Source organism: Ornithorhynchus anatinus, chromosome 17 (genome assembly GCF_004115215.2).
Source record: "Ornithorhynchus anatinus isolate Pmale09 chromosome 17, mOrnAna1.pri.v4, whole genome shotgun sequence".
NCBI classification, from domain to species: Eukaryota; Metazoa; Chordata; class Mammalia; order Monotremata; family Ornithorhynchidae; genus Ornithorhynchus; species Ornithorhynchus anatinus.
In genome coordinates, this window is record NC_041744.1 from 44,342,074 (window position 1) to 44,414,162 (window position 72,089).

General features: G+C 43.2%; 2 protein-coding genes and 1 long non-coding RNA gene across 4 annotated transcripts; all 3 read right to left on the reverse strand.

Annotated features, from left to right (window-relative positions):
- Positions 1-13,279: 13,279 nt before the first annotated feature.
- On the reverse strand, positions 13,280-29,190 carry LOC120638932 (killer cell lectin-like receptor subfamily E member 1). Of its 2 annotated transcripts, XM_039914510.1 has the most exons (5): positions 29,069-29,190; positions 26,952-27,041; positions 14,738-14,830; positions 14,591-14,632; positions 13,280-13,695 (listed from the first exon to the last, which is right to left on the reverse strand). In XM_039914510.1, exons 1-5 carry the CDS (start codon positions 29,106-29,108, stop codon positions 13,583-13,585), a joined length of 378 nt encoding a protein of 125 aa, XP_039770444.1. In that variant the 5' UTR covers positions 29,109-29,190; the 3' UTR covers positions 13,280-13,582. The 2 variants fall into 2 exon arrangements, 1 of the variants encoding a protein (XP_039770444.1); XR_005660985.1 differs by lacking the exons at positions 26,952-27,041; positions 29,069-29,190 and adding an exon at positions 15,906-16,027.
- A 4,541-nt stretch (positions 29,191-33,731) lies between these two features.
- LOC114817986 (NKG2-D type II integral membrane protein-like) lies at positions 33,732-38,108 on the reverse strand. The gene is made up of 3 exons (XM_039914569.1): positions 37,960-38,108; positions 35,985-36,088; positions 33,732-34,084 (listed from the first exon to the last, which is right to left on the reverse strand). Exons 1-3 carry the CDS (start codon positions 37,963-37,965, stop codon positions 33,964-33,966), a joined length of 231 nt encoding a protein of 76 aa, XP_039770503.1. The 5' UTR covers positions 37,966-38,108; the 3' UTR covers positions 33,732-33,963.
- Positions 38,109-66,640: 28,532 nt separating this feature from the next.
- On the reverse strand, positions 66,641-70,487 carry LOC114817695. The gene is made up of 3 exons (XR_003765548.2): positions 70,444-70,487; positions 67,033-67,136; positions 66,641-66,797 (listed from the first exon to the last, which is right to left on the reverse strand). It is a non-coding gene; the product is annotated as an uncharacterized LOC114817695 (long non-coding RNA).
- Positions 70,488-72,089: the final 1,602 nt, after the last annotated feature.

Consider the following 72,089-nt stretch of genomic DNA (forward strand, 5'->3'; position numbering starts at 1 on the left):
CTTGAAAATAGTGTCTGTGTTTAGGTTTCAAGTTGTCTTGGGCAAATTGAGCAAGATGGTGCATGTGACATCATTATGTCACTCTTTGACCCTGGCAAAACAGATATGATGTTGTGTATATCTGAAGACCTGTGTTCTCAAATGCCATTAGTGACCCCAGCACCTCAGGCTCCTGTCCATCAATTTTCCTTATCTCCTCCGGCAAAAAAGGGAGCAAAATTTATCCCTCTTTTTCATCTGTCCTTCCTCAGCCTATTGCCCTGTCTGCAGCTCATTTTATATCCATGGCTGAGGGTTCATGATGTTACTGAAGTCACAACTCTAACTTTCTGCCCCCATGTAAAAAGGAGATGTATCCATAAGCTTGGGATCTGCTGAGAATACTCCTGACTTCCATTTAATAATGATAATGATGATAATAATAATAATAGCAAGCAGTAAGCATAGTGGCTTAGTGGAAAAAGCAAGAGCTTGGAGGCAGAGCACATAGGTGCTAATCCTGGCTCTGCTCCTTGCCTGCTGTGTGACCTTGGGAAAGTCCCTTAACTTCTCTGTGCCTCAATCTATAAAATGGGGATTAAGTCCCCCCGTGGGACAAACTGATTACCTTGTATGTACCCCAGCACTTAGAACAGTGCTTGGCACATAGCTCTTAATAAATGCCTCTGTTATTATTAATATGATTAATTACTAATTATTATTTTACAATAACAGTGATGATGATAATGATACTACTATAAGGCTTCTGTATAGCTGGACCAGAGCCTGTATGATATTTTTAAAGAAAGTTCATAATTGCGGACTTTCCTGAAGTCATCTTGCCTGCCACTTGCCTATCTCCCATTGTTTAGTGTGAATCCCAGAGGTTTTACTGTTTTGTGGAATAAACTCAGTGAGGGTTGTGGACATTATTCCTGAAGTTTCTACCTACCTACAGGTTTCGAGGTAAATTTGAATTATCTGTCCAGATCCAAGCTCTAGTCACTCCAGGCCATAGGAGTCCAATCCATCCAAGGAGGTAGAACCGGGACAAGAAGTCCTGTTGGGAATCAAGAAGAAAACATGAGATGTTAATCTCCCCACTCAACTGGACAAATGTAGTCTGTGACAGGCAAGTTGATTAATTAAGTTGATTAGAGAAGCAGTGTGGCTCAGTGGAAAGAGCACAGGCTAGGGACTCATAGGTCATGCAACTTGTCAGCTGTGTGACCTTGGGCAAGCCACTTAACTTATTTGTGCCTCAGTTCCCTCAACTGTGAAATGAGGATTAAGACTGTGAGCCCCACATGGGACAACTTGATGACTTTTTATCCTCCCCAGTGCTTAGAACACTGCTTTGCACATAGTAAGCACTTAACAAATGCCATCATTATTAATGCAGCCAAACCCGTCTTCTGGAAACAAGGGCTCAGATCCTTTGAGAAAAGCTGTTGCTATTTGTGTTCCTTCCTTCACAGACCAGTTACCTCTATGTTATTCAGTCATTCACCCTGTTGGAATGGTTAGAGCATTATGGCACATTTGTTTCCCAATCACAAATGCCAAGCAAAGTCTTCTGCGGTGCAACTCAGTGGCAATTTTCCTGGGAACACACAACCTAGTCAGGAAATTCCACCCTACCAACCAGATTCAGGTCTTTTCCTTTGTCAAAGCTTTTCCAGATAACTCCAATTTGCCAACAAGTAACACTGTGGAAGGGGTGGCTCTGTGCCTGCATATGAACTCATTGGGATGGGCCTGAAGAATCACAGGTGAACACATGGAAGTCTGCACTGCCTCCTGACTCCTTGGAGCTGGAGTTTGATTCTGTATCAGTGTCCGTCAGAACAGGCAGTGACCGGGTAACGAGTGATGGGGTGGGTCAGGGAGGATGAAGACTTAAACCGGGCTCAGCTTGGTGCTGATCAATCAATAAATGCTTTTTTCATTGAATTGTTACTGTGTTTAGAGCATCTTACTAAGTACTTTGGAGAGTACAGTTTAACAGAGGTGGTAGACATGGACCCTGTTTATGAGGAGAATACAGTCTAGAGGGGAAACATATATTAATGTGTTACAGATATGTACACCAGTTAGGTGGGCCGAAAATCAGGAGCTTAAAGGATACAGCTCCATGTGTGTGGGTGACTCAGAAGCTAGAAGAAGTAGTTAGGGAAGCCCTCTTGGAGAAAATCTGATTTTCATAAGGCTTTGAAGGTGGGAAGAGGAATGTTTCATTGAACATGAAGAGGGAGGGAGTTTCAGACAAGAGGCAGAATGTGGGCAAGGGTTTGGCTGAGCCTCATCCTCCCAATTCAACAATATCTCCTGTGGGATGCCTAGGGGAGGGGGACAGGACAGAGTGTTTTGCACACACATTTACATTATTTGGAAACAGGATTTGACCTTACAACTGCCCATACAAATCCAGGGACTCAAAACATCCTGTTGGTCTCCATCCAGCAGGAAGGGGAGGAGAGGGAAGTGGTTCCCTCAAGACTGAAAGCTCTTTGAGGGCTCTCACTGTACTCTCCCAAGTGCTTAGTGGAATACTCTGCACACAGGAAGCTCTCAGTAAATATGACTGAGTGAATGAATGTTGCCCCTGGGGGCAGATGTATCAGGCAGGTCATGAGGCTGGAGACCACCACAAACAGACATGATTTTCAGGCAGTGGCTGAAGTCTCCAGGTGTTCACAGTGGGGAATGGAGATCCCACCTGGGAATTGTCAGTTTTAACCTGGGTAACACCATCTGTGCTGTCCTCCTTGGCCACTGGGGTCACCAAACCAGTAAGTGGAACATTAGAAAAAAAGAAACCTACCAGCATTTCTTGGTCTTCTATCTTCAGGAGACTGGAATTCTGGGTTCCACAGGCTGCTCGACTTTGATTCCATGTCTTTCTTTCTTCAGAAAAGAAGTAACAGCTCTTTCTATGTAGGAACCACTTCTCTGGACAAGGGCTACAGCAACACCCTGAATAAAGTGAATGGGCTAGTTTGTGAGGTAAACCCATCTTTACAATCTGGCCGCTTTCACCTGTGATTAAAGATGTTCAATCAGTTATATTTATTGAGCACTTAATTGTGTGCAGAACAGTTGTTTGGGCAAGTACCGTATGCAGAATTGGTGGATTTGATCCCTACAGGGGAGACAGAAGTTAAAAGAGATTAGGATTAGGGGAACTAGTGGAGTATAAGAATATGTACATAAATACTGTGGGATTGGGGTGAGCAACGAGATGCTTAGGGGTATACGGTGAAATGCTTCAAGGACGTAGTCTGGGAAAGCCTCTTGCAGGAAATATGATTTTAGGAGAGTTTTGAAGGAGTGAGAGAACACAATATATCAATATAACAGAGTTGGTAAACATGTTTCCAGTCTACAGAAAGCAATTTCAGTTCTTTTTGCTCTGGACACCTTTCCTCCTCCATTTTTTCATTTAATAGGCCGGAGACACAGATCAGCATATGCACTTTGATTGGTCACTCCAACAAGAAATAGTATTTACTAGGTGCACACTCTGTGCAGAGCACTGTATTTAGCATTTGGAAGACTACACTAAAATAAGTAGATAATGGTCCCTTCATTCATGGAGCTTGTGATTTCCATGAGGGAGATGGATCAAAAATATATCATAGGAGGAGAGAGGAAACAGAGTTAGCAGAGATATACATAAGCACCCTGGGCTGCAGGGGGTGAAGCTAATACCTGTGTGTTTAAGAAGTGCATTCTCAAGAGCATAGGTGATTTGAAAATGTTGTAGAGACAGTGGGAGAGAAATAGGATGGAGAGATGAGAGAGTGTCAGCGGTGTGACTTTGGGCAAGTTACTTAAGTTCTCTGTGCCTCAGTTACCTCATCTGTAAAATGGGGATTAAGACTATGAGCCCCACATGGGGCAAAGTAATTACCTTGTACCTCCTCAGTGCATAGAACACTTCTTGGCACATATTTACCACTTAACAAATATCATTATTATTATTTTTAGTCAGGCAAGGTCTTCTGGAGAAGGTGGAATTTTAAAAGGGCTTTGAAAATGTGGCGAGTAGTGGTCTGTTGGATATTAAGGAAAGAAGACTCTTCTGGGGTGATTCCATTATTAGGAGAACCAGTCAATCGTGGGCTTGAGAAATCCCCGCTACGATCCCATTCTTGCCCCTGCTTGACTGTGACCACGGAAATGTCTAAAACCGCTCAGCCAGCTTCATGAAACATGTTATACCTTTGCCCTCAACTCTCCTCCAATTGCTCTGCTGTTGAGAAGGTCTATGCAGTTTCAACTCAGCATAGTTTACTTCTTGCTCCCATTCCGAGTCTTCGCTCTTGTCGGTCTTTGGTCTCTTGGGCAGGGGCTGAGAGGACTTTTTTTGTTTCAACTCTGAATAGACAACTGGTTGCTCACTCATCTCTGCAGCGGAGATGAATGAAAGAGAGAGAGTGCAGACTTCTTCGATGAGGTGAACTCCAAGCAGGGACCTGGACTTGGGATATTGCAAGGATTCAGGATGTAGGCAGGTCACAGGAACTTTGAAATTCTCCTGTGATCTCCACCCACTCTGCATGTACCAAACTAGGGTACAAATCATGAACAGTGAGTGGTGGGAATGAAAGGGAAGATTCAAAAATGTTCCCAAGATAAGAAGTTTTCTGTCAGATTTCTATCCAGATTTCCTTAAAGTTCAAAAAAATTATTCCTGTTGAATGGTAAAATCTACCAATCAGTGGTACTTGAGCATTACTGTGTGAAAAACACTGTACTAAAGAGCCTGGGAAAGTACAATACAACAGATTCGGTCGACATATTCCCGGCTCACAACAAGCTTACAGTCTAGAAGGGGAGTTAGACATTAATATAAATAATATACAATTATATACGTAAGTGCTGTGGGACTGAGGGTGCAAATCAAAGTGCAAAAAATTTCCACAGGATGATTAATGCTCACAGATTCCAAAGTCAGGGGAAAGCTACATAATTATTTAAATCCAAATACCCCAATTTCTGTCCTCTTAAAGACATTAATTTGTGAAAAAACAACAAAAAAAAAAACCCAAAATGGTCTTTAGCCCCAAAAAGTTTGAAAGAAGTTCTAGTAGCTCATGGAAAAGAAAGCCAATCGAGGGTTCCAGAAAGAGGAACAGTAAGGTAATAGCCAAACTCATTTTTTTATATTTTAATTGTTCCCACCCCATGGCTTTTGGAGATACAGGTCTTCTGCAACAAGCTCATTTCTCCTGGCTTTGTCACAATGGAGATGGACCCCCGATTAGACTGTAAGCCTGTCAAAGGGCAGGGACTGTCTCTATCTGTTACAGATTTGTACATTCCAAGCGCTTAGTACAGTGCTCTGCACTTAGTAAGTGCTCAATAATTACTATTGAATGAATGAATGAACAGTTGATAGCTCTCTTCAGATCAAATGCCTTCAAAGTACTGAAGTTCATACTAACAACCTCTCAGTCTCTTTTTCTAGTGGCTGAAGGATTCCAGTTCTTCTAACTCTCCTTTCCCAAATCTTCCTTGATTTCTTTCCTTCTCCTTAGAGTTTTAATGGTATTTCTTCAGTGATTACTATGTGTCAGGCATTTACTGTATGAAAGAAGGCAATGGTAATACTTTTGTATTTTTACCAATAAAATTATATGGCTACACTTACCAGAATGATTACAGATCGAGTTGGAACGTTCTGAGAGAGATGTCCAACTGTCCATGTGGTCGCTATGGGTCAGAGATGACTCAACAGCATAGTAAGAGACAAGATACATTAAGCACTGTTCTAAGCACTCTCTCCTGATTCTCTACATCACATGTTCACTGTAGAGTCAGGATCGGGATCCAGGATTGTGGTCAAGGTCTGACCAATATCAGGAAAATGGGAGGAAAACTTCAATCCCCAGTATATCCTAGTGTTATTCATGATTCTCAAAAGCTGGGTAGATTTTGCTTTAAATTATCATTCACTTATATCATTTAAGTCACAGTAAACCCAGTAAAGTCTTTATTTCAAGTTGTTCCTTTGCCTTTTTATGAACATATAACCATTAATACTTGCAGACAGTAGCTGTTTCAGACACTATCTCCATCTGAATGCTATTTGAGTTTAAGGAGATTTTCTTCCCGTTGTCCTGAGTTAGATGTTTAAGTGACAATTTTATGCTCTGAAATAGCACTTCCTTCTCTTAAGACCCAATCTCATATATTGGACAACATGTGAACTGATTTTGAATTAAGAAGAGAAAAAAGATTCTGACCCACAGAAAACCAGGTTCCACTAAAAATTCTACGAAGACAACATCTCATAGCATCTGATTTTTATTTCTGAGTTTGAATGAAAGTTTTTCCTGGCAAATCAAAATACACACACACACACACACACACACACACACACACACAGAGTCTATCAGGGTTTCTGTTGCTTTAGGTCCATCTGGAGAGGGGAAAGAAAATGAACAAATACCTATTTGGAGGAGAAGGTCTGGGGACGATTGGTCCAAGGGCCCTGCTTATGGCTGGAGGAGACCAGTGGGACAGGGAATTCAGGAATCCAACGAGTAGGAGGAGGTCTCAGTCATCCATGACAAAAACTACTCCAAGAGAGAGAAATCCTGACCAATAAGCCCAGAGACCATCAGCTGCCCAGACCAACTGTCCTGGGAACCGAGAGAGGAGCCACTGCTCACTGTGCGAGGGTCCAGCTGACACTGCACAGGAAGCTTTCTCTTTACTGCTGCTAGCTTGTAGTTTGTCACGCCTACTTGTGATCACCAGGGTGGGAAAGTATCCTCTCTCTGATCTTGTCTAGCTATGTGAGAGCAAGAATATCCTTACCAACTTCATTCTTATTCCCTGAGATCCCAAGTATATGAGGAGAAATACCTCTGGGAAGAACACAGTTGGATTCCAGGCTGGGAGGAAATGTAACAGTGCTTCTCATGCCCCATATTTTTCCCTTCTGGGGGCAGTGGAAGGTTGAAAAAAATCATTTGTCAGGGACCATGGGCAATAAATGTAAAAGAGGTCAGCCAGGAGTTGTTAGTCCTCAATTGGTTTTATCAGCGACCCCCACATTCACTGAGAAAAATCTCCCCTTCAGTAGTATCACCTTTGAAAATGAATTACAGATGTATATATGAATATGCATTTGTACATACTTGCTTTTTCCATAACATCATATATCTGCAGCAACATTACTTTGCAAGAGATTTTGTTGAGCAAAGAGGTCTAACTCCACTCTCCTACATAACCAGTGAATGAATGGACATTTCCCTGGGATCCAGTTCACCAGCCACCAGTCAGCCATCATGACACTGGGCTTCGAATTGGCAAAGTCACCAAGATTGTGTCAATGACAAGGACTCTGAGATGAAAAGCCAACTTGAAGTAATGTAAACCCTCCATCAGTGATTGCATGCAGTTCCTACAATTCAAAGAGAGGCTTTTAGAAACCAGCATTTAAAAATTAAGTTATGGAACATGTATGATCCATATGAACACCGAAAGTGGAAGAGATCCAAGGCTATTCCATAGTTCATTACAGAATTAATATTGGCCTGTAAATGATCACATTATCACTGTGTGGAGATGATTTCAATCTCAGCACATGTAAGGAAGGAACTCGAGAGAGCCGGCAACAGTACTTCAATACTCTTCTAAACAAACATATTCCCCTCAAAGGTAAGGCCCTACAAAACAGGAAAAATAATACCAACTTCCTTACCAGAGTCTTTCTGGACTGGTTATTGAAAGATAGTATGAGAAGCAGATTGCTGGGACCACAGTGCTGCTTCAAATCCTAGAGTGGGTCAGTAGAAAGGACATTTACAGCAAATTGGGTACTAGAAAAAAATAGTTACTATTTAACATTTTTAATACTTTGTCCTACTAGTGAACATTTTAAGAACTGAAAAGTAAATATACCCATTTTATAGTTTAAAATTGTCTTTAAAATGTTCTGAACTCAGAAGAGCAGATGACTGGCTGTATACAATTGGAACAAAGGATGAAAATGTATTGGGCAACTGCAGGAATCACTGAAGTGGAGATGTCTGGGGGTGAGAGGCAATAGGTAATTGCAGAGGAAATGAGGCATAAGAGATAGGGAGATAGATTTGGAAGTCATTTCCATAGTCAAGGCAGCTAAAATAATTCTTCTAGACTGTGAGCCCCATTGTGGACAGGGATTGTCTCTATTTGTTGCTAAATTGTACTTTCCAAATGCTTAGTACAGTGCCCTGCATAAAGTAAGTGTTCAATAAATACGATTTAATGAATAAATGGGAGCAGGTGAGCACTTGAGGGGTGTCAAGTGAGAAGAAGGAACTCAGAACAGAGCCTCGAATGATACCCCGAATTAGGAGAGCTCAGCCAAAGACTGAACAGGAAGTACATAAAAGGTAAGAGAACCACGAGAAAACTATGTTGGCAAAATCATGGTGAGAGACCATTTCTAAAAGAAGGGATTGACCCATAGCAAAGCAGTCAAGGAGGATTTGGATAGAGTCCAGTAGATGTAGAACAGAGAAGGTCTTTGGTTACCCTTGAGATTGCAGGCTCTCAGGGGAGGAAGAAACAACCAGACCATAGTAGGGATAGTAGGTGGGGAGATAGGTGGAATGATGGAGATGAAGGAAGAGGAAAGTGACTTTTCCAAGGTCACAAAGCAAGCACGTGAGATAAAAACCCAGGTCACCTGATTCCCAGGCTTGTGCATCTTCTTGCAGGCCAAATCAGTCACAGTGGTAAATTAAAGGCAGAAACACCAAAAACTTGTGAAATGTTTGAACTGCAGCCACTTGGGATATTTTGGTCTTTTAGCCTGTGTTCATTCATTCAATCATATGTATTATGCTGCCCACAACAAGCTCACAGCCTTGACTTATTCCCTGCCTAAGGGTTATAGTAATGGCTTAGTTGTGGAAACATGTAACCCTGACCATTTGAAGAGAATTCTAGTTTGACTTTGATTTGTGTTTGTAAAGATTTCATGGTTTTAGACTGCTCTGATCAGAAACCGGGATGAGAATAAAATGAGTCAACCAAAAAGAAAACTTCATCCGCTTTAAAATAATAGTCTTCTTTGCCCCAGTTCTTGGCAATGCCACTTTGCTACCACTCCTGTCTGAAACACAAGGTGTGGTAACTTAACCATCTTTCTGAGCCCCCCAAACAAGGCAAAATTTAATTTTTTCTTGATACATTCCATAAAATAAAATCCCATTGGACCCATCAAAGAGAACATTTTTGACTTTGATTATTTTGACCACACATAGGAAGAAAATATTGTTTCTGTAAATGTTAAAAGAGTTATTTTCTGATAGTTCAGTATACACGGTCTGGTATCACAGAGAAGACTACGATCCAGCGGTCAGGCATTCAGAAAGTATTAATAGTTTTGAGAGTGTTTCACTGTCCTAATGTCCTCTACTAGGTGCTTGGGAAAGTACAAAATAAAATACGGATGCATTCTCTGCCCAAAGGAGGCTACATTACAATGGGGAAGACAGCCATAGAATATCTACCACTAGATGAAAAGTGAGGCTCCAGGAGGTGCAGAGTTAATTCAGTGATGTCGCCAGGAGGGAAGACGACACCTAAGAGATGATGTTATGGAGTCCCAGTTCTACTATGATGGTGGACACATGACTCCTGGAGAAAAGAGATCTGAAACAAACTAGGGAATTTAATGAATCAGGTACAATTCTTTGACCTCTCCTGTTCATTCTGCAGCGTGAAATCTGTCCATAACCTGTTCCCGAGGGTGAACAGAATGATGGGTGGAAAACCTAAGCCCAGGGCTGGTTTCATAGAGTGTGTGAGGGAAGCATCAGGTCAGAGCGCATCTTGAGAGGGGTTACATGGTGACCTAAGGAAGCAGTGTTTGGCGATTGGTGATCTCTGAGGAAGCCTAATGGCCACTTGCAGGAGTCAGAAAAGCTCATTAAAGACTGAAGAATTCACTTACTTCAATCAACAGTGGTATTTATTGAGTGCTTATTGTGTGCACAGCACAGTATGAGATGCTAGGGAGAGTACATATAATAGAATTGGTATATACATTCTCTGCCCTAAAGGAGTTACAGCCCAGAGGGTCTCCCAGGTCTCTCCAGGTCTGGTCTTTCTAGCACCATCTCACTGTGACTCCCTGTAACTTTAACAAAGATGGAACAATGGTTTATTACACTGTGAAACACTGTCCTGACCCATAGAATGTGGGAACCAGTCCCTTTGCAGATATTCTCAATGAAGATCCGTCTGTGTGTTCTGAAGATGGAATTATGGAATCCTGTATTTACAGATGTACTTTTGGAGAGATTCACACTGTTCAGCATAAGCTGGATATCCTGGAATATATTTGGCACAGTCTTTACCATTTTTGTCCTGGGTTATAGTCAGCCTGAGGTGGAGAGAAGATCATTTATATAATGTTAATTTCAGATAATTTGACATAGTTTGCCTAGCTTCACTAATCAGAATATGACAGGACAATCAGACATTGTAATGTACTTTCTACTTAGAGACACGAAAGCTGAGGCTGCGGGAGATGTAGGGTTCATTCCTATGCAGAGAGAGAGCACAGGACTCCTGAAGACAGTGTCAGTCATTGGTAAAAATGTCCTTGCCTAGATACTAGTGAAATGTCCTGTGGCCATACCCACTCCTACTGAGCTGGGATGGGACAATTCAACCCTCTGACCTGCCAACTTACTCCATATAAACAACGTAGAGAAAATGGTGTCCTTTGAAAATAACCAGGACGGCGCAAAGCCAGGCAGCAGCTAATCCATGCAAGGGGTAAAATGGAGGTTGATGAGAACTTGAATAGGAGAATGGATGTTGTGAGGAGAAAAACGATATTCTGATTCTGATCCAAATTTCCCAAACATGGGACCTTCACATTTCCCTCTCCATTGAGACTGTGATGGTTAGGTGGAAGGGAGCCAAAGAGAGGGGCGTTAGTCAATCAAGCATCATCAGTAGTAAAGAAGCAGTGGCTTAGTGGAAAGAGCCTCGCTTGGGGTCAGAGGTCATAGGTTCTAATTCTGCTCTGCCTGTCAGCTGTGTGACTTGGGCAAGTCACTTAACTTCTCTGGGCCTCAGTTACCTCATCTGGAAAATGGGGTTGAAGACTGTGGGCCCCACATGGGACACTGTTTACCTTGTATCTACCCCAGTACTTAGAACAGTGCTTGGCACATAATAAGTGCTTAACAAATACCAACATTATTATTATTATCAGTAGTATTTTTAAGCACCTACTGTGTGTCAAGTACTGGCTTACAGTCTCCTTATCCCTTCATAACCAAGAAGGAGCAAGATTTCACCCTCCTTTTCAGCTGTCTACCTCCACCCCATCTCCCCATCTGCTGCTCCTTTAATCTCGTGGGCTGATGATGATGATGTACTGAAGATACAGACAGTCTTACTATCTGCATCTGGCAGGAGGGGAGATGTCCCCATTCTCCAGGGGCCGCTGAGAACACACCCGATCCTAGCCTCAAACAGCTAAGATTCCTGTGGCTGGACAAAGCAGAAACTCAGTGAGGCTGAATTGGTTTTCATGTTGAGAGATTCACTGCAGTTAAACTACATTTTAAAAACACCCTTCAGAAAGTCAAACTTCTAAACTGGAACTGGTCTGCCACGTGCCACCTCCCCTATTAGGTCACATTTGGAGAGGCTTTATAGTGTTTGGGAACAAATCCATGGGGCAGGAAGATCCTACTGAAACCCAAACTTACAGGTCTTTGGAGAGATCTGAGCCATCGGACCACTTCCAAGGTTGATTTCTTCCACTGCGGGAGAGTCCGGTCCATCCATTAATTTTGAATGAGAACAAGACATCCTGTTGAGAACCACAAAAAAAAAAAAAACACCTCAGCAAGTTAAGGATCCTTCTCCCCAACTGCCTGAGCACAGGAAGATGGGATAAACAGGTGATTAAGACAACCACAGCAACCACCTTAATTACCAAGGTTCAAATCACCCGAGAACCTTTTTGCCATCTGTGTTCTTCCTAGTCAAGCATTTCCTCCCATGTTATTCAGCCATTTTCTGTGTTTAATGGTTGTGTCATTATCCCATGCCATCACACTTGTGTTGACTAAATCACAAATTACCCCATAATTAGATTAAACCCAGTTATTGATTTCCTTGGGCATTATGGAAAGACTCCACCACCCTGGCTCAATAATAATAATAATGATAATAACAATATGATAATAATAATGATGATAATGATCCATGATAATTGTGCTATTTGTTTAGAGCTTGCTATGTGCCAAGTATTGTACTGAGAGTTGGGGTAGATACAAATAGATTAGACACCATCCCGTTGAACTCAGAGCCTAACGGGAAGGAGAACAGACATTTAATCCCCTCTTTTACAGAGGAGGAAACTGAATCTATCATTGGTATTATTGAGCTCTTACTTTAGCAGAGCACTATCTTAAGCCCTTGAAGAGTACAGTACAACAATTTTGGCTAACAGCTTCCTTGTCCATATTGAGTTTATAGTCTATAGGAGCACTGAGAAGTGAAGTGACTTGCTCAAGGTCACACAGCAGGCAGGTAGGAGAGCTGGGATCAGAATCCAGTCCTCTGACTCCCAGTTCTGCATCTTTCATTCATTCATTCATCAATCGTATTTATTGAGCGCTTACTGTGTGCAGAGCACTTTACTAAGCGCTTGGAATGTACAATTCGGTAACAGATAGAGCAATCCTGCCCAACAGTGGGATCACATTCTACAAGGTGGATACAGACAGCAAAACAAGTAGTCAGGTATCAATACCATCAAAATAGATAAATAGAATCATAGATATACACACATTCTTAATAAATAGAGTAATAAATAATATGTACAAATATATACAAGTGGTGTGGGGAGGGGAAGTGGGTAGAACAGAGGGAGGAGAGGGGGAATGGGGAGGGGAGGAGGGCAGAGGGAAAGGAGGGGTCAGTCTGGGAAGCTTCCTGGAGAGACCACTGTGATTCTTGAAAAATTATAAAATCTACCCTTAAAACGTTTTTCACATTCAGGCTTTTCATATGGTCTAAAACTTTCGAATGAAATCAATCATATTTATTGAGTACTTACTGTGTAGTATTCTCAGCACTGATAGAGTACAATGAAACAGTTGGTAGACATGTTCCCTGCTTGTAAGGGGCTTGTAATCTAGAGTCCCAATTTGCCAACAAGCGGCATTGGAAAACTCTGTGCCAGTGGATAGTTCTGCTTATGTTCAGTGAGTTGGGATTGAAGAATCCCAGATGAACATGCAAACATCATCCCAGCCCTAACTCCCTGCAGCTTCAGTTCCATCCTATCTCACTGCCGATCAGATCAGGCTGTGACTGGGTAGAGAAGGGTTGGGTGGTTGGGCCTGATTGGGACAGAGTCTAACGAGCCTCCACAGGATGAGATGCAACGAGATTCCTCATGACCACATCATTGAACAGAGACACGTCGGGGTTATTGTCAGTCGTACTCATTAACCGGGACAAACATGACCAGTGTTATACCTGTCACCACGAGGGTCACCAAATTAGAGAATGAAAGGAGCTTACCAGTTCTCCCTTGTTCTCTATCTTCAGGAGACCGGAATTATGAGATCGACAGATAGCTGACTTTCATTCCACATTCTTTTTTCTTTAGAAAAGAGGTAGCATTGTTTCTACATAAGATCCAGTTCTCTGGACAAGGACTGCAGTGATGTCCTAAATAAAGTGAACAGATGAGTTTTTGGACTAAACCACCCCTTTACTCTGGTTCTCTCACCCAGGAAAGAAGACATTCTCACATATTAACAAATCTGAGCCCCAAAAGGGGCTCAATCCTACCCCGATCTGTCTGCCCAACATCAGGGAAATAGAATTGAATGCCACACCCAGAGAGCAACAGGGCTGCCAGGGTTTGAACAAGATATCCCAATGAAGGCATCTCATAGGAATCTCATGTGGAGACAAGACATGGATATTGTTCATGCATTTCTTCACTGAATTGAGGAGAGAAGAGTAATTCATTCATTCACATTCATATGACTATCATTCATATTGAGAATGAGTAATTCATATTCACTCATCATATTAACTGAGTGCCTGCTGTGTGCAAAGCACTCTACCAAGTGCTTGGGAGAGTACAACAATAAGCAGACACATGTCTGCCCAAGATGAGCTTACAGACTAGAGGGGGAGACAAACAGTATTACTAATTAATAAATAAATAAATTACAGATATGTACATAAGTGCGAAGGGGTGGGAGTGGGAAAAAAAAGTCAGGGCAGTGCAGAAGGGAGTGCGAGAAGAGGAATGGAGGTCTTAGTCAAGAAAGACCTTTTGGAGGAGATGTCTCTTCAATAAGGATTTGAAGCTGTTGTCGCTCCAACAGGCTGGGTTGCCCAACCTCCTCCACTTTGGTTGTTAAAAGTCATTCCTGCTTGAAAGATGAAACCAGAATGAATATTCTGATACAGAGGGAAGTGGACTACGTTCAGTTCCTGGTCTGTGTGTTCCTCCCCAACTCCACCTTGCATATGGCCTCAGACAAAGTAGATTGAGTCCGGAGACTGAGTTGCTCCAGGAGTTTATTTAAAACAGGAAAATGTGACCTACCTGTCTGGTTGGTGGTGATGTTTGAAGAAGCTCCTTGGAGCACTACAAAAATCAAGAGCAATATGATGTCAAGTCAATCATTAAGGGAAATAATGAGTCAGTTCATTACTGGGGGACTGATCTTTGAATCATCCGCTAGTTACTTACCCTGAGTAGTCAAGACACATGTTGTTGCCAGGAGCACAAGGCAGAAACTTCCTAAAATCACTGTAATGAGTCTCCATAGTGAGGTTGATGTGTCTATAAGCAGCAGTAACAGTTTTAAAAATTAAAACAATATCACAATTGCCCACCAATTCTGTTTTGGGTCTCAGAAAGGAATAAAAGAAAACACCTCTCCTCTGTTTGTCTTTCACCTATCTCCCGACCTGAAAGCCAGTTATTTCCCTTTTCACTGGTATCTTAATATTGATAATAATAATAGTATTTGTTAAATGATCTGCCAAACACTGCTTAAGAGCTACATAGATGAAAGATAATCAGGTCCCACATGGTGACCATGGTCACATCCATTTTTCCCCTACACTGACATGGATTCACAGCAAGAGAGTGTGAAGAGAAATATAGATGAACATGAAAGATAGTGAAAGAAACCAATTGATAAACAGAAACACTGACACAAAGGAGAGAATGCCAAAAAATCAATATACCATTTTGGCCCTCATTCCATCCCTTCTAGCTCTAGACATTTTTCTTCTAAGATTTTCCATTAGAAAGGATGGGCACACTCATCAGCATGTGCATTTTAATCAGTCAATCCAACAATCAGTGGTATTTACTCAGTGCTGACTCAGTGCAGAGTACTGTACTCAGCACTTGGGAGAGTACAATGCAACAAGTAGATATATCCTTCCCTCAAGTAGCTTCTGAGCTAATTAATTAGGAGATGGATCAAAAATAATGATAGATGGGAGAGGGACCAGAGTTTAAAGATACGGACTTAAGTGCCTTGGGGTGCAGGAGTGAGATGAGTACGTAAGTACTTAGGGAGTGAAGACTTGGGGTATAGATGATTTGGAAGTGTTGTAGAGGCAGTGGGAGATGAGTGGGGTGGAGAGATGAGAGATTAATTTAGTCAGGCAAGGTCTTCTGGGGATGTGATTTTAGAAGGGATTTGAAAATGGGGAGAGTAGTGGTCTGCTGGATATTAAGGGAAGGGCATTCCAGGAGAAAACTCAATGGTGATTCCAGTGTTATGAGAACTGATGGATCCTGGGTTTGAGAAATGCCCCCTACAAACCATTCCTGGCTCTGCTTGACTATGACCATGGAAATGTCTAACCTGCCCACCAGCTGCGTGGGGGAATAAGTATACCTTTTCCCTTAACTCTCGTCGTCTGCTCTGCCGTGGAGAAGGCCTAGGCAGTTTCAACTCAGTGTAGTTAGTTCGTGCTCCCTTGCTGAATCTTCGTTCTTGTCGGGCTTTGGTCTCTTGGGCAGGGGAGAGGACTTTTTTGCTTTCAACTCTGTATAGACAACTGTTTGCTCACTCATCTCTGCAGAGGGGAGATGAATGAAAGAGAGAGAGTGCAGACTTGTTTGCAGTGGGAAAGAAGATGATGTTAAATGATTTGGGACAATGCTAAGATTCAGGATTGAGGCAGGTCAGAAGAACTTTGAATTCTCCTATGACTTCTACCAACTGTCTACCAAATTAGGGTACAGATCATGGGCAATGAGCTACGTGAATGAAAAGGAAGATTTAAAGAGGCTCCTGAGATAAGAAGTGTATGTCGGCTTTTATCCAAATTGACTTGAGGTTCAAAAAAGATCCTGTTGAATGGCAAAATGGACTTGTGCACTCACTGTGGACAAATCACTGTACTAAGTGCTTGGGAAAGTCAATACAACAGAGTTGTTTGTAAATATGTAAATAAGCGCCGTGGGGTGAGGATGTAGCAATACCTAGTGCACTCAGGGTATATAACCAAGTGTAAAAAATTTCCACAGGATGATAAATACTCACAGATCTCAAGACAAAGACGAGGGAAAGCTATAGAATTATTTAAATCTTAATACCCCAATTTCTGTCCTTTTAAAAACATTAATTTAGGGGAAAACAACAACAAAAAACCTAAAGGGTTTCCAGCCCCCAAAGTGTAAAATGCCTACTCGACCAAGGAAAAATAATGATAATAATAATAATAATGATGTTATTTGTTAAGCACTTACTATGTGCCAAGGACTCTTCTCAGAGCTGGGTAGATGCAGAGTAATCAGGTTGTCCCAAGGGGCTCACACTTTTAATGCCCATTTTACAGATGCGGTAACTGAGGCACAGAGAAGTTAAGTGACTTGCTCAAGGTCACACAGCAGACAAGCAGCAGAGGTGGGATTAAAACCCACATCCTCTGACTCCCAAGCCCGCACTCTTTCCACTAAGCCACGCTGCTTAAAAGCATGGCAAACCAGGGGTTCAAAAACAGTACCAGTACCAATCAAGCTCATTTTTTTGGTCTTTTAATGGCTCACATTCCAAGGCCCCTGGAGAAAAAGTTCTTCGACCTTCTGGAAGATAGAGATTTTCCTACTTATTGCTATTTCCTTGGCCCCTGAGGATAGCCACTAAAAGATGCCTGATGTATTATGTGCCATTCATGCCATGAAAACTCTCATCAAGTTGATAATTATTCTTTTTATCTGATCTCAAAGATTTCAGGATCTGCTAATAGCCAGGCAAGAAGGACCAGCTCTTTCATTTAAGTCACAGTAAACCAGGTAAAGTACTTATTTCATGAACTCTGTCTTTTTTTTTGCATATTTACCATGAATCCTTTAGATAGCAGCTGTTTCAGGCACTATCCTCATCTGACTGGTATTTGGGTTTAGGAGATTTTTTCTCCCTTCCTTGAGTCAGATATTAAGTCTCAAATTGTAATCTGAAACAGCAAATCCTTCTCATAAATTCCAACTTTTCCCATTATCTGCTCTCATTTTTTGGACAACATTTGCACTGACTTTGAATTGAAAAAGCAAGAATATTCTGAACAACAGAAAACCGGTGCCATGAAAAATTCTACAACACAAAATCTCTTAATATCCAATTTTTATTTCAGAATATGAACGAACGTTTCCCTGCCAAATCAAACTTTACACACGCACACTAGCAAACACACCACACACACACATACAAACACAGTGTCTATCATAGTTGCATTGCTCTAGGTCAGTCAGGAGAGGGGAAGGAACGCAGACAAATACCTGTTCGGAGGAGTAATTCTGGGGGCAATTGGTCCAGTGGCCCAGCTTGTGCTGGAGGAGACAAATGGGACCAGAAATTCAGGAATCCAATCAGCAGCAGGTCTCAGCCATCTATGGCATAAAATCCCCCAAGACAGGAAATTCAGATTGATGAGCCCAGAGACCTTCTGCCGTTACCCAACCGTCCTGGCTGCCAAAATCGGAGCAACTGCTCACAGTATGATAGTCCAGCTGATACTGCACAGGAAACTCTTTCGTAACCGTTGCTGGTTTTTAGTTTGCCACACCCACTGGGGACCACCAGAGCAGAGAAGTTTGATCTCTCTGTTCTTACCTAGCTTTGTGAGAGCAAGAATTTCCTTAGCAACTTCACTCTTACTCCATGACACCCAGGTATATGAGGATCAATACCTATGGGAAGAATGCAGTTGGATTCCAGGCCAGGAGGAAATACAACAGTGATTCTCCCTGTAGGTGTAGTGGAAGCTTGAAAAAAATCATTCGTCAGGGAACTTGGGCAATAAATGCAAAAGGTCAGCAAAGGACTGGGGTTTTTAGTTCCCAGTTGGTTTTATCAGTCACAACCACACTCCATGATAAAAATCTCTCCTTCAGTAGTGTCACCTTTGAACACAAAGTGCAGTACATGTGCATTTTCCATAACAACACTACATCTGCAGCAACATTACTTGCAGGGGACTTTTTGGTACAAAGAAGTCTAACATACAAAACAGAGAATGAATGTCATTTCCCTATCCAGTTCACAAGCCACCAGCCAGCAATCAAGACAATGGGCTTCAGTTTGGCCAAGTTACCAAGATTGTGTCAATGATGAGGACTCTGAATGAAAAACCAACTTGAAGTAATGCAAGCCCTCCATCAATGATTGCATGCAGTTCCTAAGATTCAGACAAAAAGGGACATTTAGAAACCAGCAACTAGAAATTATGTTATGGAATGTATATGCCTGAGACGACCCCTGAAGTGGAAGAGAGCCAAGGCTATTCAAATTCAGAACTTCCATAGTTCTTTACAAAATTTATTGGTTCATAAAATATCACATCACCACTGGGATATGAGTTCAAGCTCACCAAATGCAAGAAAGGAATTCAAGAGAAATGACAACAACTTCATAATTCTCCTAAACAAGACTCCTCTCTCTCAAAGGTAAGACCCTACAAAACAGAAAAAATCCCAACTTCCCTAGCAGAGTCCTTCTGGACTGGTTATTGAAAGACATCATGGAACACACATTCCTGAGATCACAATGCTGCTTCAAATCCCAGAGTGGGTCAGCAGATAGACCTTTACAGCAAATCAGATACTTGAAAAATCTGGTACTATTTTGTATTTTTAATATTCTGTCTTACTAGTGAAAATTTAATTGGAAAGTGAAAATACACATTTCATAGTTAAAATGGTCTTTGAAATGCATTCATTTTCAATTTGAAGTCCAAAAGTTCAAATTATTTTATATACTGGAAGCAAGGATGAAACTGGGATGTTCTATGGTGGGGATCACTGATATGCGTGTGCCCTGGAGGCAAGAGGAAATGGGTGAATGCAGAAGAAGTGAGGTATCAGAGCAGGGAGATAGATTTGGAAGTCATTTCCATAGTCATGACAGCAAAAATCACAGGAGCAGTGAGCATCTAAGGGAGTGTCAGGAGAAAGAAGATGGAACCCAGTAGAGAGCCTCGAAGAACACCCAGAATTAGGAGGGGCCAGCAAAAGCCTGAAAGAGAGTGACACAAAAGGTAACAGAACAATGAGAAAACTGTATTGGCAAATCCTGGTTAGATAGCATTTCTCAAAGAAGGAATGGTCCACAGCAAAGCAGTCAAGATGTCAGAGGATTTTGGATAGACTCCAGTAGATTTAAAAGGAGAGGTCATTTGTAACCTTGGAGACTGCAGTCTCTCGGGGCAGAGGATGCAACAAGATCTTAATAGGAAGAGTCTGGACATGTCTGGGAGGGAAGTGGGCCAATACCTGGAAACAGTGGGATCCAGGGAAGGCTTTTTAGTATAGGGATTTGTGAATTGTCTGAAGGTGGTGTAAAAAGAGCAATTAATCAGTCTGAAAAAGACCCAAGTCATACTCCGCCAAATCCCAATACCACAGCACCCACTCTAATGATCAATCAGTGGTGTGGAATGTTAAAGTCCTTGAAAAAGTCTACTATTTGGGCAGTGGGTGCTCGTACAAAAGTTCTCCCTGATGAAGACGTGACGGATGTTTAGTGCTGAAACGTCACTCTGGAAGGAAAGAGTCATCAGTCGGCTGTTGTCAGAACAGTAATACGTAAACAGGAAAGGACCACTGAGCCAATGGCAAGTCAAACAACTTAACCAGTTCAATCTGTGCTGCCTGAGGCAGGTAGCCAGAATAAAACAGCAAAGCTCAACTTGGACATTGAGAACTGCAGTGCAGTGGGACCACAGGCATCAAGGCAATGATGGTCAGAGCTCAGCTGAACAGTCAAAGGATTCCCAAAGTAATCTGTAAGGAGAATGGACAATGGAGTATGACGAAGGTGGCCAGAGGAAGGGATAAGTTGAAAGTGTCCTTTTATATGAAGAAGATGCCGCTGAGGTGAATTCACCTGAGTCCATGTAATCCATAAGCCAGTGCAGGACTCATCGTCCAGCTATACTGAGAGATTCAAAAAGACTCTCCGTCTGGTGTTGTCCTGTTGGGTGTTTGCAGCACCTGGTGCAGTTTCTGCTTTGCTTCCTCATCTCTTTTCTTACAAAGATTTTGCCTCAAAAATTGCTCCTTCTTGGTTGCCAATACCATGCCAATTATCCTGGGTAATTAACTCTCAATGATGAAGTTTTGTCATTTACATTGTTTCCTCTGCCTGACTTAATCCAGTTTCTGAGTTTCAGCTCTCCATACAGCAGCTGTTTAAGGATCCTCCTGCACTCATGCTCTTCAATGTCCAGTTGGCACAGCTGTTTTGAGGTGAATATTGCTTCAGTGATAGGAGACAATGTTCCAGAACTTCATTGTTTGTGAATCTGCTTGCCATTTTGTAACTTGATGCGGTCCAGATCTAAGAGCTATAGAGAAGCTTGAGAATTCTTGAAGCTCTAAGTCTCCTGAAAGTTGTCACTGTCTTCTGATTTGGCTTTCTTCCTTGTCAACATTGCATCGGGTCTGTCTGCTGCCCAGGTAACAGAATTCTGTAAAGGCATTCAGCTCTTTGTTGCCAATATAAATGTTGGTTGTGTATATGGCTCTCTAGTGCATGCTGACCCATTACTTTGGTCTTATTTAGACCTACCTTCATAGGTCTAAAGAAGCAGTTGACTCAGTGGAGATGAACTGGCCTGGTCCTAATCCTGGTTGTGCCACTTGTCAGCTGTGTGACCTTGGTTAAGTTACTAATTTCCCTGTGCCTCAGTTTCCTCATCTGTAAAATGGGGATTAAGTCCTACTTCCTCTAGCTAGACTGTGAGCCCCAGGTGGGACAGGGATTGTGTCCAAACTGATTAAGCAGCGTGACTTAGTGGCAAGAGCACGGGTTTGGGAGTGAGAGGACGTGGTTTCTAATCCCATCCACACTGTCTGCTGTGTGACCCTGGGCAAGTCACTTAACTTCTCTGTGCCTCAGTTCCCTCATCTGTAAAATGACAAGTGTGATTATAAGTGTGATTACCCTGTATCTACCCCAGGCTTAGAACAGCGCTTGTTATTATAAGTGCTTAACAAATACTATAATTAATTACTATTATTAATACCAGCACTTAGAGCAGAGATGATAGCAAGTGTTTAACAAATACCATAATAGTAATAATAATTTTTTATCTGTAACTCCTGGCTGATTTGTTAAAGCAGTTTCCAATATTTTGCATGTCTTCCTGGATGTGTGCCACTGGGGCACATTATCTGCATATGGAAATTCTTGAATGTATGTCTCAAGGACTTTGAATGATGTTCAAAGTCTGTTGAATTGGAAGAGTTTCCCACAGGTGAGGAAGTGAACATCTTCATCCAGGTCTCTTGATGTATTATCCAGCACTGTGATTCCTGGACTGTGTGATTGATAATTTTACTCAGTACCTGATCCAGGAGAGTTCTGGCTAGGATTTTGCCAGCAGTGGAGATGAGATGCCTCAGTAACTACAACAATCAGAACTGTGGCCTTTCTTCTTGAAGGTATGGATGATATGAGAGCCTCTGGCATTTCCTCAGTGGTCCCTTTGTTGAGGAAGAGCTTATGTAAGTGCTTAATCGGCCTGATTTAGCATCCCATGACTCATTGCCCTAATGTAATTTGCAAGTTGCAACACTGATTTCTGAAAGGTACACTCCTTACTGAAGATCTCTGAGGCTGTAAAATGCTGCTGGTGCAATGGAGACATTTATCCCCGAGACATTTGTTTTCAACCAATCTAGGTGACCTCTTTCAGGTGGGCCCCATGTCTCGATAGTTGTCTAGAATATGGTGTCATGGAGAAATGACCATTGTGTATAAACTGAGATTGTGGTTGGATTTTCTTGATTCATCAGGAGTGCAGTGTTGTTGCTACAGAGGTTCTTAGAAGTCTTCCTTCTCCTGGAGTTTACCTCAATGTTAAGGTATTTTGGTGGCTTGGTGGTGCTGGGTTTCTAAGAGCAGAATGATCTTGGGAGCAGATGAAGAAATGGTCCAGCCAACGTTATGCTGGACACATGGCTGTTGTGTTTCAGACACTATAGAGGCCCCCTTGCTTCCTTATGATGTAATCAATGCCACTGTATAGACTGTATAGAATGTGGATACATCTGGAATAGTTTTCATTCATTCATTCAATAGTATTTATTGAGAGCTTACTATGTGCAGAGCACTGTACTAAGTGCTTGGAATGAACAAGTCGGCAACAGATAGAGACAGTCCCTGCTGTTTGACGGGCTTACAGTCTAATCGGGGGAGACGGACAGACGAGAACAATGGCAATAAATAGAGTCAAGGGGAAGAACATCTCGTAAAAACAATGGCAACTAAATAGAATCAAGGCAATGTACAATTCATTAACAAAATAAATAGGGTAATGGAAATATATACAGTTGAGCAGACGAGTACAGTGCTGTGGGGATGGGAAGGGAGAGGTGGAGGAGCAGAGGGAAAGGGGGAAAAGAGGGTTTAGCTGCGGAGAGGTAAAGGGGGTGGCAGAGGGAGTAGAGGGAGAAGAGGAGCTCAGTCTGGGAAGGCCTCTTGGAGGAGGTGAGTTTTAAGTAGGGTTTTGAAGAGGGGAAGAGAATCAGTTTGGCGGAGGTGAGGAGGGAGGGCGTTCCAGGACCACGGGAGGACGTGGCCCAGGGTCGACGGCGGGATAGGCGAGACCGAGGGACGGTGAGGAGGTGGCGGCAGAGGAGCGGAGCGTGCGGGGAGGGTGGTAGAAAGAGAGAAGGGAGGAGAGGTAGGAAGGGGCAAGGTGATGTAGAGCCTTGAAGCCTAGAGTGAGGAGTTTTTGTTTGGAGCGGAGGTTGATAGGCAATCACTGGAGGTGTTTAAGAAGGGAGTGACATGCCCAGATCGTTTCTGCAGGAAGATGAGCCGGGCAGCGGAGTGAAGAATAGACTGGAGCGGGGAGAGAGGAGGAAGGGAGGTCAGAGAGAAGGCCGACACAGTAGTCCAGCCGGTATAACGAGAGCCCGTAGCAGTAAGGTAGCCATTTGGGTGGAGAGGAAAGGGCGGATCTTGGCGATATTGTAGAGGTGAAACCGGCAGGTCTTGGTAACGGATAGGATGTGTGGGGTGAACGAGAGAGACGAGTCAAGGATGACATCGAGATTGCGGGCCTGAGAGACGGGAAGGATGGTCGTGCCATCCACGGTGATAGAGAAGTCTGGGAGGGGACCGGGTTTGGGAGAGAAGATGAGGAGCTCAGTCTTGCTCATGTTGAGTTTTAGGTGGCGGGCCGACATCCAGGTGGAGACGTCCCGGAGGCAGGAGGAGATGCAAGCCTGAAGGGAGGGGAGAGGACAGGGACGGAGATGTAGATCTGCGTGTCATCTGCGTAGAGATGGTAGTTGAAGCCGTGAGAGCGAATGAGTTCACCGAGGGAGTGAGTGTAAATGGAGAACAGAAGAGGGCCAAGAACTGACCCTTGAGGAACTCCAACAGTTAAAGGATGGGAGGGGGAGGCTCCAGCGAAGGAGACCGAGAATGACCGGCCAGAGAGTTAAGAGAAGAACCAGGAGAGGACGGAGTCCATAGTTTTCTCGTGTTTGGAAGGAGACAAAGGATGTTTGTCATTCCAAGATGTTGTTTGGTGTAGCTAAATGAGAAAATTGGCCACTGTGGTTGGGTTTGCCAGGCCCATTAGGTCCAGTGGCTTTCTTCATGTTTGGGCATCATTTCCATCTCTGGCACTGAAATTGCCTGTTACAGTTATCTGACACTGGCACTTCTGTGATGAGTTTGTCTAAATTTTTGTATAAGCAGTTGATTTTTTTTAATCGTACTTCACCAGTTTATGGACATAAGCACTTAGCTCCCTCCTTCTCCAAGACCCATCCTTCAAAACCCATGATCCTTAAGGGTAGGGATCATATTTAGTAATTCTACTGTATTTTCTCAAGTGCTAAATACCGTTGGTTTTTAATACATACACTGATTGATCATCTTCTCTTTGTGAGAACTGGACAGTGAGCCTGCTATTGCTATTAACAACAGCAACTCACTCGACTCCTTTAGTCACCTAATCCTTCTTTCCCCAGGGACCCTCTCTCTGGTCTTCAGCCAAAAAGCAAAAGAGAAAAGGTACAAGATGGGCTGAAGGTCATTGTCAAAATGGGTTCTATTGAGAAGCTGTGTGCCTACTGGAAAGAGCATGGACAGGAAGTCAGAAGACCTGGGATCTAATCCCAATTTTGCCACCCACCAGCTGCGTGACCTTGTGCAAGTCATTTAACTTCTCTGTGCCCCAGTTTCCTGATAGACAGCTTCCCTTGGACTGTGAGCCCCATGTGGGACTGGGACTGTCTAAGCTCCTAGCCTTTTGTCTACCAGTGTTAGTACAGTACTAGGCACTTAGTAAATATTGAACAAATAGCACCATTCTTATAATCACTGCTAGTGCCTGGTAACTTGTAGCACAGAACAGATCTTCTTGTGGCACTAGCTAGTCAGCCATTTGCAGGCCAAACAATGCCACAGAAAATGAGAAACTAGCTAGGTAAAAGGCTGCTTTAAGAGATACACAATAACAATTGTAAACTTTTTTATGGTATTGGATAAGTGCTTACTATGGGCCAGGTACTGTACTGTACCGTACAGTACAATGTCAGGTACAGGTAGTGTATGTAGTAAGCTAATCAGATTGGAAACAGTTCCTGGCCCAAATGGGTTTCACCGTCCTAATCCCATTTTATAGAAGAGGTAACTGAGGCACTAGAAGTGAAGTGACTTCCCAAGGTCACACAGTAAACAGGTGGATTCAGAATTAAAACCCAGGTCCTGCTGATTCTCAGGCCCATGCCTTATCCACTAAGCCATTCTACTTCTCCTTTCCCATGTCCATTCTGGGGCCACTCACATATTTCATTCATTCATTCCAAATTTTCATAGGTATTTTATTGAGCGCTTACTATGTGCAGAGCACTGTACTAAATGCTTGGAATGTTATAGATGGTTAACAATACAGTCCCTGCCCCTTTGATTCGGCTTACGGTCTAATCGGCGGGAGATGGAACAGACAAGAAACAATAGCGATAATAGAATAAAGGAATGGTATATCTACATGCCCTTGGGCTTCTGCACACAACTATAACACCCCTGGAAGTGAATGGGACTGAGGTTGGTTTTCTTCCATTTTTTGAATAGATGAGTCTGTCTGTTGTCATCATCACATCAACCATTCCTTGGACTCATCTTAATAATGGATATAGTGATAATGATTTTTGTTAAGCACTTTGCTACTGTGCCAAGCACTGTTCTAATGCGCTGGCGCGTATGATACAAGGTAATCAGGTTGTCCCACGTGGGGCTCTCAGTCTTAATCCCCATTTTTCCAGATGAGGTAACTGAGGCACAGAGAAGTTAACTGACTTGCCTAAAGTCACACAGCTGATAAGTGGCAGAGCCAGGTTTTAGGAACCCATGACCTCTGACTCCCAAGCCAATGCTCTTCCAAATATTTGCATAGAATAAGTCCACACACGTTCAAATAAGGAGGAAGTTGCAGAGAGAGGATTGATGGGGATAGAAAAAAAAGAGTTGAGAGATACACAGAGTGATTGAAAGAGAGAGAAGCAGAGGTGCAGGAATATAGAAAAAGAATATGAAATCAGAACATGTACTTTGTTTTTTCTTTATCCAACACTTTCTCTCAATCTCTGTCTCACTTCTTAGCCATGCTTTCCCTTTTTCCACATATCCATAATCATTTAAGGATTATCCTAGCAGCGTGGCTCAGTGGAAAGAGCCCGGGTTGGGAGTCAGAGATCATGGGTTCAAATCCCGGCTCTGCCACTTGGCAGCTGTGTGACTGTGGGCAAAGTCCCTTAACTTCTCTGTGCCTCAGTTACCCTCATCTGTAAACATGGGGGATGAAGACTGTGAGCCCCATGTGGACTAACCTGATTACCCTGTATCTACCCCAATGCTCAGAACAGTGTTCTGCACATAGTAAGCGCTTAAACAAATACCCAACATTACCATTTAAACCATCCATCACCTGGATTCCCAATAGCCCCAACATTTTGTTTGAAGCTACTTTCCCAGAACCATCACTGCTAGTAATCTCTCATCAGTTTGCCATCCATGCTTAACCCTATATTATTAACTTCAGAATAATGCACTTCCTTCTCGCACTTCAGGTTTCACTCTAGTTCTTCTTTTGTTGCCCCATAATGTGTCAAAGGTGCATCACTCTTATCTCCCTCAGGATCACCAAACTTCCATGGTTTAGTATGAATATGGACCAAGGATGCACCTTTCACACCTTATGATAGTCAAACATACCATCTTCCCTTGAGCCCCCAATCCAATTATGATTAAAAGCAAACCAAGGAATGATGGAAGAGACCAGCTTATCATTAACCCCTCAGAGGACAGGAGAGTGGCTTTTCTTTCAAATATTTTATTCGCCATCCTCATAAATTCTCAGCCAATGATTGAAAATCATCAACAGGCCCAGGATTTTCAGTGGTTCTTCCCAACACTTACATTTTGCTTGCAGTCGCCAGAGTGACACAAGTACAGCGTGAAGACACCCAGAATCACTTGCAGTGAGCCGCCATAGGGGAAAGGGAGAGTCTAAAAGGGAAACACAGAAGGGAACGATCTAGGTAGAGTAAAGTATTGACATAGGGCAGTGAGTCAGCAGAATGTGTGGAGACCACATGGAAACTTTATTCCTTCTCAGCAAGATTTTGTCTCCTCTTCCCTAGTCCCTCAAAGGACTAGGGAGAAGATAAACCGTGGCAAGAAGGTAAAAAGATGAGTCTGGCATTGAATTCCTCCCTTCTTCCTGCTGAATTAGAGGGGAGAAATAAGTAGACTTAGGAAAAGGAATCTGCTTTACAACAAGAAGTGGGGAATATGGGTCACCTTAGTCTGAAGGATCAGTGGGCCAGGGCAAACCCCTTCTGCAGAGCCCAGAGTCTGAGATCCGAAGAAGCATGACTCAGAGACATGAGCTCTGGGTAGGTTTCTGATTTGTTCCCTCTCCTGCTACGGAGTTGCTCATATGTGGTCAGGGATTGAGTCTGCCCCTCTTCTGGATTGTACCATTTCCAAATGGTTAGTTCAGGGCTCTGCAATGTTCAGTCAGTGCTCAATAAATGCCACTGATTGATCCTCATGACCCGTTTCCCTCTGCATCTAGCAGAAATCCTATCAGCTGCAAGCCTCTCCACCAATTCTCCCCTTCTTAAAGAATTGCACTTCTGATCCAGTGCTCTTCATCTTGAACTCTTCTCTCCTCACAGTCCTCTTTTTTACTGTGGCCTGCTCTCTCCTGCCTCCATTCCATTCCTCATGCTCTTTCCCCCTGCTTGGCCCCTTCAAATCCTGCTAGAAGAAATCTCTCCCCAACTTGAAAGTTCCTTCTGAAATTCCACCTTCTTTGGAATGTTTCCTATTAAACTTAACATCGCATATCACGTCCCTTGAATATCCGTCTTAGGTACATACAGCCACCTAACGTACATGGCTTATGAACATGCAGCCCTCTTTAGCATTTATTAATTTATTCATCCAAATACTTGAATTATCCATTCACTTAATTATTCCCTTTTCCTACCTTTTTTACTTGTTTTATCCTAGTTTTTTAATCCTTTCTCTTTCTCCCATTTACTTAAATAACTTTTCATCTGCATGACTTTCTCAGTGAGGGATTGCCTGTTGAACTCTACTGAACTTGCTCGAGCCACAGTGCATACTCAGTTTATGGTAGGTGTACAAAACAATTAATTGATTGATGGAAAGTATTTAATCATCAATTACATTTATTGAGCACTTACTGTGTGCAGAGCACTGTACTAATTGCTTGGGAGAGAGAAATATTACAATATACAGACACATTCAGACACATTCCCTGCCCATAACAAGTTTAATCATCTGCTCATTGTCCAAGGTTCATCTACCAACTGTGGGGAGGAAACAATTACACAGCGTGCTTGAGGTTGGATTTTTCCTTCTCCAGAAAACTCAACTGGACTGATACAATAATTTCTCCAGGCTTTACTGATCGGGCACATGAGCTCCACCTAAGTGACCCCTTAGGTGCCTGGCTGGTGGTCATGCTGGGGAAGCTGAGTTCTCACACTCTGGGATTGCTCCTGGACCCTCCATTTCCTGCCCGAGCTACTGTTTGCATTTAAATCAAACTCAGCGAATGTGTATCAGATTCAAATGCTCAGTCTGTTCCTCCCCACTACTTTTCAACCCCAACAAAGTCACACGATGTTTTGCATTGCACTGCTCTGAGAGTTGGGTAGAATAATGATAGCCTGATGATAATTGCTTCTCGTATTCCTGAACTTTTTAAAATCTAAGTAGAACTCTGGTAGAGTTAAACCCTCCTGAAATTGCCCTCCTTTCAGTCCAGTGCCACTTGATCTGTAGTTAAAACACGAAACATGTCTGTTGTACAGTTGCTAATGCTCTATGTCAACAGCATGATCATTGGAAACAAATTCTCCCCCCGAGCCCTCCCCTTGATCACATTGGGGAATGGGATCCTGGGGTTCTCTTCCCATTGCCATATTTTCTGCCGAGAGCAATAACAGATCCGTTATCTCCACACATATTGCCAGCACAGAGATTGTAATCATTGTTACCTGTTCTGATATCTAGGTATCCATTCAGGGAGTTTGTCATTCTGGAGAGGGTCTTGAAAGCCTTGTAAATCCTAAACCGAGAGACGAACTGTTATTTCTCTTAGAAATGTGCCGAATGAGTCCAGGGAAGAGAAATTTTGCTTCACGCAATCCTTGCAGAAACCACACAGGAAACTCCCATGATACTGTGCGATTTTCTAGCCCTGAAGTACAGTGAGAGGCCAGAGTGGTGAGTGTGTGATTGTGAAAATGTGAAGTTCCTCTTTCTATTGCATACTCTGCTGGGGAGAAAGGAGAAACACAGATCTTACCTAAAGTTGTTGCAGCTGTGAAGTATGAGATACAATAGGGGAATCGGTCTCCTCGAAACTTCTGAAGAACTATATTTTAACCAACTGCTTAATATACATTAACACTTTTAACTTTCATAAAGCTAACTGAAGATAGAAGATCATACAGGAAGCCCATTTGTCCCATATCTCTTTGCAAATAGTGGCAGATATTCTGCGTTTCACTTTACCTTCAGTCTCCATGTCTTTCTATAATGGTTGTTGACCTCCTTCGTGTGGCTCAATCTGCCATTTTAGAGCCATGTGGCCTGGGTGGGGGAAGGGGGACCCAAAACATCAAGGCATTAGGAAGCCTCCTCTCTGCACTGCAGGACCACCTTGGACTGCAGGAGCCACAAGGTAGATTGAATCTCCCTCCCCAAACCAATGCAGAGCTCAATCCAGATCATGGTTTGGAGCAGGGTGGGGAAGGAACAATGAGAAGAACTTTTGCCTTTGGGTGGGGCTCCATATTAGAAGCCGCCTGGAGATGTCCTGGGCCAGCAAATTCTCTATGCATGGGCCTCTGTGTTAGAGACCAGGCAGCACTCGCCTCTCTGACCCAGGGCACAAGCCTGAGGAGAGGAAGGGTAGTACATCTATTATCTCTAGTGCCCATATCAAAATAAGCATTACTGGGCCTTGGAATACCAGCAAAAGGAAGGGTGGATGATACAGGGGAAACTATCACCATTATATGAAAACTCAAGCAACTGTATTGCTGGAGGAAGACTTCATTTCCCCTTCGTAACAACTGATGTCTGAGAAATGTTCACCTGACTGGTAAAGTGTTGGACAAGACACCCTACAGTGTTTTCCTGAGCACAGCATGCAAATATGCAAGAGATTCTCAGCGTGACTCTCATAGCTAGGAATACCCTCACGTTCAGCAGCACTGTAATCGAACCAAAGGACAAGCTACCATTGAGTATGTTAAAGGAATTTCCTTTTCTGACTCACTTTCTTTTCCATGATAAAACTCTATGAATTTTTTAGCTGACAGGAACCCTCGTGGGGAAAAATTGGTTCTCCAGAATAATTTATGGCAATATAGTTTCCCGATTCTATTTCTTACCTTTGTATTATCAGTTTCCCTCTATTCAGATTAAATTAAGGGTCAAAGCGTCACCAGAAGCTGTGGATTAGTGGAATGCTTCTGAAAGCTTCAGACTACTATTATATGGAGTGATTCAGTCTTATAATCCATGAGGTACCTCATGGAGGGTGAAAGTAAAAGCTGAGACGTTAATTATACCACTCAATTATTTTTGTTGAGCACTTACTCTGTCTAGAGCACTGTATTAGGTGCTTGAGAGAGTACAGTATAAGAGAGTTGGTAGACCTGTTCCCTGCCCAAAATGAGCTGACTGGGAGTGGAGCTGAAGTCCCTGCATTGGGTGAGGATGATTAATTCATTCATTCTTTCGATCGTATTTATTGAGCACTTATTGTGTGCAGAGCACTGTTTTAAGCGCTGGGGTGGACACAAACTAATTGGGTTGGTCACAGTCCCTGTCCCACGTGGGGCTCCAAGGCTTGACTACCATTTTACAGAGGAGGTAACTGAGTCCATAAGTGAAGTGACTGACACAGGGGGAAACATCTGAAATGACTGGCTTGGGGGCCTTCATGAGGAAGGAATCGCCAAACCCTCATCCCACCACCACATTTCACATCTCCTCCTGCCTTCAAGACATCTCCACTTGAATATCCTCCTGTCAACTCAAACTTAATATGTCTAAAACTGAACTTCTTATCTTCCCACCCAAACCCTGTCCTCCTAACTTTCCCATCACTGTAGACAGCACAATCAATCTTCCTGTCTCACAAATGCATAATCTTGGTGTGATCCTTGACTCATGTCTCATTCAACTCACATATTCAATCCCATCACTCAATTTTATCCATTTCACCTCCACATCATTGCTAAAATCCATCCTTTCCTCTCCCTCCAAAAAACTATCACATTATTCCAATCACTTATCCTACCCCGCCTCGATTACTGTATCAACTTCTTTGCTGACCTCCAAGCCTCTTGCCTCTTTCCACTCCAGTCCATACTTCACTCCTCTACCTGGAAAGGTTTTCTACAAAATCATTCAGGACATGAATCCCCACTCCTCAAGAAACGCCAATGATTGCCCATCCACTTCCGCCTCAAACAAAAGCTCCTCCTCCTCCTTTGAAGCACTTAATCACCTCACCCCCTCCTACCTCACCTTGCAACTCTCCTACTACAACCCAGCCCTCATACTTCACTCCTCTAATGCTAACCTTTTTCCTATATGTGTTGATTTCATCTATCTTCCTGCCGACCTCTCGTCCACATGTTACCTTTGGCTTGAACCTCCTCCCTCTTCAAATCCAACAGAAAATTATTCTCTCCCCATTCAATGCCTTATTGAAGGCACAGCTCCCTCTAAAATAACTTCCCTAACTAAGCCCTCTTTTATTCTTCTCGCCCTCTTCTGCATCACCCTGACTTGCTCCCTTCCTTTATCCCTGCTGTGAACCCCACAGCACTTATCTACTTATCTGTAATCCATTTAATTATTTTAATGTCTTTCTCCCCCACTAGACTGCAAGCTCACTGTGGTGAGGGAATGTGTCTGATTAATGTTGTATTGCACTTTCCCAAGAGCTTAGCACAGTGCTCTCCACACAGGAAGCACTCAATAAATATTATTGAATGAATGAAAGGTTACAGACTTGTGAGACAGGAAGGGTGGTGGTGCTGGCCCCCATTATGGGAAAATCTTGGAGAGGATAAGGTTCATGTGGGAACACAGAAGTTTTGCTTGGACATGTTAAACTTGAGGTGTCAGCTAGACAGCCAAGTAGAAATGTCTTTAAGGAAGGAGAAAATGCAAGACTGCAGAGAGAGGGAGAGATTAGGCTGTAGATATAGATTTGGGTATCATCTGCATAGAGATAGTAGTTGAAATCGTGGAAGTGAATGAGTTCTCCAAGGGAGTGGGTGTATATAGAGAATAGAAAGTGTCCCAGAACTGAACCAGGAGGGACACCCACACTTAGGGTGTGGGAGACAGAGGAGGAGCCCATAGAAGAGAATGAGAATCAGCGGCCTGAGAGATAGAAGTAGAACGAGGAGAGGACAGTGTCAGCGAAGGTGAGACAGGATAATGTGTCCAGGATGAGGGGGTGGTCAAGAGTATTAAAGGTAGCTGAGAAGCCCTTGGGGATTAGGATTTAGTAGAGGCCATTTAATTTGGCAAGGAAGAAATCACCTGTGACTTTTGTGAAGGTAGTTTCTGTGGAGTAAAGGGAACAGAAGTCAGATTGAAGGGAGTCAAGGAGAGAATGGAGAAGAACATGAGACAGTGGGTGTAGGCAATCAATACACATATTGGGAAGAAGAGAATGGAAAGAAGGGTTTGTGAATGAGAAAGTGATTAAAGAGTAGAGTGTATAAGAATAATAATGTGGGTATTTGTTAAGCACTCACTATGTGCAGAGCACGGTTCTACACACTGGGGTAATAATAATAATGTTGGTATTTGTTAAGCGCTTACTATCTGCCGAGCACCGTTCTAAGCGCTGGGGTAGATACAGGGTCATCAGGTTGTCCCATGTGAGGCTCACAGTCTTAATCCCCATTTTACAGATGAGGTAACTGAGGCACAGAGAAGTGAAGTTACTTGCCCACAGTCACACAGCTGACAAGTAGCAGAGCTGGAATTCGAACCCACGACCTCTAACTCCCAAGCCCGTGCTATTTCCACTGAGCCATGCTGCTTCTCTTTATATGGAGATAGGTATAAGTGTATAAATAGATATGTACAGACATGTTATGGATGCTTAATTAAATGTAGAAATGGTGCAAAAATATTGAGATGCTATTTGAGAGAATGAAAATTAATTCAGGTTATTCTGAAAGAGATGCAATTTCTGAAGGGTTTTCAAGATGGGAAAAGCAGTGGTTTGGGGACTTGAAGGAGAAAGAATTTGAGGTGGAAGGGTCAATAGTAAGATGTAGAAAGAAGAGGATTGAGTAGGGGCCAGTAAATATGGAAAGAAGGATGTTATCAGTGAGCCTGGAGAGTTTGGTCTCAGTGGAGTAAAGGGAGCAGGTAGCAGGCAAGGAACATGTCTACCAACTCTAGTATATTGTTATACTGACCTCAGTACAGTTCGCTTTATACAAGGTAAGCACTCCGAGTACAATTGATTAGTTGATTCATTAGTTCAATTTTGCAGAATGTTATGACTTTCCTCTACAAATCATTTACTGAATTTATGACTTTGGGCTAATGCGGAGGTGTGTTGCATAAAATCAAGGATCTGAAGGTTGATGGAGGTAATGAGGTGTTTATTATCTCATAGCAAGTCCCCGACCCCTTACAGAATCAACTTTTGATTTGGGTTGGCTTTAATGCCCTCTTGAATGAATTTGGTACTTCCCTTGAATACTGCATTTCCAGCACGCTTTCACTGTGACTCCCTTTGATTCTAACAGAGGTCATCTGCAAACTCGTGGAATGACAGGATTTAGGACCATCCAAGGAAAATCTTTTCAAACCAGTTCATGTGCTCTGAAGTAGAAGGCTACGGAATCCTGTGCCTGCAGATGTACTTCAGGGTAGACGTACAATTTTCAGCAAAAACTGGATAGGTTGAAGTATATTTGGCACAGTCTTTACCCTCTCCCTTCAAGACTACTTTGGACCTGTGGTGGAAAAAAATTATTTGTGTAGAAGTTGTTAGAACAATTTTTCACACACTGCTTGACTCCACTGCTATAAGATGTCACAGAGTATGAGGTACTGAAATGTGATCCCTGTTGTATAGATATGAACACTGAGGTAACGGGAGGAATACAGTTGGTCTGGGGAAGAGGAACATAAGATAATACAATTAAAATAGCAGACCTGATTGCTGTGTCAAGGATTTTGTAATCAAGTGGTGGAAACAGGCACTAAGATGAATGACAGATCAGGGAAAAGAATAGAATATAAAATTATCTAAGGTGGTGGTATGTATGTCTGAGTTCGCAAGGACTGAGGTGTCATAGAATTGCTGGAGTGGCAACTTCTGGGGATACAGGGTCAGGAGAAGAGATTAGTCAGGAAAGGCCTCATGGAGGAAATACAATTTTGAAAGAGCTTTGACAATGGGGAGAGCAGTGGTTTTCTGGATGTGAAGGGAAGGAATGCGTAAACAAGATGTAGGCAGAGGGAGAGAGAGAGAGGGAAGAGGTACAGTGACTAGGCTGGCTAGAGAGGAATGAAGTGAGCAAGATGGAGTGGAGTTGGAGAAAATAGAGAATAATAATGGTATTTTTTAAGCACTTACTACGTGGCAGGCACTGAACTAATCACTGGGTTGGATACAAGCAAATTGGGTCAGACACAGTCCATATCCGACATGGGGCTTACAATCTTAATCCCCATTTTACAGATGAAGTAACTGAGGCACAGAGAAGTGAAGTGACTTGCCCAAGATCACACAACAGACAAGTGGTGGAGCTGGGATTAGAATCTATGTCCTTCTGACTCCCAGACCCAGTCTCTATCCACTACGCCAAGCTGCTTCTCAAGAAGAGAAGAAATAGAAGGAAGAGAACTGAGGGAATGTCTTATATTTTAAAGATAGAGATAAAGGGAGTAAAGGTGGATGAGTGGGAGGGGAGAAAGAGTGATAGGGGGTAAAATTGGAAGTAAGGTCAAATATTCTGTATTTCTCCCCCCATCTGTGACTCTCAAAAGGTCTGGGTTTCAGCTAGTCTTGTCACTTGTCTAATAATAATAGTGGTATTTATTAAGCATTCACTATGTGCCAAGTACTGGGGTAGATAAAATATAAGCTGATCTGGTTCTGTTACCACTCCAGAAGGCTTTATGTTAAGTATTTTTAGTTACACTGCCCTAGTTTCCCTCCAACTCAACTCCAGTTGCTCTATTTTGTGACTTGGAAGTGGTTTTGTCTTTAGGTGTCAGATGGCCTTGGGCAAACTCCCCAAGATGGTGCCTATGACATCTTCAGGTCTTTCTTGACTCTGGTAAAACAGATGTGATGCTGTGTGTATCTCAAGCCTTGGTGTTCTCAAATGCCATTAGTGACCCCCACACCTCAGGCTCCTGTCCTTCAATTTTCCTTGTCTGTTCCGTGCAAAAGAGGGAGCAAAATTTATTCCTCTTTTTCACTGCTCCTTCCTCAGCCCACCTTCCTGCCTGCAGCTCATTTTATATCCATGAGCTGATAGTTCATGATATTACTGAAGTAGTAACTATTCTTGTCTGCATCTGTGCTAAAAGGAGATGTATCCACAGGCCTGAGGCCTGCTTAGAATACCCCTGACTTCCAGTTAATAATGATAATGATGATAGTATTACTACTATTACTGTTATTACAACTAATAATAACAATTTTTAGGTTTTTGTATAGCTGGACCGGAGCTAGAAGTTGTCACATTTTAAAAATACACTTCATCAATTGAGACTTACCTAAAGTCAGTCAGTCTGCCATTGGCCTACCTCCCACTCTTTAGTGTGAATCGGAAAGATTTCACTGTTTTGTGGAATAAACTCAGAGAGGATAGTGGAAATTCTCCCGATCTAGAAACCTACAGGTTTAGAAGTAAATCTGAATCATCTGTCCACTTCCAACGCCCTGATGCTTTGTGTCGTGAGAGTCCAATCCATCCATAGAGGCTGAACCGGAATAAGAAGTCCTGTTGGGAATCAAGAAGAAAGCATCAAAGTAAACATTAATCTCCCCACTTGTTTGGACACATGGAGATTGCGATAGGCAGGTTGATGAATGCAGCTAATCCAGCCTTCTGGGAACAAGGCAAGGGCTCAGATCCTTTGAGAAAAGCTGTTGCTACCTGTGTGTCTTCCTTCACAGAGCAGTTATCCCCATGTTATTCAGTTGTTCTTCCTGTAGGCCCAAACAAATGCCAAGCGAAGTCTTCTGGGTTGCAACTGAGGGCCGATTTCCCAGAAAACACACAACCAATTTGAGAAATTCCTTCCTACAAGACCAGATTCAGGTCTTTTACTTTATTTAAACTTTTCCAAATGACCCCAATTTGCTAAATCCCAGTTGAACAAGCAGAATTCTGCACTGGCCCCTGACTCCTTGGAGCTGGAGTTTAATTCCCTATGAATGTAAATCAGAACAGGCAGTGACCAGGTAGGAAATGGTGGTATTGGTGGGAAGAATGTGGACTCTAATGAGGCTCGTCTCGGGTGAGATCAGTCAATCAATCAAAGCAATCAGTGGTTCTTATCGAACTCTTATTGTGCTCAGAGGTCTGTACAAGTGCTTCGGAGAGTACAGTAAAAGAAAGTTGGTAGACATGGAACCTTCTCACGAGGAGCTTACAGTCTAGAAGGGTAGACAGATACATTATAGATATGTGTCTAAGTGAGGTAGGATGGATCTAAGAGCTTAAAGGGTTTAGCTCCGAGTGCGTGGATGACTCGGAAGGGAAAGGAAGTAGGGGAAATAAGGAGTTAGACGGGGAAGGCCTCTTGGAGACAGTGTGATTTCAGTAAGACTTTGAAGGTGGGGAAAGAGATGGTTCACTGTATAGGAAGGAGGAGGGAGTTTCAGGCAAGAGGGAGGACGTGGGCAAGGGTTTGGCTGAGTATTTGGCATGCATATTTATACTATTTGGAAACAGGATTTGACCTTGCAACTGATGCAAATCCTGGGAGTCAAGCATCGCAATCCTCCCATGTCTCCTCTGACTTGGGCAGCGTCCGGCCCCCCCAGCTTCTCCTGTTGGGTCTGCCTCCTTACATCCCATCTCTGCTCCCTCCCTGAAAACAAAGAAGGGCTCTGCAGCCTCCAAAAGCCCTGCATCTTCCTAGTGGGTCACAGGCACCAAACTTCCCAGTATACGGGTCTCTTCTCCAGTACCCAAAACTTCTCTGTGTCTCAGTTTCCTCATCAGCCAAATGGAGAGTCAATACCTTTTCTCTCTCCTACTTAGACTGTGAACTCCATGTGGAACCTGATTATATTGAATCTATCCCAGCATTTAGTACAGGACTTGACGAAGTAATAAGCACTTAACAAAGACCACAGGTATAATTAGACTTTGGGCACCGCTGGCACCGGGGCTGTGCCCAAACTGATAATCTTCTATCCACCCCAGTACTTAGTAAGGGACAGAGAGGGAAGTGGTCCCTCTAGCCTGTAAGTTTATTGTGGGCAGGTAATGTGTCTGTTTATCATTATACTGTACTCTCCCAAGCATTTAATGAAGTGCTCTGTATACAGTATGCACTCAGTCAATATGATTGAATGAATAAGTGAATGAATGAATGAATGAATGAATGAATGAATGAATGAATGAATGCTACCCCCGTGGGCAGAGGTATTAGGTAGTCTATGAGGCTGGAGGCCATCACACACAGACATGATTTTCAGGCAGTGCCTGAAGTCTCCAGCTGACCACTATGGGGAATGGAGATCCCACCCTGGTATTATCAGTTTTACACATTAACCTGGGTAACACACCATCAGTGGCTTTATCCTTGACCACCAGGATCACCAAATCAGTAAGTGGAGTGTTTGAAAGAAAGAACATACCACCATTTTCTGGTTTTCTATCTTCAGGAGACTGGAATTCTGAGTTTGACAGGCAGCTTCACTTTGACTCCATGTCCCTTTTTCTTCAGAAAAGAAGTAACAGCTCTTTCTATGTAGGAGCCATTTCTCTGGGCAAGGGCCACAGTGACACCCTGGATAAAGTTAATGGGTTAGTTTCTCAGTGAAATTCATCTCTATAACCTGGGCACTTTCACCTGGGAGAGAAGACATTCAATCCATTGAGCACTTAACTGTGTGCAGAACATTCGCTCTCACAGCTTCAACTATCATCTCTATGCAGATGACACACAGATCTACATCTCTGCCCCTGTCCTCTCTCCCCCCCTTCAGGCTCGTATCTCTTCCTGCCTCCAAGACGTCTCTACCTGGATGTCTGCCCGCCACCTAAAACTCAACATGGCCAAAACTGAGCTCCTCATCTCCCCTCCCAAGCCCTGTCCTCTTCTTGACTTTCCTATCACTGTGGATGGAATAACCATCCTTCCTGTCTCTCAGGCCCGCAACCTCGGTGTCATCTTTGACTCGACTCTCTCGTTCACCCCACACATCCAATCTGTCACCAAAACCTGCCGGTCTCACCTTCATGATATCGCCAAGATCAGCCCTTTTCTCTCCACCCAAATGGCTATTTTGCTGTTTCAGGCTCTCATAATATCCCGGCTGGATTACTGTGTCAGCCTTCTCTCTGATCTCCCTTCCTCCTCTCTTGCCCCACTCCAGTCTATTCTTCACTCTGCTGCCCAGCTCATCTTCCTGCAGAAACTCTCTGGGCATATCACTCCCCTTCTTAAAAATCTCCAGTGGCTGCCTATCAACCTGCGCACGAAACAGAAACTTTTCATTCTAGGCTTCAAGGCTCTCCATCACCTTGCCCCCTCCTACCTCTCCTCCCTTCTCTCTTTCCACTGCCCACCCGGCACGCTCCGCTTCTCTGCCGCCCACCTCCTCACCATCCCCCGTTCTCGCCTATCCCACTGTCGACCCCTGGGCCACGTCCTCTCGCGGTCCCAGAATGCCCTCCCTCCTCACCTCCACCAAACTAATTCTCTTCCCCTCTTCAAAACCCTACTTAGAGCTCACCTCCTCCAAGAGGCCTTCCCAGACTGAGCTCCTCTTTTCCCTCTGCTCCCTCTGCTCTCCCTCTACCCCCCCTTCACCTCTCCTCAGTTAAGCCCTCTTTCCCCCCCTTTCCTTCTACTCCTCCCATTCTCCCTTCCCCTCCCCTCAGCACTGTACTCACCTGCTCAACTGTATATATTTCCATTACCCTATTTATTTTGTTAATGAGATGTACATCACCTTGATTCTGTTTATGTGCTATTGTTTTAATGAGATGTTCATCCCCTTAATTCTACTTATTGCCATTGTTCTTGTCTGTCTGTCTCCCCCGATTAGACTGTAAGCCCATCAGAGGGCAGGGACTGTCTCTATCTGTTACCGATTTGTACATTCCAAGCGCTTAGTACAGTGCTCTGCACATAATAAGCGCTCAATAAATACCACTGAATGCATGAATGAACAGTGCACTAATTGCTTGGGAAAATACCATTCACAGAGTTGGTGGACATGATCACTGCCCACAAAGCTTACAGTCTACAGGGGGAGACAGATGTTAAAATAGATTAGGGATAGGGAAAATAGTAAAGTATAAAAATATGTACATAAAAACTGTAGGACTGGGGTGACATCAAGATGCTTAAGGGGTACACAGCTAAGTGCATAATGGAAAGAGGGAAGTGGATGGGGAAATAAAGGTTATTTTCCCACCCAAGCCTGTCCTGCCCCTGATTTGCCCATCACTGCAGATGGCTCCACCATCCTTCCTATCTCAGAAGCCTGTAACCTTCCTGTTATCCTTGACTCCTCTCTCTCATTCAACCCACATATTCAATCCATCTCTAATTCCTGTCAGTCCCACCTTCACAACATCGCCAAAATCCACCCTTTTCTCTCCAACCAAACTGCTACCATTGTTGATAAAATCACTCATCCTATCCCTCCTGGCATCAGCCTCCTTGCTGACCTCCCAGCCTCCTGTCTCTCCCCACTCTAGTCCATAATTCTGCTTGGGTCATTTTTCTACAGAAAAATTCAGGACATGTAACCCCATTCCTCAAATAACTCCAGTGGTTGCCCACCCATTTCCACACCAAACAAAAACTCACCATGTCTCTGAAGCACTCCACAGTGTTGCCCCCTCCTACCTCACCTCACTTCTCTCATTCTACAACACAACCTGCTCACTTTAGACTCCTCTAGTGCTAACCTTCTCACTGTGCTTCAATGTCACCTATCTCACTGACCCCAGCCCATGCCCTGCCTCTGGCCTGGACCACCCTCCCTCCTGAAATCTGACAAACAATTACTCTCCCCTACTTCAAAGCCTTATTGAAGGCACATCTGCTCCAAGAGGCCTTCCTAGACTAAACCCCGCTTTTCCTCTTCTTCCACTCCCTCTGCATTGCCCTGACCTGATCCCTTTGCTCTTCAACCTGCTCAGCCCCACAACACTTATGTACATATCTGTAATTTTGTTAATTTGTATTAACATCTGTATACCTCATTCCAGACTGTAAGCTCACTCTGAGCAGGGAATGTGACCGTTGATTGTTGAACTGTACTTTCCCAAGGTCTTTGTTGAGTGTTCTGCATACCATAAGTGCTCAATAAATACAATGGATTGAATGAATGAATGAATGGGAAAGCCTCTAGGAGGAAATATGATTTTAGGAGGGTTTTGAAGGAGCGTTGTGGATGGTTGGATGTGAAGGGGGAGGAAGCTCCAGGCCAGAGGGAGGAAAAGAGCACGAGGCTGTTGGTGGAGTAGATGAGATCGAGGTACAGAGTGTAGGTTGACTCTATTTATTGCCATTGTTCTTGTCTGCCTGCCTCCCCCGATCAGACTGTAAGCCCATCAAAGGGCAGGGACTGTCTCTCTCTGTTGCTGATTTGTACATTCCAAGCTCTTAGTACAGCGCTCTGCACATAGTAAGCGCTCAATAAATACTATTGAATGAATGAATGAATGATGAGTGGAGTGCGTAGGTTGGGTTGGAGTAGCAGATTAACAAAGTAAGATAAGACAGAGGGAGCTGTAAAAGCTTTGTTTGATGCAAAGTTGGATGGGTAATGATTGGAGGTTTTTGAGGAGTGGAGAAATACGGGGTGAATGGTTTTTCAGAAATATGATCTAAGCAGCAGAGTGATGTATGACTAGAGAGAGGACAGGAATAGAGCTCAGCAAAAAGGCTGATGTAGTAGGCAAGGCAGGAAATGATAAGTGCTTTGGTCAGCATAGTAACAAGTTGAATGGAGAGAACAAGGAGGATTTTAGGGATGTTGTCAAGATAGAAACATCCGAATTTGTTGCCAGACAATGTCAGGTTCCAACCGGACCTCAGCCCCTATCTCCTCTCCTTCTCCTCACCAGCCAACAAGGAAAATAAAATATGGCATGGTATGTCCAGAGTAGCATAGATGGGCTACTTGAATTTGACCAGTACTTACCCTAACTAAAGTTTGCTTATATGAATCCCTGGATCAAACACATTCCCTGATGAAGAATTGAGGAGGAGAGAAGAGTGATCTGTTCTTACTCCAACAGGCTGAATCACCCAAAATACATTGCTTTACTTCAGATTAAAGCATTGTCTATAAGAAGCTTGGCCTTAAAAAGTGCACAGGTCAAGAAGGCAGAGGACATGGTTTCTAATCTTGACTCCTCCATGTACCTGTTGTGGGACCTTCTCTGTGACTCAGCTCCCTCATCTGCAAAATGAAGATTCAGTACCTATTCTCCTTCCTTTTTAAACTGTGACACCATGTAGGATCTGATTATCTTGAATCTATCCCAGCTATTAGTACTGTGCTTGGCACAAGTAAGCAGTTAATAACAAATTCCACTATTATTACACTTCGAGCCAGAATAAGCATTTTTGTAAGAAGAGAAGTGGAATGGGTCCAGTTCCTGGGCTCTGAGTTCTATCCCCAACTCCACCCTGCACTGTGACCTCAGACTAATTCAATCTCCATCTCTGAGCTGCTCCAGGAAGGTTATTTAAGCTGCAAAATGTGCACACCTACCTGTCTGGTTGGTTGTGGTATTTGGAGAAATGATTGAAGAATCATTGAAGTGCCACTGAATGATTGGTTGAGAGAGTCTTTGAATCACTACAAAAATCAAGAGTAGCATAGTGGTAACATTTCCTAGAAGCAAGTCTATTATTATGGGAAACATCGACCTTTGGTTCATTATTATGGGACTGATCTTCCCATCAACCAGTGGTTACTTACCCTGAATAGTCAGGATACCTGCTGTTGCCAGGAGTGCAAGGCAGAAGAGCCCTAAGGTAACTGCAGTGAGTTTCCATTTTGAGGCTGATGTGTCTATAAGCAGAAATAACAGTGTTTAAAAATGAAACAACATGACACTGCTCTCCAATCAAGTGTGTTCTGGATCCCCGAATAGAACGGAATGAAAACACCTCCCTTCTGTTGATCTTTCCCTTATCTCATGCCCTTGAAAGCCAGTTCTGTCATTGCCATCCCAATTTCTCCCTCTGACTGGTATCTTAAGGATAATGATAACAGTAATAATAATAGTTATCATAAAATTATAATTATGGTAATTGTTAAATGTCATTTACCAAACACTGTATTAAGTGCTGAAGGAGATACAAGATAATCACGACCCACCTGGGGCTCGCAGATTTATATCCTTTTTTTCACCTGCTTTGACAAAGATGCACGAGAGAGAGAGAGGTGCAGAGAAGTGTAGATGGACACATCTAGTATCGAAAAGAGAGTGAAAGAAAACCAAGGGTAAAGAAAGACTCTGACAGACAGGACAGAATGTCAAGTATTAATGTATTTCTTCTGAACCTATTTAATAGATCAATCATATTTATTGAGTGCTTACTGTTTGCAGAGCACTGTGTTAAACACCTGGTAAACACATTTCCTCTCCACAGGAAGCTATTGCTGCCCTTTTTGCTCTAGACACTTTACCATTTTTTTCATTGATATGTCGGGCACACTGATTAGAAGATGTACTTTGATCGGTCAATCCAGCTGTAAATAGTATTTACTAGGTGCACACTCTATGCAGACCACTGTACTCAACACTTGGGAGACTACACTAAAATAAGTTAGATATGATTCCCACCCTCTTGGAGTTTGGGATTCAATGAGGGAGAGGGATCGAAAGTATATCATAGGAAGAGGGAGGAAACAGAGTTTAAAGATTTGTTCATTAGTGCCCTGAAGTGCAGGGCGTGAGACATATACCTAAGTGTTTAGGAAGTGAATTCTCAAGGAGAAAGGCAATTTGAAATTGTAGAGGCAGTGGGAGAGAAATAGGGTGGAGAGATGAGAGATGAGTTAGTTAGGCAAGGTCTTCTGGAGAAGATGGGATTTTAGAAGGACTTTGAAAATGGGAACAGTAGAATTCTGTGGATATTAAGGGAAGAAGACTCTTCAGGGGTGATTCCGGTATTAGGAGAACCAGTCAATCCTGGGCTTGCGAAATCCCCCCTACAATCTCATTCTTGCCCCTGTTTGACTGTGACCACGGAAATGTCTAAGCCTGCTTAGCCAGCTGCATAGAACATGTTATACCTTTGACCTTGACTCTCCCGTGTTTGCTCTCTTGTTGAGATGGTCTATGTAGTTTCAAATCAGCATAGTTTAGTTCTTGCTCCCATGACGAATCTTTGCTCTTGTCAGTCTTTGGTCTCTTGGGCAGGGACTGAGAGGGCTTTTTGCGTTTCAACTCCGTATAGACAACTGGTGGTACACTCATCTCTGCGGAGGAGAGATGAATGCAAGGGAAAGAGTGCAGACTTCTTTGCACTGGGACAGATGAAGTGACCTGCAAGCAGGGAGTTGGAGGTGGGACATTGCAAGGATTTGGGATTCAGGCAGGTCACAGGAACTTTGAAATTCTCCTGTGATCTCCAACCCCTCTGTATGTACCAAACTAGAGTACAAATCATGAGCAGCGGGCTATGTGGAATGAGAGGGAAGATTCAAAGAGGCTCCAAAGATAAGAAACTGTCTGCCAGATTTCTATCCAGACTTACTTGAAGTTCAAAAAAATGATCTCTGTTGAATGGAAAAATCAATCAAATAATGATATTTGAGCACTGACTTTGTGCAGAGCATATTGTACTAAGTGCTTGAAAAAGTATAATACAACAGATTTGTAGACATGTTTCCTGTTAACAATGATCTTAAAGTTTAGAGGGGGAGACAATTAATAGAAATAGTTTACTAATATGTACGTAAGTGCTGTAAGAGGTGAGAATGTGGTGAATACCTAGGGCCCACGGTGTAAAGATTCATTTATTCATTAATTCATTTGCATTTATTGAGCACTTACTGTGTGCAGAACACTGTACTATGTGCTTGGGTGAGTACAATGAAACAATAAACCAATACATTCCCTGCCTACAGTGAGTTTACAGTCTAGCTGGAGGAAAACAATTATATAAGTAAATTACAGCTAATTACAGTGCCGCTGGGAGGGGGGATGAACAAAGGGAACAAGTCAGAGTGACACAAAAGTGAGTGGGATAAGAGGAGAAGTGGGTTGGGAAGGCCTCTTGGAAGAGATGTGCCCTCATTAAGGCTTTGAATTGGGGCAGAGTAATTGTCTGTTGAGAAGCAGCGTTGCTCAGTGGAAAGAGCACGGGCTTAGGAGTCAGAGATCATGGGTTCAAATCCTGGCTCCGCTGCTTGTCAGCTGTGTGACTGTGGGCAAGTCACTTAACTTCTCTGTGCCTCAGTTACCTCATCTGTAAAATGGGGATTAAGACTGTGAGCCTCATGTGGGACAACCTGATTACCCTGTAACTACCCCAGCACATAGAACAGTGCTCTGCACATAGTAAGCGCTTAACAAATACCAACATTAATTAATTAATATTAGAGGGAAGGCATTCAAGGCCAGAAACAAGATGTGGGTGAGGGTTTGGTGGTGAGATAAATGAGAAAGAGGCGCAGTGGCAAAGTTAGCATTAGAGGAGTGAAGTGTGCTTGCTGGGCTGCAGTAGGACAGGAGTGAGGTAAGGTAAGAGGGGGCTAGATGACTGCATGCTTTAAAAGCAATGGAGAGGAACTTTTGTTTGTTGTGGAGGTGGATGGCAAACTGGAATTTTTTGAGGAGTGGGGAAACATGTCCTGTGTGTCCTTGTAGAAAAATGAACCAGGCAGCAGAGTGAAGTATAGACTGGAGTGGGAAGAGACAAGAGGTTGGGAGGTCAGCAAGGTGGCTGATACAGTAATCCAGGTGGGATAGGATGAGTGATTTTATTAACCTGGTAGCAGTTCGGATGGAGAGAAAGGGGCAGATTTTGGCAATATTGTGAAGGTAGAACTGACAGGATTTAGTGTTGGATTGAATATGTGGCTTGAAAGAGAGAGAGGAGCCAAGGGTATGTCAAAAGCTTGTGAGACAGGAAGGATGGTAGTGCTGTCTACAGTGATGGGAAAGTCATGGGAGCACAGGGATTAGGTGGAAAGATAAGAAGTTGGTTTTGGATGTGTTAAACATGAGGTGACGGTAGGACATCTGAGAAGATATTTCTTGAAGTCAGGAGGAAATGTGAAACTACAGAGAGGGAGGGAGATCAGGGCTGGAGATGTAGATTTGGTTATCATCCGCATAGACTTGTTTTTGAAGCCATGGAGGCGAATGAGTTCCCAGATCCAAAGTTTCCACAGGATGATAAATACTCACAGGCTCCAAAGACCAAGACAGGGGAAAGCTACAGAATTATTTAAATCTAAATACCCCAATTTCTGCCCTCTTTAAAACATTAAACTGGGGGAAAAACAACAACAAAACCCCAAAAAGGTTTTCAGCCCAAAACAGTGTGAAAGAAAGTCTACTCGACCATGGAAAAAAGATCTGAGAAAGAACTCGCTTTTAGTCTTTTAACTGTTCCCACCGCAAGGCTTCTGGAAATACAGGCCTTTGATCGTCTGGAAAATGGAGATTACTAAGGAGATTTTCCTCCTTCCTCTTGTTATTTCCCTTGGAGTGTGGGGACAACCACTAAAAGATGCCTGAGTGCTTTTATTAACCATTTATTCCATGAAAACTCTCAAGTTGATAATTAACCTTTTTATCTGATCTCAGAGAGGATTTCAGGATCAGGTAATGACTGGCTGGGTATGATAGCCTGCTCCATCCACAGATGAAGACTCTTAAGCCTTTACATACAGATGAGAATTTTTTCCCAAGATAAGAGCAATAGAAAACTTATCTCTGGAGCAGTTAAATGGTTAAATGAAAACTGAAGGACCCAGTGATATTCACAATTTTCAACAGTTGGATAAGTTTTGTTTTAAATTTTCTTTCAGTTCCATCGTTTAAGTCACAGTAAACTGGGAAAAGTACTTATTTCATGATACTCCTTTGTCTTTTTATGCACATTTAAAAATTAACCTTTCAGGTGATGGCTGTTTCAGGCACTGTCCTCCTGTGCCTGGTTTTTGAGTTAAGGGGATTTTCTTCTCCACACCACGAGTCAGATATTTAAATATCAATTTCTGATCTGAAATAGCAAATCCTTCTCTAAAGACCAAACCTCTCCCATTATATGCTCTCATTTATTGGGCAACACATGCACTGAAGATGAATTAAGAAAAGAAAGAAGATTCTGACCACTAGAAAACCAGATGCCACTAACAATTCTACAAACGCCAAAATCTCATAATATCCAATTTTTACTTCTGAGTATGAATGAAAGTTCTTCCCACTAAATCAGAATTCACACACACATTAATACACAAACACACACATATTGTCTATCAGGGTTGCTGTTGCTCAGTCAGTATGGAGAGGAGAAAGAAAGGAAACAAATACCTGTTTGGAGGAGACGTTCTGGGGGCAATGGGTCCAAGAGGCCCTACTTGTGACTGGAGTAGACCAGCGGGACTGGGATTTCAGGAATCCAGTGAGCAGAAAAAAGTTTCAGCTATCCATGGCATCAAATCCCCCAAGAAAGAGATATTCAGACCAACGACCCCAGAGATCTGCTGTTTAGCCCAACTGTCCTGGGAGCTGAGAATGGAGTAGCTGCTCACTGCACGACGGGCCAGTTGACACTGCACAGGAAGCTTTCTCGTCATTGCTGCTGTTTTGTAGTTTGCCACACCCACTGGGGACCACTGGGGCAGGGAAGTAGCATCTCTCTGTTCTCACCTAGCTTTATGAGAGCAAGAATTTCCTAAGCAACTTCATGCATACTCTCCGTTACCCCAGGTCTATGAGAAGAACACAGCTGGATTCCAGGCTGGGAGGAACTATACCTCTACCTTCCCTTACTTTTCCCTTCTGGGCATGGTGGAGGGTTGAAAAAATAATTAGTCAGGGGCCATGAGCAATGCAAAAGGTCAGCAAAGGACTGGGGTTGTTAGTTCCCAGTTGTTTTTATCAGTCACAACCACACTCAGTGATAAAAATCTCCCCTTTAGTAGTGTCACCTTTGAAGGAGAAGTGCAGTAAATGAGCATTTTCCATAACAACACTACATCTGTCACAACATTACTTTGAGGGAGAATTTTTGGAACAAAGAGGTCTAACCCCACTCTCCTCAAAACTAGCAAAGGAATGGCCATATCCCTGGGACCTAGTTCACCTGCCACCATCCAGAAATCAAGACGCCGGGCTTTGATTCAGTCACCAAGATTGATTGCATGACTGATAAGGACTCTGAATGAAAAGGCAACTTGCAGCAGTAAAGGCTCTCCATCAGTGAATGCATGCAGTTACTAAGATTCAGACAAAAAAGAGGTTTTTAGAAACCAGCACCTAGGAATTAAGTTATGTAACACGTTTGCCTCATACGGACAAGTGAGGTGGAAGAGATCCAAGGCTATTCAAATTAAGAACTTCCATAGTTCCTTACAAGATTTATATTGGCCTGCAAATTATCACGTGATCACTGGATGGAGATGATTTCAATCTCACCACATGCCAGGAGAGAACCCAGAAGAGATGGCAACAATACTCCATTATTCTTCTAAACAAACTTTCTCCTCTCAAAGGTAAGACCCTACAAAACAGAAAAAAAGGTCCCGACTTCCTTAGCAGTGTCTTTGTGGACCAGTTATTGAAAGACATCATGGAACACATACTCCTGGGATCACAGTGCTGCTATATATCCAGATGGGTCAGCAGATATGTTACAGCAAATCAGATAATAGAAAAAAAACTAGTATTATTTTCCATTTTAAAAATTCTGTCTTACTAGTGACTATTTTAAGAACTGGAAAGTGAAAATACACATTTCTTAGTTTAAAATGGTCTTTGAAATGAAATGCAGAGAAGCAGCAGGGCCTAGTTGCAAGAGCACGGGCTTGGGAGTCAGAGGACATGGGTTCTAATCCCACTCTGCCACTTGTCTGCTGGGTGTGACCTTGGGCAAGTCACTTAACATCTCTGTGGGTCCGTTATCTCATCTGTAAAATGGGGATTAAGAATGTGAGCCCCATGTGGGATGACCTGATTACCTTGTATCTACCCCAGCGCTAAGAACAGTGCTTGGCACATAGTACGTGCTTAACAAATATCGTAATTATTATTATACATTTTCATTTTGAAGTCCAAAGAGCAGGTGACTGGCACGTTTTACATAAATGGAACCAAGGATGAAAACGTGATGGCCGTTGGTGGGGATCACTCATATGGGAATGCCCTGAGCTCAAGAGGAAATGAATATTTGCAGAAGTGAGGCATCAGAGCCAGAGAGATAGATTTGGAAGTCATTTCCATGGTCATGGCAGTAGAAATCATGGGAGCAGGTGAGTGTCAAGTGAGAAGAATGAACCCAAAACAGAGCCTTAAAGGACACCGAGAATTAGGAGTGACCAGCAAAAGACTGAAAAGGAGTGACATAAAAGATAAGGAAACAGTGAGAAAAGTTTGTCAGTAAAATCATGGTTAGAAAACATTTCTAAAAGAAGGGAATGGTCTGCAGCAAAAGCAGTCAAGAAGTCAAGGAGGATTTAGATAGAGTTCAGTAGATGTAGAAAGGAGGTAGGCAGTGGTCACCCTGGAAGTCTGTAGTCTCTCAGGGGAGGAGGATGCAACTAGTTTATAGTAGGGTCCTAAAAGGAGTTAGAGGAGCACAAAGAGAACCGGCCAATACTGACAATCTGTTTGAGAGTCTGGGCGTATATAGGAGGGAGGTGAGCCGATAGCTGGAGAACAGTGGGATCCAGGGAAGGCTTTTTTAGTATAGGGATTTGAGAATGCTTGAAGGCAGAGTAACAGGAATTGTCAGTCAGTATGAAAAAGATAAAAATCATACCCCAACCAAAGCCCAACACCACAGCAGCCACTCAAAAGGGATCCCTCAGTGGTGTGGAACGTTAAGGCCCTTAAAAAGATTCTGCTGTTTGGGCAGTGAATGTTCGCCAAAAGGTTCTCATTGATGAAGCTGTGCCAGCATTTGCAGTGCTGAAACATTGACTCTGGAAGGAAAGAGGAATCAGCCTGCTGTTTTCAGAGTATTCAGAGAATCCCAGCAACTTGATCAGCTCCATCTCCGCCCAACTAGGCAGGTAGCCGGAATAGAACAGCCGCAGCTCATCTTGGACTCTGAGATCCCACAACGTTGGGGGATCACATGCATCGAGGCAATGACAGTCAGAGTTGAGCTTAACAGACAAAGGATTCCCAGGATTATCTGTTATGGTGAATGGAGCAACGGCGCACGAGTAAGGAGTCTGGAGGAATGGGTATGTATAAAGTTGTCTTTCCTATTTGAAGAAGATGCCGCTGATGGTGAAAATCACCAATGAGTCCATGTGGAATCCATAAGGCCAATGCAGGATTCACAGTCCAGCTACAATGAGGGCCCCAAAAGACTCTCCCTTGTTATGTCATATTTGTGTTTGCAGCAGCTGAAGCAGTTTTCTCCTTTGCCTACTCATTTCCATTTCCTTACATAGATTTTGCCCTCCATAATTTGTTCCTTTCTTGATTGCAGAATACCATGCTGACCTATCCGGGGTAAATGACTCACAAGGATGCAGCTTTGTCAATTCCACTGTCCTTGAAATGCTGCCTCTGTCCTCCCTGGGCTCCTATTTCTGAGTTGACAGCTGTTTAGGGGTCCTGCTGTCACTTATCCTCTTCATGTGTACCAGAAGCCTGGGTCCTAATACTGGCTCTGCCACTTGTCTGCTGTGTGACCTTGTAAATTACAAATTTATCTGGGCCTCATTTTCCTCATCTGTAAAATGGGGATTAAATCTTACTTCCTTTTAGTCAAACTACGAGCCCCAGGTGGGACAGGGATTGTGTCCACATGATTAACTGGGTCCAACCTGATTAGCACCAGACCTTAGAACAGGGATTGACAAAAAGCAAGACCTTACCAAATGCTATAATAATAATTATTATTACTATTGTCCTGTAACTCCTGGCTGATCTGCTAAAGTAGAGTTCAATATTTGCATGTTTTCCTGGGTGTATACCTCTATGTCACAATTATCTGCATATGGAAATTCTTCAATGTCTGTCTCTGGGACTTTGGATGATATTCAAGGTCTGTTGGAAGAGTTTCTCAGAGGTAAGGAAGTGAAACTCTCCATCCAGGTCTCTTGCTGCATTCTCCAACATTATGAGTCCGGGACTGTTTGGTTGACAACATTCTTCAGTAGCTGATCCAGGAGAGCGCTGGCTAGGATTTTGCCAGGAATAGAGATGAGATGTCTCAATAACTGCAACATCAGATCTGTGGCCTTTCTTCCTGAAGATATAGAGGATATGAGAGTCTCTGGCATTTCCTCAGTGGTCCCTTTGTTGAGGAAGAGCTTACATAAGTGCTTAGTTGGCCCGCTTAGCATCCTGCCGCTTGTTGCAGATGTTTCAGTAATGTGATTTGCGAGTAATGACACAGATTTCTGAAAGACTCACTCCCGTCTGAAGTTCTCGGTTGGTGTAAAATGCTGCTTGTCCAGTCCATTTTTTCCAGAAAGAGGGCCTTCTATCTCAAACATTTATATTCATCTAATTCGGTGATCTCTCTAGGCTGGGTCCCATATCTAAATAGTTTTTTTTTTTAATGATACTCGTTAAGCACTTTCTATGTCCCAGACACTGTTCTAAAAGGTGGATAAAAGTAATTACCTTGGGCACAGTCCATGTCACATATGGAGCTCACAGTCTTAATCCTCGCTTTAGAGATGAGGGAACTGAGCACAGGGAAGTTAAGTGACTTGCCCGAGGTCACATAGCAGACAAATGACAGAACCAGGACTAGAACCCAGGTCCTTCTGACGACCAGGCCCATGCTCTATCTACTAGGTCACAATACGGCATCATGGAGAAATGCCCATTCAATATAGAGATTGAGACTGTAGTTGAATTTTTGTGTTTCATCAGGAATGCTGTGATGTTGCTGCAGAGCTTCTTAGAAGTCTTTCTTCTCCAGTTTACCTTAATGTTCAGCTGTTTTGGTGGCTTGGCGGCACTGTGGTTCTAAGGGCAGAATAATCTTCAGGAGAGGATGGAGAAATGACCCAGCCACCATTCTGCTCCACAAAAGGCTACTATGGTCCATACTTTATTGAGCCCCCTTGGTGCAATATGATGCATCAATGCCTCAGTTTAGAATGTGGATACATCCGGGATGTTTTTCTCTTGTTTGGAAGGAGACATATGATATTTGTCATCACAAGATTGTATTTGGTCAGCAACACAACAAAAGTAGGCCATAGCTCTTGAGTTTGCCAGTCTCATGAGTTCCAGTTCCTTTCTTCTATATGTGGTCATCATTTCCGAACTCCTCCTCCATCCCCATTTAAATCACCTATGCCACTTTTTAAGCCTGCTTTATATCTTGGGGACATTCTTGCATCCAGAACATCCCCATTTGGCTATCCCACCGGCACCACAAACATGTCTTGAAGCTGACCTTGTCATCCCTCCTAAATCTCCTCCTATTTTTGTCATGCTAGTCAATAACAACAAAAACCTACTTATGTTCCAAAAGCCCCCAAGTTTGGTGTCACCATTTCTTTATTTCTTCCATATTGCTCATCTTCCCTGCTACTCCCCAGCTGGCACTGCTCCCTTCTCCTGATACCACCTGATAACCGGGGACTGCGGGAGAGTTAGCTGCTCCCATTGAGAAGCAGCGTGAGAACCAGCATGGGAACCAGCATGGTCTAGTGGAAAGAAAGAACACAGGTCTTGGAGTCAGAGGACCTGGGTTCTAATCCCAGCTTTGCCAGTTGTCTGCTGTGTGACCTTAGGCAAGTCACTTCCCTTCTCTCTGCCTTAATTTCCTCTGAAAAATGAGGATTAAATACCACTCCCTCCTACCTAGACTGTGAGCCCCATGCAGGACAGGGACTGTGTCCAAACTCATAACCTTGTGTCTACCCCAGTGCTTAGAACAGTCTTTGGCACATAATAAGCACTTAACCAATACCATAATTATTATAAAGATGAGCTGGCTCACACAGCACACACTTAGAAGCAGCATGGCCTAGTCAGGCACTGGACAGGACAGGGACTGTGTCCAACCAGACTAACTTGTCTCTCCCCCGGTGCTTAGAACTGTGCTTGGCACATAGTAAGTGCTTAACAGGAATCATGATTGTTATTATTATTACAAATCAATCCAGCTTTGTGAAAGCCATAACAAGAATGAGCATTCTGCCAGGGCTTTAGAGAAGGGGGCTAGATATAGCTCCTGGGTTCTGAATTCTGCCCCAGTTCCACCCAGCAGGAAGCCTCAGACAAAACTTCTTTGGTCTATGAGTTACTCCATGGTGGCAGTGGGGTTGCAGAGACTGTGTACCTACCTATCTGCTCCGTGGGACTGGGAGAAACCTCCTGTCTCAGGCTAAGAAATGAGAACCAGTTGGGTTAGCAACAGAGACATCATTTCCTAATAATAACAATTATGAGGGACATTTGTGAAGCACTTACTGTATGCCAAGCACTCTGTTGAGCACAAGGGTATATATTAGTTAAGCAGCTGGGACATAATCCCTGCCCCAGATGCGGTTTAGAGATCAGCTAGAGAGCATGGCTCTAGGAGTCAGAGGACCGGGGTTCTAATTCAGGCTCCAACACTTGTTTGCTGTGCTACTTCAGGCAAGTCACTTAATTTCTCTGTGCGTCAATTCCCTCACTTGTAAAGTGGGATTAAATCCTACTCCCTCTTAGTTAGACTGTGAGCCTAGTTTGGGATAGCCACTGTATCCAATTTGATTAGCTTGTATCTATCCTAGCACTTAGTACAGTTCTTGGCCCACAGTAAACATTTAACAAATTCCATGATAGTAAGTAATCAATCCTCATTTTATAGAAGAGGAAACTAAGGCAAAAAGAATAATCATAACAAAGATAATGAAGCATTTCTTGAGCACTTACTATTCCTGTCATGCACTGTACTAAGCTCTGGGGTAGATAGAAGACTCAGGCTGGACCAAGTCCCTGTCCCATATGAAGCTCACAATCAAAGCAGGAGAGAGTAGGATTTAATCTCCATTTTAAGGATGCGGAAACTGAAGCACAAAGAAGTTTCATGTCTTGCTCAATTTCACTTAGTAGGAAAGGGCAGGATTAGAATCCAGGTCTCCTGACTCCCACTCTTGGGCTCTTTCTTCTAGGCCATGCTTCATCTCTAAATGAGTGTTTATGGAAAATATGACACTTTGGATCTTATTTCTGGGACTGATCCTTTCTTCAGATCTGTCCAACAAGTTCTCCTTGAGTGTAACTAGCAGTGGAAGGCAGCAAATTGTCAGCCACCCTAATGTGCTACATGGGAGAGATACCTAATAATGTAAAAACAATAAAAATCATAAGTTTAACAATCATGTATTTCTTTAAAACCAAGAAGGCCCAGATTTCAGGTACCTTTAAATTAGTTATAGAGAATCAAAAGTGCATTGCTGTTCCATATTCCTTTACCCATTTCTCCATGTCTTGCCAGAAATATTTCACTTTCTATTTCTTTTTATTTCCTTCTCTAGACACTCTTTTCTTCTTTTTAATTAATATTAATAATAATAATAGTATTTGTTAAGCACTTACTTTGTGCCAGGCACCATTCTAAGCATTGGGGGAGATAGAGGGGAATTAGGTTGTCCCATGTGAGGCTCACAGTCTTCATCCCCATTTTACAGATGGGGTGACTGAGACACAGAGAGGTTAAGTGACTTTTCCAAAGTCTCACAGCTAATAAGTGGTGGAGGCAGGATTAGAACCCACGACCTCTGCCTCCCAAGCCCATGCTCTTTCCACTAAGCCACGCTGCTTCTACATTTTCCACTCAAGTAGGTATGTGCACACACTCACATATGCACACACACATTGATAAGAGAATAAACACTACATTTAGTGTTTAAAACTCAAAAGAGTGTTTAAACACTCAAAGAAATTACCACTGACCGGGATGTCTGCCCACCACCTAAAACTCAACATGAGCAAGACTGAGCTCCTCATCTTCCCTCCCAAGCCCAGTCTACTCCCAGACTTCCCTATCACCGTGGATGGCATGACCATCCTTCCCGTCTCTCAGGCCCGTAATCTCGGTGTCATCTTTGACTCGTCTCTCTCGTTCACCCCACACAGTCTATCCGTTACCAAGGCCTGCCAGTTTCACCTTAACAATATCGCCAAGATCTGCCCTTTCCTCTCCACCCAAATGGCTACCTTACTGCTACAGGTTCTTGTTATATCCCGGCTAGACTACTGTGTCAGCCTTCTCTCTGATCTCCCTTCCTCCTCTCTCGCCCCGCTCCGGTTTATTCTTCACTCCGCTGCCCGGCTCATCTTCCTACAGAAACGATCTGGGCATGTCACTCTCCTTCTTAAACACCTCCAGGGGTTGCCTATCAACCTCCGCTCTAAACAAAAACTCCTTACTCTAGGCTTCAAGGCTCTACATCACCTTGCCCCTTCCTACCTCTCCTCCCTTCTCTCTTTCTACTGCCCACCCCGCATGCTCCGCTCCTCTGCCGCCCACCTCCTCACCGTCCCTCGGTCTCGCCTATCCCACCGTCGACCCCTGGGCCATGTCATCCCTCGGTCCTGGAATGCCCTCCCTCCTCACCTCCACCAAACTAATTCTCTTCCCCTCTTCAAAACCCTACTTAAAACTCACCTCTTCCAAGAGGCCTTCCCAGACTGAGCTCTCCTTTTCCCTCTACTCCCTCTACCGCCCCCCCCTTCACCTCTCCGCAGCTTAACCCTCTTTTCCCCCGATTTCCCTCTGCGACTCCCCCTCTCCCTTCCCATCCCCTCAGCACTGTACTCGTCTGCTCAACTGTATATATTTTCATTACCCTATTTATTTTGTTAATGAACTGTACATCGCCTTGATTCTATTTAGTTGCCATTGTTTTTACGAGATGTTCTTCCCCTTGACTCTATTTATTGTCATTGTTCTTGTCTGTCTGTCTCCCCCGATTAGACTATAAGCCTGTCAAACAGCAGGGACTGTCTCTATCTGTTGCTGACTTGTTCATTCCAAGCGCTTAGTACAGTGCTCTGCACATACTAAACGCTCAATAAATACTATTGAATGAATGAATGAATGAAAGGAATTTATCTATGGGTGAGTAGTGTGGCTGAAAAGGTCCACATAGAACCCACAGTCCCAACTACACTTGGTATCCAGAGAGATAATCCTTTAGTGCGTTGTCATATTTACTTCATTTCTGGTACTCTCTTCATATTTGTTTCCTTTTATCATGATGTTTAGGTAGCTTCTGATTGAAAAGAGCTGCTCCTTTCTTGATTGTGGTGTGCTACTCTGGTCTTTCTATGCCAATCGTTTCCCAGTTCTCAGCCAAGATGCACAGTTGTCTGAGGCTTTGTTTTATAGTATTCTTGAAATGTTTCCTCTCTTCATGTTGTTTTTGCTTTCCCGATTTTAGGTTATATTATAGCAGCATTTTGGATAGCCTACTGTCATCCATTTTCCTCAAGGGTCTCACTGAGCACAGCTGCGAAGAAGTGAGCATAGTTTCAATTTTGGAGGATGACTTTGTAGGATGCTCTGATCTTCCTAATTTGACTTTCTACTTCCTTGTCTATCATTGCATCATTGTTCGGTGGGTTCTCTACATACCAGAGCTGTCCTTATAGCTCTGTCGTACCACTATATATATTTCACTGTGTGTACAGTTTCCCTGGTACGAGGTGATATACTATCTTGGTTTTCTTAGGATGTGTTGTCAGGCTGTAATGCCTGGCTGCATTGGCTCATGTAAATAAGGGACCAGAAAAGTTGACTAATTGTATTTTCATCTATAAATATCCAGTTTATTTTTGACCTCTGTAGTTGTAAGTAGTTTTATGTATGACTCCCCCATTGAATGTAAGCTTGTGTAGGCAGGGAATGTCACATCATTATTCTCTACTTCCCAAGTGTCTAGTACAGTGCACAGAACCAGATGGACACTCAATAAATACTCCTACTCCTATTGGCATTCATGGGCACAACCTGCTGCATCAACTGCATCATCCTCAAACTTAAGGACAAACTCCCCATGTATCTAAGGCACAGTAAGCACTGATTAAATACAATAAAGATGATGACAATGATGATAATGATAACTAGAATCATGATAGCAATTATTTCATCATTATTTCTAAGATTTATAAGGTACTCAAAATCTGTTGAATTGCAAGAGTACCCCAGAGGCAACAATTTATTCTAACTCCTGCAAAAAGATCTCTTGATGGATCCTCCGACATGGCTGCACAGAATAAAAACCAACACACATACAAATAAGGAGGAAATGGCAGAGATCTCCCTAAATCTCCCTTTCCACTCTCAAATCCCTCCCTCAAATTGCCCCTTTTTCAACTCCCCCATCTTTCCTAGCAGTATCTCAAGATGACATCTCCTTCCTACTCTCAAAATCAGAAAGAAAGAGATGGAGAAATACACAAAGTGATGGAAAGAGGAAAAGAGAAATAGGGGTACAGAAATATTGGTGAAAATGCAAAAAAATCAGAATGTATAGTTTGTTTTTCACTTTATCCAACACCTTGGTTTGATCTCTTTCACTCTCTAACCCACATATTCCCTTTTTCCTCATACCTGTAATCATTAAAACCATCACCTGGATTCCCCATAGCTCCAACATTTGATTAAAGCTACTCTCCAGAACCAATCACGCTACTCCCCGAACCAATCACTGCTAATAATCTCTTCATCAGCCCACTATCCCCATTATTATCAATTTCAGAATAATATATTTCCTGCTCATACTTGAGATTTCAATCTAGTTCTTCCCCATCAGCCCACAGTGAATCAAATAATCCATCACTTTTACCTTCTCTACTTTACTTTTATTACTTCCATGGTCAGAAGGGGTATGAACCAAATATACCCCTTTGACACCAAGTGACAGAGATACCATCTTCCCTGAACCCCCAATGCAATTATGATTTAAAAATCATATGGAATCATAATCATAAAGAATCATAATCATAAGGAATAAGGAAGAGGCCAGCTTATTATTTACCACCCACAGAGTGCAAGAGCGATGGCTTCTTCTTTCAAATGTTTTACGCACTGTCCTCATCAATTCTCAGCCATTGATGAAATCATCCGAAGCCCCAGGATTTTCAATGGTTCTTCCCAGCACTTACTTTTTGCTTGCAGTCGCCAGATTGACGCAATTAGCAGCATGGAAAAGACCCACAGAGTCACTGCGATGAGCCGCCATACGGGAAAGGGAGAGGCTAAAAAGGAGAGAAACAAAGGAGGGAATGATCTATGCAGACTGAAATACTGACACAGGGCAGTGAGCCAGCAGAATGGCTGGGGACATATGGAACCTTTAATCCCTCTCTGCAAGATTTAGTTTCCTCTTTACCATCCCTCAAAGGACTAGGGTGAGGATAACAAGCTGTTGTAAGAAGGTAGGGATTATTCTGGCATTGAATCCCTTACTTCTTCCTGTTGTGGCAGAAGAAGGAAAGAGTAGACTCAGGAAAAAGGACTCTGTTTCACACACCGAGTAGGGAATATGTGTAAACTTAGGCTGAAGGGTTAGTGGCCAGAGCACACCTGTTCTTCAGAGCCCAGAGTCTGAGACCCAAAGAAGCATGACACAGAGACTCGAGCTCCGTGTAGGTTTCTGAGTCTTCCTTCTCTTGTTACGGAATTGCTCGTGGTGGTCACGGGTTGAGTCTATCCACTCTATTGGTTTGTCCTCTCCTAAATGGTTAGTTCAGTGCTCTGCACACAGTAAGTGCTCGATGAATGCCATTGATTGACCCTCGTGATACATCGCCCTAGCAGTTTCTAGAAGAAACTCCTATTAGCTGCAAACCTCTCCACCAGTTCTCCCTTTCTTACAGAGCTACACCTCTGATCCAGTGTTCTTCATCTTAAGCTCCTCTCTCCTCACAAAGTCCACTGTTTTTTACTGTATTATGTCCTCATCTGCCTCCAGTCTCTTCCTCATCCCCTTTCCCCATTTCTTGGTCCCTTCAAATCTGCTAAAGGAAATCTCTCCCCAACTTCCAAGCCCTTCAGAAATCCCACTGTCATTGAAATGTGTCCCATTAAACTCTACAATCCCAGATCATGACACTTCAACATCCACCTTATGTGCATCCATCCGTCTTATGTACATGGGTTATAAACATGGATCCATCCTTAGCATTTGTTAATACCCTAAACACTCTAATTATTCATCTACTTAATCCCCTTCCCCAACTTCCTTACTCTTTATATCCTAGTTGCATTTTTTCCTTTCTCTTTCTCCCATTTACTGTAAATAATTTACATCTGCATGTCTTCTGCACAAGGTATTGTGTATCTGAGCTCTATTGTCCTTGCTCTAGTGAAATGCAGTACCCAGCTTACGGTAGTTGTGGAGTACAATGAACTGCTTGATTGATGGTAATTTTTCAATCCTCAATCAATCATTTGTATGCTTATGATGCCTGTCTACTTGGTTTTTTTGTTTTGTTGTCTGTCTCTCCCCGTTCAAGACTACGAGCCTGTTGTTGGGTAGGGATTGCCTCTATTTGTTGCCAAATTGTACTTTCCAAATGCTTACTACAGTGACTGAATGAATTGAATGAATTTATTGAACGCTTACTGTGTGCAGAGCACTATACAAATCACATGGGAGAACAGAATATAACAATATTACAGACATCCGCTCATTGTCCAAGGTTATTCTATCAACTATGGGGAGGAAACAATTCAAGGGGGCATTTGAGTTGTTAGGATTTTTCCTTTTCAAGAAAACTCAATCAAATTGAAATGAGAGTTTCTCCAGACTTTACTGACCCGCACATAAGCTCCACCTAAGTAAACCCTCAGGTCCGTGGTTGGTGATCATGCTGGGGAATCTGAGCTCACACAGTCTGGGCTTGCTTCTGAACCCTCCATTTCCTCCAGCAGGACCTAACTTGGGCTCCTGCTTGCATTTAATTCAAACTCAGGGAATGTGTCTCTGATCCAGCTGCACAGTCTGTTCCTCCCCGCTACTTTTCGACACATTGTTTTGGATAACACTACCTCAAGAGTTGGGGAAAATAATGATAACCTGATTATAATTCCTTCTCTTATCCTTAAACTTTTATAATCTCAATGAAACCCAGGGAGAAGTATACCTTCCTGAAATAGCCCTCCTGATGAAGAGCCATCTCTAGGGCCGATGCCATTTGATCTCTAGTTAAAAGATGAAACATGACCATTGCGCAGTTGCTACTGCTCTATGCCAAACAACAGCACGTTATTTAGATACATTTCTCCCCGATCCCTCCCCTTGATTACAGTGGTGCATGGGGTCCTGAGGTTCTCTTCCCATTGTTATATTTTCTGCCAAGAACAATAACGCATCCATTTTCCACATTCACACAGAGGGCACCGAGATTTTAGTCACTGTTACCTGTTCTGATGAATAGATGTCCATCTGGGTTGCTTGCCATTCTGGAAAGGATCTTGAAATACCTTGTAAATCCTATGACTGAGAGATAAAGTGCTATTTCTGTAAGAAATGTGCCGAAAGAGGCCAGGGAAGAGAAATTTTGCTACATGGTATCCTTATACAAACCACAAAGGAAACTCCCGAGATGCAGTGCAATTTTCTAACCCTGCAGTACAGTGAGAGGCCAGAGTGATGAGTGTATGACTGTGGAAATGTAAAGTTTCTCTTTCTACTGCATACTCTGTTGGGGAGACAGGAGAAACAGAGATCTTACCGAATTTTGTTGCCGTGGTAAAGTATGAGATGCGATGGGGGAACCATTCTCCTTGAAGCTTCTAAAGAACAATCATTTAACCAATTGCCTAATATACAAAATAAAGAGTTTTATCTTTCATAAAGATAACTCAAGAGAGAAGAAGATTATAGAGGAAGCCCATCTGTCCAGTCCCTCTTTGCAAATATTGACAGATACTCTGCAATTTACTTTGCCTTCAGTGTCCATGTCTTTCCACATTGGCTTAGCCCAGGTGAAGGAGCCTTCTGATTAACTGTAATTTCCCAAATAATCATGGAAAAAGGAATTCTAATTTCATTTTTCTCTTCTGCCTTTTCACAATCTACATTAGCACTCACTTCTAACTGCCAATAAATATTCTATTAAACAGTAATCTTATTCATTAATTCAGTCATATTTACTGAGTGCTTACTGTGTGCAGATCACTGTACTAAGCCCTTGAGAGAGTGAGAACCTATGAGCAGTGATCATATTGAAAGTAATAATCAGTAACAACAACTATTTCGAGTGCTCTAAAATCTATTTTCCCCTGTGTTTCTGACACCCCCTTAAAATCTGATGTTTCAGATCAGAAAGGTCATATGGGCAGGGAACATATCTAGCAACTCTGTGTGGTGCATTGTGATAAGTGCTTAGGGGAGTACACTGTAACAGTGGTATATACATTCTCTGCCCACTCTCTATACTTAGGTACATATATATAAAATACTTATTGACTAATTTATGACTAATGACTAATTTACATGAATGTCTTCCTCTCCCTCTGAATTGTAAGCTTGTTGTGGGGGGGAACATGTCTGCTAACATTTGTATTGTAGTCTCCTCAGCCCCTAGTTTAGTGATCTGCCCATAGGAAGCCCTCAATAAATACCATCGATTGATTGACTGATTGGAATAAAGCCCAGAGTGCAAGCAGCATGATTTTAGTGTGTTGGGCCTGTGGCAAGTCACTAATACGTTCGGGAGGGTAGGAGCAATTCCCTCCCCTGAGGTTAGCTGAGTTTCTCACTGAGAATGAAAGAAACCCCTCTGTCAGCTATGGAGAGGGTGGGTATGAATTCCCTTTTCCCACACATGGCAGTCTCTTTGCAAAAGTGGACTAAGGTCACAGAAGGGAAAACACAATTATCTCGGATTCTTCCTTAGCCCAGACACGTGTTACTGTAGAATCAGAAAAGGTCTGAGTCAGTCAGTCAATCATATTAATTGAGGGCTTACTGTGTGTAGACCACTGTACTAAATGCTTTGGAGAGTACAGTATAACAATAAACAGATGCATTCCCTGCCCACTAGGAGCTTACAATCTAGAGGGGACAGTCATATCTACTGAGGTAGACAGTTAATATCTGGGCCAGAGAGCCTGAGAAGAGCAGAACTGACTGTTGGATTCCACATAACTCAATCTGTGGATGGGAGGCAGGGGTGAAGGATTCATTCACTCAATAGTATTTATTGAGCGCTTACTATGTGCAGAGCACCGTACTAAGCGCTTGAAATGTACAATATGGCAACAGATAGAGACAATCCCTGCCCAGTGATGGGCTCACAGTCTAATAGGGGGAGACAGACAGCAGAGCAAAACAGAACAAAACAAAACCAAGACAACATTATCAAGATAAATAGAATCAAAAGGATGTACACCTCATTAACAAAATAAATAGGGTCACAAGTAATACGTACAAATGAGCTCAATGCTGAGGGGAGGGGAAGGGGGAGGAGCAGAGGGTGGAGGGGAGGGGGAACAGAGGGAAAAGGTGCTCAGCTGAGGGGAGAGGGAGGGGGAAGAGGGAGGAGCAGAGGGTGAAGGGGGAGCAGAGGGAAAGGAGTGGCTCAGTCTGGGAAAGCCTCTTGGAGGAGGTGAGTGCTCAGTAAGGCTTTGAAGAGGGGAAGAGAGTTAGTTTGGCGGACGTGAGGAGGGAGAGCATTCCAGGACAGCAGAAGGATGTGGGCCAGGGGTCGATGGTGGGATAGGCATGAACGGGAGACAGTGAGGAGGTGAGCAGCAGAAGAGCAGAGTGCATGGGGTGGGCAGTAGAAAGAGAGAAGGGAGGTGAGGTAGGAGGGGGCAACATGAGGGAGAGCTTTAAAGCCAAGAGTGAGAAGTTTTTGTTTCGTGTGGAGGTTGATGGGCAACCACTGGAGGTTTTTGAGGAGGGGGTGACATGCCCAGAGCGTTTCTGCAGGAAGATGATCTGGGCAGCGGAATGAAAAATAGACTGGAGTGGGGAGAGACAGGAGGAAGGGAAATCAGAGAGGAGGCTGACACAATAATCCAGTCGGGATAATATGAGGGCTTGTACCAGTACGACAGCCATTTGGATGGAGAGGAAAGGGCGGATCTAGGCGATATTGTAAAGGTGAGACCAGCAGGTGTTGGTGAAGGATTGGATGTGTGGGGTGAATGAGAAAGCTGAGTCAAGGATGACATCAAGGTTGTGGGCCTGTGAGAAGGGAAGGATGGCTGTGTCATCCACAGTGACGGGGAAGTCAGGGAGAGGACAGGGTTTAGGAGGGAAGATAAGGAGCTCAGATTTGAACATGTTGAGTTTTAGGTAGCGGGCAGACATCAAGGTGGTGATGTCCTAGAGGCAGGAGAAGATATGAGTCTGGAGGGAGGAGGAGAGAACAGGGGAGGAGTTGGAGATTTGGGTGTCATCAGCTTAGAGATGATAGTTGAAGCCGTGGGAGTGAATGAGTTCACCAAGGGAGTGAGTGTAGATGGAGAACAGAAGAGGGCCAAGAACTGACCCTTGAGGAACCCCTACAGTTAGGGGATGGGAAGGGGAGGAAGAGCCCGCGAAGGAGACCGAGAATTAAAGGCCAGAAAGATCAGAGGAGAACCAGGAGAGGACAGAGTCTGCGAAGCCAAGGTGAGATAAGGTGTGTAGGAGAAGGGCATGGTTGACAGTGTCAAAGGCATCTGAGAGGTCGAGGAGGATTAGGATAGAGTAGGAGCCATTAGATTTAGCAAGAAGGAGTCATGGGGGACCTCTGAGAGAGCAGTCTTGGTGGAGTGGAGGGGATGGACACCAGATTGGAGGGGGTCCAGGAGAGAGTTGGAGTTTATGTTGTTTCTCCTCCTAATACCCCTAACAGAGGGGTTAGATTTTAATCCTGGGAGCTGGGGAGTAAATGAGGGGGTCTCTGAATCCAAAGAGAAAGAACCAGATTTCTGAAAGAGGGAGACAAAGAGGAGCTAAAGTTTGCAAACACCTCACAGTCTAATTCTGGCTTGGGGCTATGTGACAGAATTGCTAGCTACCTTAGGTTGTTTCCTGTTTGTGTGTAAAGGTTAGAAAGTTGTGATTGTTACAGCTGCTGCTGAGCATGTGGAAACCCCAGAAGAACCTGACACTGGTCACTACCTCCTTTGCAAAATTGTTTGTATTTAAGAAGTCAAGAAGCAGATAGGGAGCCATTTCAGAGCTTCCTGGTTGCCTTTTCTGTACTGACCAGCCACCGACAGTAAATATAGTCAGAAGTTGACACCGCCACCCACCACTGAGAGAACTGTTTCCAGCCACAAAGCAGTTACAGTCACAGCAGAAACATGAGCTCAGCTCTCAGCACCTCTAAAGGTGTTATCGCTCGGCATCACAGCTACGCAAGAATGTCTCAAAGACAGTTGAGAGACAGAATCTGTAAAAAAAAAAGTCCATGAAATGACTACTAGAAATAACACCCTGTGACATAACTCCCCCCTCCCTCTAGACTGTAAATCCATTGTGGGCAGGGATTGTCTCTGCTGCTGTATTGTACTTTCCCAAGCACTTAGTACAGTGCTCTGCACAAAGTAAGCACTCAATAAATATGATTGAATGAATGAATTATTACTATGTAATTAATCATCACTGTCTATTAATCTGATTTTGCCAAAGTTCTTGTGTTGGATAAGATTCATAATAAAAGCCCATTTTCGTCATCCAAGTTCCAAGGAAAAATGCATAAAATTGTTGAAAACGCAGATTTGATTTACCCACTTGGAAATCAATAACTTAAGTAAAAATTTAGCCTATGACTCTTTAAGTCCTTTTTCTGCTGCAACTTCATCCTGATCCAAGTTCTACTGACACACACGGCCTTTGAGAGTGTGGCCTAATGGAAAGAACAGAAGCCTAGTTATCAGACGACCTCGGTTCTAATCCCTGTTGTGTGAACTTTTCTATGCCCCAGTTTCCCCACCTGCAAAATGGGGATTCAATATCTGTCCTCCCCGCAGTTGGACTGGAAGACCCATGTGGGCCAGAAACTGTGTTCTACTTGGTTATTTCCACCCCCAACACTTAATACAGTACTTAGCATGTAATGAGCCCTTGACAAATACCACAGTAATTACAGTTATTTTTACATTTCTTTTGAGAGCTATGGAGACTTGGACTTCTGCCCTGTTACCTTGGTAGGGTTGACATAATTTTATTCTATACGTTATGGCAAGACTCAGAACGGATTTTCTGCTTTCACAAAAAGCCAACACAGACCAACAAAAATTTATCTAGTACTCTAGTGCTTTGGATCTAAGCAATCATTGGTAGTTTAGTAACTTAAGGCATGGACAATTCTGTAGATGAAATAAGGAAAAAAAACCCCTCATATTTAAGCACTTAGTATGTGCCAAGCTCTGTACTAAACACTGGGGTGGATACAAGATAATCAGATCATACACCTTCCCTATTCATAAGGGGCTGATTGTCTAAATAGGAGACGGAATAAGGTTTTGAATCCCCATTTTTGCAGATGAGGAAGCTGAGGCACACATAAATGAAATGATTTGTCCAAGGCCTAGCAGGCAAGTGGCAGAGACAGGATTAAAACACAGGTCCTCTGACTCCCAGCTCCATGCTCTCTCCACTAGAAATTCTACTCTGAGAAATGAAAGATGGAGGTAATCATATTTATTAAACCCTTGCTAAGTGCGAGGATGAGAGAGAGTGAGAGAGGGAGGGAGGAAGAGTGAAAATTCCTGAGAAGGCAGAGAGGAGTGAGGGGGTCGATCATGATGATCCCTCATCTTACTCCTAGCTACCCCTGGTTTATTAAGACAATGAAACTCTTAACTACAGCAGTGATGCCAAAATGGCTGGTGCAATTTTAAGTATGTCAAACTTCTCCAGTGGGAGCTGACAGATACATGGCCATGAGAAGCAGCATGGTATAGTGGATAGAGAACAGACCTGGGAGTCAGAAGACATGGATTCTAATCCTGGCTCCACCACTTGTCTGTTTTTTGATCATGGGCAGTCACTTAACTTCTCTGTGCCTCAATTACCTCACCTGTAAAATGGGGGTTAAAACTGCAAGCCCCCCGTGAGACAACCCGATTACCTTGTATCTACCCCAGTGCTTTGAATGTTACTCAGCACACAGGAAGAGCTTAACATATACCATTATTATTATTATTATCTGTAAAATGGGGACGGGACTGTGACTGACCCAATTTGTTTGCATCCATCTTAATGCTTAGTACAGTGCCTGACACCTAGTATGAGCTTAACATATACCATAATTATTATTATGACCAGGCAGACAGGCAGAATGAGACCATGGATTGCAGACTTGGAGTCCAGAGGTCAATCAGTTAGTCAGTCAGCCCTCAATAAATGCTATTAACTGACTGCTTGACTGACCACCAGACTCCATGCCTACAATTTACGGTTTCATTTTGCCTGTTGTTCTGATTAAGGTCAGCTTTCCCTTATTCCACGGCAGAGCTCATCTCTGTGCTTTGGATTCAGATCTAAGCAATGGTGCCCTGGGTCTGTTATACCACGGGAAGCAACAGGTATAGCAACATCAAAAAGACACTCAGAAGTCCAAATGTTGACCCTTCACTGTCCCTGAAGGTAAATTTCTGTACTGCTGACCAACCAGCAGTATCTTGTCCTCTGGTTATTTTAGTGTTGGACCTGAAAATGATGACCCACAAATAGTGTCTCTGGCCTCAGAAAGGCATCAAATGGCAGAGCAGTAGCTGTTGGGGTCGCTTTCCTTGTTTGGCCTAGGGTAAACCACTAGGGCAGATTACAGATCTGCTCCTCTTGAAGGGAATGGTGTTCTACCTTGGAATGCTGTAGCAGGAATGCAGAAGATTAGAGGATCGCTGCCCTGGTGGGTAATGAAACGTGAGACACAAGTGATTAAACATTGACATTTCAATTATGCAAATGGATGAGGAACTTCTTTGTTTTCAGGGAGTGAGACTGGTGAAGTTTCACTAAGCTGGAGCTCCAAATGGCTGGTTAACATCTCCTGTAGGAGAGTAGAAGAGCTTCAGTCTCATCTTCTCATGGTGATCCAAGGGCACTTGTAGTGAAGTCATTGGTGTCTTGCAAGTATCAGTGGGAAGGAAACACACCCAACCCCTACTGGAAAAGTTGCTGGATTGTTTAAAGATTCCCTCGGCAGAGAATGTCCATGGTTTGTCAAAGCTGAGAGCCTCATTTTCAAGGATTCTCAAGAAAAGGATTAATATCTTGTGAATTCACAGATATAGCTCCAGACTGTTGAACAATTTTGTACGGATCCTGAACTTCGGGGATGAAAAGCTACACAGTTCCCAGGGGTACTTGTATCTTTAAAGCTCAACCTGTGATGGGGACAAAGAAATTATTTTGGTACATTCCAATCCCATGAAAATCTCAATATAGAAGCAATCACACATATGATTCCCGACTTGGGCTTTAAAAGAGAATCTGCTATTCCTGAGATTCATAGCAGAACACTGGACCAGAGAATTGGGCTAGCACACACTGGGCCAGAGGATGAATTCAGGAAGATTAATGCTCATTGAATAGGCAGAGTCCTTATCTACAGAGATTTACAGTTTAGAGGAAAGCGCTGAGCCATCTGTCCACTGCCAAAAACCATTATTTTCATGACGATAGAGTCCAATCCAGAAATAAATAGGAAGTTGGTTCAAGAAATTCTGTTTGAAGCACAAACACACCAGAAAGTTACATCATTCATTCGTGCTTTCGGTCATATTTATTGAGCGCTTACTGTGTGCTGACCACTACACTCAGCTGTTGGAAAGTACAATTCAGCAATAAAGAGAAACGATCCCTGCCCACGGCAAGCTTACAGCTTTCCCACCCTTTCAGAGGGGCAGAGTCATTATGAGTCAGATGTGGACTTCTACTCTATGTACGAGTCAGTGTGGTCTCTGGAAACCAGAGGCGGTCGATCAAGCAATCAAACAATTATACTGATTGAGCACTGTACTAAATGCTTGGGAGAGCAAGAAACAAAAGAATTGATAGTCATGTTCCCTGCCCACAAGAATTTTCAGTCTAGAGGGATCATATTTGGGCTTCAGCTGCACTGTCTCCTCTTGGATTCCAGACCTTCATCCCCACTCATGGTTTGCCTTTACCATGTGGTGATGCTGATGTTCTCTTCCCTCAGAGGATCCCAAACAGGAAGATGGAGGGTTAGAGGGCTTTGAATTGAAAGGGGTAATATTTCCCTGCCGATGACCCTCCCCTCCTCCTCAGGGATCTCAATCTATCAATCAGTGATACATATTGAGTGCTTACTCTGTGCAGAACACAGAACTAAAAGAGAATCTGCTATTCCTGAGATTCATATTACAACACTGGACCAGAGAACTGGGCTCCAGTGTCCTGGGACAGAGAGTAAGATGGCAGGGACTGACCCCAGGGCAGCGTGGCTCAGTGGAAAGAGCATGGGCTTTGGAGTCAGAGGTCATGAGTTCGAATCCCAGCTCTGCCACTTGTCAGCCATGTGACCGTGGGCAAGTCACTTAACTTCTCTGTGCCTCAGTTACCTCATCTGTAAAATGGGGATTAAGACTGTGAGCCCCAAGTGGGACATACTGATTCCCCTGTGTCTACCCCAGCGCTTAGAACAGTGCTCGGCACATAGTAAGCGCTTAACAAATACCAACATTATTATTATTATTAACAGAGAAAAGTCTGCTAGACTCTTCCTTTGCCTCCTGGTATGAACTCTCATACACTGGACAGGTTAGCCTAAACTCACTTCCTAGTTCTCTTGTTAGGCAGCTTCACTGTCTTCTGCAGATCCCTCAGCTTTGTAAGGCATTCAGTCTTCTTTTTCATCATCGTCATCATAATTGCCAATTTCATCATCATCACCGTCATCATCTGATGATGATCGTGTAAGTAACATGGCCTAGTAGAAAGTTCCCTGGTTCTGATCCGGATTCATTTAATTCTAGGCTTTATTCTTTTTAAATAGTATTTGTTAAGTGCTAGCGTAGTTAAAGTGAATTAGGTGTGTGGACCTTGGGCAAGTCAGTTAACTTCTCTGTGCCACAGTTTCCTCAACTGTAAAATGGGGATTCAATACCTGTTTTTCCTCCTTAACCTGTGAGGCTCATGAGGGACAGGGACTGTTTCCAACCAGGTTATCTTGTATCTGCCCCAGAGCTTAGACCATTACTTGACACACAGTAAGTGCTGAACAAGCCCTGTAATGAATCAGTTCCTTTTGCCTGTGTATCCAGTGGACTCAGGCACTGACACTGGGTTGTTTCCTCCTTTTTCCCTCTTGTTCTAGTGGAGATTCCCTCCCAATCTGATTCAGAATTGATTTATTGTACTCTCATTTTCTCACTTTCCTTCCAGCATCTGGAAGTGACTCCCACTGTGAGATCACTGGTATAAAACATAAAATCGATCAATCATTCAATCAATTAATGGCATTTACTGACTGCTTACTGTATAGCACTGGACTACATCCTTGGGAGAGTACAATACAATAGAACTGGAAGACATAATCCCTGCCCACAAGGAGTTTATCACTTAGTGGGGAGACAGACAAAATAAATTAAAGGTAGAGGAAATGCAGAATATAAGGATATACTAATGACGATGGTACTTGTTAAGCACTTACTATTTGCCAAGCATTGTTCTAAGCACTGCGGTAAACATAAGGTAATCAGGTTGTCCCAAGGGGGGCTCACAGTCTTAATCCCCATTTTACAGATGAGGTAACTGAGGCACAGAGAAGTTAAGGGACTTGCCCAAGGTCACACAATAGACAAGTGGCAGAGTCAGATTAGAATTCATGACCTTCTCACTATCCACTATGTCATGCTGCTATCAACAGAAGAGCTGTGGTGCTAGGGATGAGGTCAATATCAAAGAGCTTAATTAGTACAAAATTTGAGATCAGGCCTAGAGGGTTATGGCTCTGAAATATTGCAGAGAAAAATAGCTCTAATTTTAGCAAAGATATATGACTGATTTGGATGGGACAGAAACAAGGTCGGTTGGGAAAGTAAGATAGAGATTAATGGAGGCAGAGGATGCTTCAGTTCATGTGTCTGATTACTACAATCAGAGTAGTTACTGTGTTTTCAACAAAGTTTTTGTCATAGCTAACCCCCAACCTGAGATTCTCCCAAGAACCTTCATTTATTCAATCATTCAATCATAGTTATTGAGCACTTACTGTGTGCAGGGCTCTGTACTAAGCGCTTGAGAGAGTACAGTCCTCTATCCTTTCCTTTATATGAAATCCGCTCCGGCTACAAAGAGGAAAACTTTCACTCTAGACTGCAAGCTCATCGTGGACGGGGAACTGAAATACCAACTCCGTTATAATGGACTCTCCCAACTATTTTTATTAATGACCTTTTGTTAGGCATTTGCTATCTGTTCAAAGTTTGGTGGCAGATATAAATGATCAGGTTGGACAGGCATCCTGTCCCTCATGGGGCTCACAGTCTAAGTAGGAGGGAGGATTGAAGCCCCATTTTGTCGTTAAGGAAACTGAGGCCCAGAGAAGTTAGCTGACTTGCCTAAGGTCACATAGCAGAAAAGTGGCATAGCCAGGATAAGTTCTTCTGACTCCATGGCCTGTGCTCAATCCACTAAAATGGGACTAGGATTCTTGTCCCATCTCCTGTGAGATTCATCCTCCTATGCCTTTTCTCCCCAAGCTTCCAGGTCAGAACAATAGAGAGAAGCAGCATGGCCTAGTCAAAAGAGTACGGGCCTAGGAGTCAGATGAATCTAGGTTCTATTCCCAGCTTCTCCACTTGTCTTCTGTGTGACCTTGGGCAAGTCACTGCACATCAGTGAACCTTAGTTCCTTCATCTATAAAATGGGGGTTAAGACTGGGAGCTCCGTGCGGGATAGGGATTGTGTCCAACCAAGTTTATGATAGTGCCTGCCTCATAGTAAGCACTTAACCAATACCACAGTTATTAATATGGCAGAGTTTGACAGATTAAATGACCTACCAGTTCTTCCTTGTTGTCTATTTTCAGGAGACTGGAGTTCTGAGCAGTGCAGGCTGTTGTGCTGTTATACCAAGTTCTTTTTTCCTCAGAAAAGAAGTAACAGCTGTTTCTAAGACTGAACCATTTTTTTGGACACAAGGCACAGTGACATCCTAGAAAAAGAGAAAGGGTTATTAATCTGGAGAGACCAAGTATGATATCTACAACAAAGTTCTGGAACATAAGCATAGACTGTGCTTGACTACTCAAAACCTCTGGGGATGTGTTTCTTTCTGCCACTAAGGAAAGTGGCGACTCAGAAACACAGGTAAAGGAAAACAAAAAATGTGTTTACGTCAGATTGTATGTATTTAGTTTTAAGCAGAGTACACAAACAACACAGTTAGTAGACAAAACTCCTGCACTCAGGGAATTTACAGTCCAGCAGGGGAGGCAGTCCCCCCCACCAAAATATTACAGGTAAAACACAAAATAAAGGGGCAGAGTGATGAGAATCCAGAGATCACTCTTGACTAAGGCAGAGATATAAAATCTGTCCTCATTAGCCACCTTGAACCACATATCATCATGTAAAGCATTAGAGTTCTCCTAATCTCCCCGGTGAAAGCTAGAGCCAGAAAGATTCAAATTACCTTTATCAGATGTGTTGTGATGAAATGTAGAAGTGTGATTCAGATTTTGTTGAGAACATACTAAAGGAAAGGTGAAGATTAAATGTGTGGTTATCTTTGCAACAATAGTTAAATGATTTGAAACCTAGAAACAATCACAAAGTCACCAATATCCATTGCTCCAGATCTTGGTCCCTGCCTGTATCCATTCCCACCCAAGCCCAGTGACAATCAAACTTTGCTAGAGGCCTTTTCTGCCATTACCACCCCAAGCCCTCTAACAAATATCCATAAATATCCTAACTGTTTAGGAAGCAGCATGGTGTAGTGGATAGAGCACAGGGCTGGGAGTCAGGAGGTAATGGGATCTAGTCCCAGCTCTGCCATTTGTCTGCTGGGTGACGATGATGTTCACTTCTCTGTGCCTCAGTTATCTCATCTGTAAAATAGGGATTGAGACTGTGAGCCCCATGTGAGACACGGATTGTGTCCAATCTGATTTGCTTGTATCCACCCCAGCATTTAGTGTGGTGCCTTGCCCATAATAAGTACATAGCAAATAGCATTATTGTATTATCATTACTACCACTATAAAATAAAGAATTTCAGTACGTTTAAATAATCTTCTCCAAATACTCACTTGAGAAAGCCCAGAAAGCATTAATTGCCACGGTGGCTACCAGCCCAAGACAAAGGATGCCCAGTATCCCAGTGATGATTCTCAGTGGAGGGAAAGGGCAATCTGTGGGAGAGGAACAAGGGAGATGTTGAACCAAAGGATGGCGGTGCGAATAACTGGAACTGGCCTCACACCGGTGGCCAGGTTTCCCAAGTCTGGGATAAGGAATCCCACCAGCGGAAGGCTTGAGGATTGAAAATCAGTAACCCTGACCCCAACATGAACCCCGAGGAAAGGCAGACTCTCCATGGGGTCTCAGAATCCTACATCCAGAGTTCCTGGACGTGCTTAACAAGACCAACCACTTCTAACTCTCGCTCACTTGAAGAGTCTCTATTTCACGCCAGTGATTCCAC

What these genes read in the sequence shown, in the direction of transcription:
- LOC120638932 (XM_039914510.1), bottom strand. Translation starts at nt 29,108, where the DNA reads ATGACAAACTCCCTGAATGGATACCTAGATATCAGAACAG. An exon ending in CTGGCGACTGCAAGCAAAAT is followed by an intron (nt 14,831 to 26,951) that starts GTAAGTGTTGGG and finishes TGCTGCTTATAG; the next exon opens with ACACATCAACCTCACTATGG. An exon ending in ATGTGTCTTGACTACTCAGG is followed by an intron (nt 14,633 to 14,737) that starts GTAAGTAACTAG and finishes TGATTTTTGTAG; the next exon opens with TGCTCCAAGGAGCTTCTTCA.
- LOC114817986 (XM_039914569.1), bottom strand. An exon ending in TCAGATTTACTTCTAAACCT is followed by an intron (nt 34,085 to 35,984) that starts GTAGGTTTCTAG and finishes TTTCCACCACAG; the next exon opens with GTCCAAAGTAGTCTTGAAGG.